This window comes from Beta vulgaris, chromosome 7 (assembly GCF_026745355.1).
Source record: "Beta vulgaris subsp. vulgaris cultivar EL10 chromosome 7, EL10.2, whole genome shotgun sequence".
Lineage (NCBI taxonomy): Eukaryota > Viridiplantae > Streptophyta > Magnoliopsida > Caryophyllales > Amaranthaceae > Beta > Beta vulgaris.
In genome coordinates this window covers 20,476,408-20,548,496 of record NC_079208.1, presented here as the reverse complement: position 1 = coordinate 20,548,496, position 72,089 = coordinate 20,476,408, and the positions used below count along the sequence as shown (strand labels likewise).

Sequence of the window (72,089 nt, the reverse complement as noted above, 5' to 3'; positions counted from 1 at the left end):
AAAAGGGTTGGTTAGAATCTTCCCTAAGCATAACCCTAGTGAGAAAAGTATTCTTATACCATTGAAAATCCTAAGTTTTTTACTAAGATTAGATAAAAGATCTGCGTTTTTATCTCTTAGATGAGGAATCTCCAATGAAATGTAGAGATAAGGTAAAGATTAGGGTCGAGACAGAATCTTGGGTTGGTTCTCCATTCTGGTTGAGAATGGGAACCCCATCTTCTGTTGTTTGGATAGCATTTAAAATGTCCAGTTGCTGTTGTTTGGTGAGATAGAAATCCCACCATCCCTTTAACTGGCCAGAGAAGCCTGCAATTAACAGTTCTGCAACCGTTTTATCTGACGTACCAGATTGGGTTTTATAAGCATTTGAAGCCATGGTCATCTGTTGTAAAAGGTTTAAAATCTGGTGTTCACTCATGCCATCTATGTTCCATTCATAAATGGAAGATGCGTTATATTTTGGTTGAACAATTGTGTTAGGCTGACTTCCAACCTGGAATTCACTAGATCTTATAGGAATAACATCAAGAGGACCAGAATTTTGCCAAGAGAGCTTAGCTATTTCAGGTGTTTTGTCATGGATGGAGGTAGTCTCGGTATCGGTGTCTTCACCTAATTTAGGACACTGATAGTGTTATTCTGGACTGTTTCTTCCTCAACAACTCGTGAGGTAGAAGGTTCCACCCTGCTAAGTTGGTCTTTGATAGCCTGAAGAAATTCGGTTTTTGAAGTCATGACCTCGTTTTGTGCCTTTTGCGAAATCTGAAATGGTTTAAAAATCGGATTTCGGAGGATCTTATCTACAGGGGTTGAGACCGAGTTTGTATCAGTTTTAAGGTTATGTTTCTCAATTCTGGAAAGTTGCTTTCCTAACGTGTTAGGGTAATATTGGTGAAGTTGTTTTGTAGGACAATATTTTTGAGGTTTGTGGTATCTTCATCTTGAGGTATCTTTGAGGTGAGGCCTCTACCTTGTGTTCTCCTACGGAGAAGGTAATTTGTCGCAAGGAGGATGGTCAGCTTGAACAGTGCCATCTGGAGTCTCCCAGACGGATGTCTTCTGCTGGTGTTTACAGGTTCTATGGATTTAAAAGGGTAAACAATGTTGTGGTCAAAACTATAGAGTTCAAACCAGTCAAAAAATAAAATATGAGCTTTGTGTTGAACTAAAAAGTTGTAGTAACTTTCTTGTATTTGTGCACGTATATCTAGGAAATGTTCAAAAAACCACGTTCTCTTTGAGAGATTATGTGTGGCATAAAAGTCTTCATGAACTAATTTTTTATTGACCTCAAAGTTCTTTTCAAGGACGTTTAGCTCATTTGCAATGTTCTCAGTTATAACCGAAGCCGATGGCGAGTCTGGAGGAGACTGTCGTTCAGCATAAACGGGGTGTGGAACTTGGGTTCTATATTCAACATTTTGGATGGAAGGTGAGGGTATATCTGAGGTAGAATACCTTGGCCTTTCTGGATAATTATTTCTAGGACAACTGATTTGTCGTTTGTAATGCATGTTGTTTATAGAAGGTAGATGAGAAGACCTTCCAAGGTTTTCAACAGAGGAATGGTCTGAATATCTGGAGCTAATGCTCCTGTTAAAACTAAGTTTACACTACCATCAGAGTACTGCAAACTTGTTGTAAATCGGTGTTAGGTTCTGGAAGAGCTGGGGATTGCTCTTCAGGTTCAGCTGCTCCCTCGAGGAACCAATCATCAGGAAGACTGACGTCATTCCATTGTATTGGCTAGGGATTCTTATGTTAGACCTAGAAAGGTCGGTTTGGAGGAGGAGAGTTTCTCCTTCTTACTATGTTGTATGTTTTTAGTATTAAAAGCAGACATCATGGCTTTGTAGTGGACTTTATAAATCAAAGCTACTGGTATAGAACCATCGAACATTTTGTAATTATGAGTTTTGATTTGCAAAAGCAAGGAGGATAAGATATTTTTATCACTTAAAGAGACACTGAAATTTGGATAACAATCGAACGAGACTGGACCCATGCATAAGCTTGACTCTATTGTTCCTAATAAGGAATCATTAAAGTCTTTGAATCGGCCATCTCTGAGAGCTACAAGGACTGAAGAATTCAATCCTTCTTTTGTAAGAGGTTTTAAACCTACTTGAACCAATCCTATATGGATGTAACGATATCCCTTTTCAACATGTTTTTGCAAGGTTTTAGCTGAAAACAATTTTATAGTATCAATAGGCTTTGTTAAATGTATATCACGTTCTTGGTTTTTGATAATATAATCAGTTTTAAAAATGTTATATCTACTCATTTTGTAAATTTGGTCTTTATTGACTCTGGGTATTTCCCAATTGTCAATACTTTGTTCAAGATTTTCAATAGTAAAAGTTTCATTTTTTACCAGCTTATTGGCTTTACTACTACTACCATGAGAAGAGGATGAAGTTCCTCTGCTCCAAATAGAACTCATGATCCTGGTTAAAAAACTTAGACCAGGGTTAACACTTGGTACAAGCCTTATAATCTACCTGCCATAGAGAAGGTGTAGCCCTATGGTCTGACCGCCACTTTTGGGACTTACTGCCTCTACAAACCTTAAAAATAGCCGAAATAAAAAGGACTGGAGCAAGAGTTAAGAATGGAAAGTACTATAACCAGAAAGATAAAGTTTTATAAGGAACAAAAATACTAATACCCCTTGGCTCTGATACCAGGATAAATCAGGGCTCTGAGAAGAGGACAATAGAACATTAAACAATTAACAATTTGTTTTATCTCAAAACCAGATCCTTGGCCTTATATATATATATATATATATATATATATATATAATATATATATATATATATATATATATATATATATATATAGGAACAAGATCTTGTGAAAACAACCCTTAATATGAAAACTGAAAACAAGAAATCTGGGCCGTTGATTTTGATCGTGCGGCTTATATTCTCAATTCCCTCTATCCCACTCTGACACTCTCCCTCTCTTCTCATAAAACTTCACCCCTCTATTTCCTCTACATATCCAACCCACATCTAACCCTTCCATTTTTTTTCTCTCTCCTCCTTCAGCAATGGCAGAAAAGAGTGCCACCATCATCAACACCTCCATCTTCAACCAAAGATCAAATCATAGTCTACGCTCGTCGCAAACCTTTCGAGTACGACCTCCTTTCGATTTCTAAGCTCTTTTTCATCGATGGCACCGCAATCCTAGGATCCCTACAAGTGAAGCTTTTTCTTCCGATTCATTCCGAGTCGACTCGTCTGCCATCTCCAACATCATTCAAATCTCTCCAAAACATTCTAGAGATACTTGTTTCCTGATACCCTAGCTTCTGTTCTTCCTTTCAATTCGAATCCTCTCATAAGGATGTTAATGTTGTTGGTTTATATTGATTTTTAAAATCGGACATGGATAATTTGCATTAGGAACAGAAGGTAAGAGGTTGTTGATAAATTGATAGGTATACTTGAGTTTCATTGCCATTGTTGTTGAAACACACAAAGTTTGGCAAAGAAAAAGGAAGAAGATGTAGTTTGAGGAAGAAGGTGGCAATATTGGGAAAAATGTATCAATATCTAAAGTTACTAGTTACTCTAATAAAAGTTACTTTTGTAATTATAAAACCTAGGTACCGTAGAAAAATTCAAAGCTACTCTTAGTATAAAATTACCCTTAAGGCCTTAACATAATAAAGTTATCTTTAAAGTGGTAAAAGTCACCCTAAAATGGTAAAAGTTAGCCTAAAAGTGGTAATAGTTACTCTCATAATAAATAAAATTACCCTTGAAATATATAGAACTACCCTTAATATAATAAAGTTATCCCAAAACTGGCAAAAGTTACCCTACACTAGGGGAAAAAAACGGAAGGGTTGCGGTTCAAGGGCTCGAAAAAACGCAGCCCTTAATAGTGAAGGGATGCGGTTAGCCAAAAAACTGCAGCCCTTCGTATACGAAGGGTTGCGGTTAATGCAAAAACCGCAGCCCTTTTAGTGAAGGGTTGCGGTTAGCCAAAAACCGCAACCCTATAAGTAATAAAGGGTTGCGGTTTTTGGGCTAACCGCAGCCCTTTATGGGCTTTTCTCTAAATTTTATTTGAAAGGAAGGAAAAGTGGGCTTAAATGTTAAGCGGGTATTTCACGCCACTCTATTTCCTCATTTCACGCCTATCTTCTCTCTCCTCATTTCACACCTATCTTCTCTCTGTCCTCATTTCGCCCTATCATCTTCACGCCTCACAGCTTCTCTCTTCCTCCTCTCATCTTCTCTGATTCGTCGTTCTGCTTTGTCGGCATACCGGCCCACCTTCCTTCAAACCTTTGAACGCCAAGCGAACGAAGACCGGCATCTACTCTCTCTCCCTTCTGAACCATATTTCGAGCTCAACACTCTCAAATTAATTTCACCTGCAAATGAAAAAAAAAACCCAAATTTCATCTCCATCAATCAACAATAATTACAGTATCGCTGAAATTTCAGGGGGAATTTTATCGCGCGAAACCCTAATAAATCGATCGTTAACTTTGACGGTTTAAGCTTCCAATTTCAATCATGGATGTAGATTCTTGGACTTCTCGTTTGTCTTCTGTGTCTCAGTGTTATCAATCTGCGTTTCAAAGTCGATCAGGTAAATAAAAAGAAAAGAAAAGAAAAGAAAAGAAAAAAGCTTCAATTTTTTTGGTATTGTTATTAATGTTTATAATTTTTGGAAATTACAGATGTTTTTACGGGGTTAGACGAGATTGAGGGGGATGATGATATAAGGGAGGAGTTTTCATGTCCGTTTTGTGCAGAGTATTTTGATATCGTTGGATTGTGTTGCCACATTGACGATGAGCATCCTGTTGAAGCTAATTTTTTTTCTTTTTTTATTAATTCTATGTATCTCTAATGTATTTCTATATATCTATTTCTTCTTTCATTTTCGTTTTTTTTTCATTTTTCCTTATGAGCTCTGTTTTCATTTTTTTTATATATTTTGTAATTAAGGTTTGTAAAATATTATTTTTATTGAATATATGATGGTTCGAGGTTCAAGATACTTAGAAATTTGATTATGAGAGGTTAATGTCATAATGAAGTAGTTTTTGTTATTATATATAAATGTCAGTTTGTTATTTTGTTATAATTTTGGAATTGATTTTGTGTCAATTTGACATAAAAATGCAAAAAAAACTATTTTTATTTTTTTTTTAGGTCCAAAAGGGCTGGTTTTGGGATAAAACCGCAGCCCTTCTGTTGTAGCCTGAAAATCAATGACTATGATGATGACACGTGGCACCATCCTGGCCTTACATGTGGCATTCGCTTATGAAAAGAAAGTACATAGGTCTGCAGGTTATTTGGGCTAAAGTACACTTTTCTGAGGAAAAGGTGTACTGAAAAACTCCTTTGTGGCCCTAAAATTGTACTTAGGCCCAGTACAGGTAATGCCTGATTCTACAACAGAGTGAAATGTACTCACCAATCAGCACTTGCCACGTGTCATATTATTATTGCTTAGTCAATCAGATGCTTCCAAATTAGGGTGATATCAAGGTACAGCAGTCATTTCAAACAGTATAAATAGTCCTTGAAATCAGGGGAAAGGTACGTTTTTCAGAGCATAGTACTATTATTCTGCCATAAATTCTCTCTCTCTCTCTACTTTCTCTCTCTAAAAGTTCCTTCATATCCCTGATATCTGACTTAAGCATCAGAGGGGGAAGTACCACCCAAACCTCCAGGTAGGTCCCTTTTTGCAGGTTGCTAGTCGGAGCTCCAGATCGGGATTCGAGTCCATTCATTGTTGCACAAGTCTCCTAGTTGAGAACCTGTTGTTGGGAATTCTTGTATTAAATTACTAGTTTCGTACTACGTAACATTCGGCGCCGTCTGTGGGGAGACGCAACGACGACTGATTGTCACTCATCTAACATTGCTCGGAACAGAAGTTTTAAGATCCAAGTAGAGGATACAGTGGATGATGAGAGACCGCCCCGAGGACGAGACAGGCCCTCTGCTGCCGCTCGCCTCGCTGGAGGGAGTAGGACCCCTGTCATCCAGGAGAATCTTGACCGCCCAGTGACAGCGGGTCATCTGGAGAACGTCTTAAATGACTTCCAGACTAGAATGGCAGCTATCATGGAGGAGCAAATTAAGAACAACATGTTGTTCTTCCAGATTAGTCCGGGAAGGGAGGTCGCTGAGCCGCTCAAAGGAAAGTCCCAAGAGGGTCGTCCAGGGACTAGTCGGCCACCAAGGCAAGAGTTGACCAGGCCCCTGTCTAAGGGAAAACAGCCTGCTGCCAGTGAGCCAAGAAGGAAGATGGACTGGAAGTTGGTAGTTCGGCCAGGAGATAACGTCCCTCCCACTGGTCACAAGATGGAGACGGATGCCAGGGAGTACTTGGAGGCTAAGAGGGTTGTCGCTCTTCAGCGTTCAGCTTCAGGTTCTATTCCTTACATGAAATATCCTCCATTGCGAGGTCCATCCAAAACAGCAGGGTGAAGCCAGGGACCTTCGGCTATTCAGCCAAGGCAAGAAAAAACAGTAATACAACATATAGTGTACAGGCGTCAGGCCGTAGCCAATACCTCCTCAAACCCAGTACTTAAGGAATATCGCCGGGAGCACATACCCACTGAGGGACACGCTGGGGCACTCAGGATTGATTGGCCGACTCCCTTCTCGGTCAGAATCATGGAGTCCCCCCTTATTCCCAAAGGTTAAGCTTCCGACGATTGAACCTTTTGACGGTACTACAGATCCAGATGATCATTTGTCAGCATACAAACATCAGATGTACGTTCAGGGAGTTGATGACGCTACATGGTGTAAGAACTTTCCAGCCACATTGAAAGGAGTGGCGCAGAATAATTTTACTAAGCTTAGTATATTGTTTACTAGCCATTTTGTGGCAAATTGTCAAGAACAAAAGACCAGCATGCATTTGGGCAAGGTCGTCCAAGGACCTAAAGAAGCCCTAAGGAGTTATGTGAAGAGGTTTAACTTAGAGGCATTACAGATCCAGGACTTGAATGCTGGAGTGGCGTTTGGCGCTTTCATCCGAGGTCTAAGACCTGGGAGTTTTAAGTTTGACTTGGTGAAAAAGAAAATAACCACCCTAACTGAGGCTCTTAAGGAGGCCGAAGCTTTTATTCATGCTACTGAAGTTTGTGCAGAAGCAAAACATCCGGAGGTAAAGAAAGTTGAAGAGGCTACTCAGCCAAATAAGAGTCTCCCCAAGAAAGCCGAAACTTGGGCAATGACTTCAATGACTACCTCGTCCAAGAGGAGCAGAAGATCTGAACCGGCAGCCTCAGCTGAGCCCATAGAGTTCAGCAAGGATCAGTATTCCATTCTTATGGAAATCAAGGATCAGCATGAGCTGAAGGCGCCGGCAGAAATGAAGACGCCCTACAGGGACAAAAGCAAGTACTGTCATTTCCACAAAGATTGTGGTCATGAGACGAATGAGTGTAAGCATCTAAAGAGAGCATTGGAGGATCTAGCCCGAAAGGGTAAAATGAACTCTTATCTACCTTCATCAGGAAGAAAGTTCCAGAAAAAAGACAATCGTCAGGGAAGAAAGAAAGATGACGAAAGCACTGATAAAGATGTGGTGATGGTAATTGCTGGGGGATTTGCAGCCAGAGGTCCTACAACTCGCGGCCATAAAAATTATCTGAGGGAACTCAGCCAGGTGATGCTCACCAATCAGGCAAAGTCTGATCCTTTTCCCAAGATAGTGGTCATCGAGCAGGATCGAGGAAAGATAAGAACCCCTCATGACGACCCACTGGTGGTCGAGATGAAGATTGCTAATCTCAGGGTAAGACGGATCCTGATTGATACAGGAAATTCTACCGATATTATCAGCGCGGATTGCTTGTCAAGGTTGAGGTTTGATGAGAATAACTTAGTCCCTGTCAATCACCCTATAATCAGCTTCGGCGGAGGGGTTATTCATCCCATGGGAACGGTTACCCTACCCGTTAGGGTAGGAGATAAAGATGCTGCGAGAACGCTTTTTGTGAAGTTCCTGGTAGTACGAGATCTGACAGCTTACAATGTCATCCTCGGACGAGCTACCTTAAACCACATTAAAGCCGTCATAGTAACTCATCTGATGCTCATGAAATTTGAGTGTGATGGTGGTAAAATCGGATCGTTGTATGGAGATCAGCAGGCAAGAGAATGCTATCTTACTACTTTGAGACCGTCATCATGGAAGGAGAAATCAGAGCGGCCAAAGGCCATGGAAGATGAATCGGCCGAGAAGATGAAAGGCCATATAAATGAGTTGAAACAAGAGGTAGAGAAAGCAAAAAACAACCTCCCAAAGGGTAAGCCGTCAATGCTTCTGCCGAGCAAGAAAAGGAGATGCTTGGCTATTAAGGAAGAGAAGAATTCATCCGAAGAAGTTATGGCTATCATGAGCTTCAGACTAGAACGTCTAGAGCCAGTAGAAAGTCCAGTTGAGATTTGCTTGAGACCAGATCGTCCAGAAAGGACGTTGAAAATTGGATCCGTCCTGGGCCCTCAGACCAAGGACGCCTTGGTTGCATTATTAAAAGAATTTGAAGATTTCTTTGCTTATATGGTGGAAGAGATGCCGGGAATTGATCCCGAAGTTGCGGTGCATAAGCTGAACATAGATCCGGGGCAGAAGCCAGTCCGGCAGAAGAAGAGACACCTGGGTCGGACCAGAAACCAAGCAGTTGATCAGGAGGTCCAGAAACTGCTAAAGTCCAAATTCATCCGAGAAACCTACTATCCGGATTGAATCGCCAATGTGGTCATGGTTCCCAAGTCGAATGGTACCTGGAGGCTGTGTGTTGACTACACTGATTTGAACAAGGCCTATCCTAAAGACAGTTTCCCTCTGCCCAAGATTGATCGGCTGGTGGACTCCACAGCAGGGCATGCACTGCTAAGTTTCATGGACGCCTATTCTGGTTTCCATCAAATTCCTATGTGGCCAGACAATCAGGATACGACTTCTTTCATTACTGAAAAGGGGCTATATGGCTAGCTTAGGATGCCCTTCAGCCTGAGGAATGCACCGACCACCTTTCAGAGACTTATCAACACAGTCTTTCAGCCGCAATTAGGGAGGAATATAGAGGCTTATATTGACGATATGATCGTCAAGAGCCGAAAGGAGATGGATCATTTGGACGACTTAAGAGAAACATTCATGACATTAAGAAAATACAAGTTGAAGCTCAGTCCGCAAAAATGCGTATTTGGAGTAGTAGCAGGTAAGTTCCTAGGATTCTTGGTCGACCAGCGAGGAATTGAGGCCAACCCTGACAAGATACAAGCAATACTGAATATGACTTCTCCGACCAAGATCAAGGAAGTCTAGCGTTTGACGGGATGTTTGGCCGCTCTTGGAAGGTTTTAATCTAAGTCTGGCGACAAGTGTCATCACTTCTTTGCAACCATAAAGAATAATGCAAAGTTTGAAAGGACAGAGGAAGCCGAGAAAGACTTCGGCAATTGCCCAGGCTAATCAGCCCGGCCGAAGGAGAAAAGTTGTATGTATACCTGGTCGTGTCCCCATTTGCAGTAAGTGTTGTTCTCTTAGCTGAAAGAGACTCAGTACAAATACCTGTTTATTTCGTTAGCCATGTGCTAAAGGATGCGGAAGGCAGGTATTCGTCAATAGAGAAGTTCGACCTGGCGCTGCTTATGGCCAGCCGGGAGCTGAGGCCTTATTTTCTTGCTCACAGTATTCTAGTCTACACTGACCAGCCGTTAAGACAAGTTTTGCACAAAATGGATTCGACCGGACGAATGTTGAAGTGGGATGTAGAGCTCAATATGTTTGATTTATCATTCGAGCCCAGAAAAGCAATCAAGGGGCAAACTTTGGCAGACTTTATTGTAAAGCTTACCCGGCCTACAGTAGAGTACGTCCAGGACCGATAAAGGGAAGGAGGCATTGGACACTAATGGTGGACGGATCATCCACCGCTAATAGATGTGGAGCCGGGATCATCTTCCAGTCACCAGAGGGGGACAAATTTGAGTATGCAATAAAGTTCCAATTCCAGGCTTCGAACAATGAAGCAGAGTACGAAGCACTCTTAGCCGGCATCAAAATGTGTAAAGCAACCGGAGCCCTAGAAATTGAGGCAAAAACAGACTCTCTGCTGGTGGACAGCCAAGTGAATGGAGACTTTGAATGCAAAGAGGCATCTATGAGCAAGTACATGAGTTTGATCAAGGAGGACATAAAGACATTCAAACGATTCGTACTGGATCAAGTACCGAGGTCAGAAAACCATCAAACAGATGCCCTTTCCAAGCTAGCCAGCTCGGCTGAAAGAGATGGGCCAAGAACTTTCTTTTGGGAGGTCAAGGTGGCCAAGAGCCTTTATTCAAAGGAGGTCCTATTTCTCAGCCGGGAAGACGATTGGATGAGCCCCATTATTGACTATAAGAAATCAGGTCGGCTATCCCTTGATCCCCTGGAGGCTAAGTATGTGAAGGCAAGGGACAAGTGGTTTGAGTTATGGAATGGGACTTTATACAAGAAATCTTACAACCGGCCTCTTCTCAAATGTATCACTAGAAAGGACGGATTGGAAATTCTGAAAGAGCTGCATGAGGGAGTCTGTGCTTCCCACATTGGGGGGAGAGCGTTAGGAGAAAAAGCTCCAAGGACTGGCTATTTTTGGCCGACCTTGAAGGAGGACGCCTTGCTTTATGCCAAGAGATGTGATAGTTGTCAAAAGCATGGCAACATATATCAGAAGTCGTCCAACTACCTGATTCCGGTCCTCTTTCCTCTTCCCTTTGCTAAATGGGGATGGACATTCTCGGCCCCTTTCCCATGGCAGCCGGCCAGAAGAAGTTTGTGATAGTAGTCGTCGACTACTTTACAAAATGGGTGGAGGCTAAAGCAATGAGAGGCATTACCACCAACGACGTCAAAGGGTTCATCTGGAAGAACCTCATTGGTATGCCCCAGTCCATTGTTTTTGACAACGGACCACAGTTTGAAACACCCAAGCTCCGTCAATGGTTGGTCGATCAAGGAATCAGGGCCCACTTTGCTGCAGTTGCTCATCCACAAGCTAATGGGCAGGTTGAAGCTTTTAATAAGATCTTATCGGCCGAAATCAAAAAGAAGTTGGATAATGCAAGAGGGTTATGGGTTGAAGAATTACAGTTGGTTTTATGGTCAATTAGAACAACGGCCAAGAACTCAACTGGAGAAACCCAATTCATGCTAGTCTATGGCTCAGAGGTCATTCTCCCCATTGAAGTTGAGGAACCAACTCTGTGAGTCATGATGTACTCAGAGGATGCCAACTGCGCTGCTCTCCGGATGGCCCTGGATCTGGTTCCTGAAGTCAGGGGCAATGCGCTGCTAAGGATGCAACACTGCAAGCAAAGAATGGCTAGAGAATTTAACAAAAGAGTAGCTAGGCGGCCATTGAAAAAAGGAGATCTCGTCCTGAGGAAAATGGAAGCAGTAGGCCGAACCAAGGAGCTGGGCAAGCTCACTCCAAACTGGAGGCCCCTACAAAATCGTCGAAGAATTTCAGAATGGCACCTTTCGTCTGGAAGGCATGGACGGTCGTTCAATTCCTAGGACGTGAAACTCTGATACTTTGAAAAAAATACTTTGTTTAAGATATCTTGAGAAAGTGTAATCTTTTCTTAGTACCTCGCAATGAAAAAGTAGAGATGTATACATGTACCTTGGCTCTCCGTCAAGCAAAATTCATATAATACAGCTCTACTTCTCTCCTATGATTGTCCCTCTGTTTGTTTTGTTTGCCTGGTTTAGTTAAAAATGCATACTATCGGCCAGACTAATTAATAAAGCAGAACAACAACTAAAATTATCTTCCATTAGGAGATCGGCCAACATGTTACTATCCTATCAAGGATAAATGCATGATGTCGGCCTAAAACTTGTTTACTTAAAGAGTTAAACATCTCCTAAAAGAAGTCGACTGGAATTAGGACGCTTTAGTAAAGGTATTCTACTTTCCATCCAAAAGTCATTCCCAGGAATAACAACCTTAGTAAAGGAACAAGTTATTTCATCATTTAACAAGGACGAGTTACTATAAATTTCATTAAATGTCAAAGTTATCTAGCAAATTCTGGTCCTTCTCCTTCTTGAAACAAAGAAGGGTCACTAAGACCTCTTCGTCCAAGAAGGGGGCATATAGGGACCTAATTGCAACAAATAACCAAATCCTTATCCAATGACGAATGATAGTCAAAATTCAGGACGAACAAGTTCTTAACTTACAAGTTTTACTTACAAGTTTTAACTTAGCTTCTGAAAAATGTGTTAAAGTATTCGGCCAATTAGTGCCATTTGGCTGGTTAAATTGTGTTAAGACGAGTTGTTTTAAGACGAGTTGTTTTCATACTTGGCATTTTTGTCCAAAAATAATTTGATTAGAAGACAGGCGTCAAGTGCATGAAATTACGAAGCTTTGAAGATAGAAAAAGACAACTCTTTTATAGATAATAGAAAGGATTACAAGCTAGTCTAAAAAGTACAAGGAAATACAAAGTACAAAAGGCCTAAGGCCAAGACTATGGGAGAGAAGAGAAGACTAAGGCTCTGGAGGATCAGTATTGTTCTCTTCTCGAGTATCGGGGTCGGCCTCTTCCTCTCCTTCTTCGTCATCCGAAGATTCTTGAAAGATGGGAAGTTCCTCCCCGGCCACAACAGCCTTCTGGACGCTCTCTTAGAAATTTAGCCGCCGGATGAATCTTGGGATGTCATCCTCCTCGGCTAGCATTTCAAAGGCTTTCACAGCCCAGGATCGAGAAGTCTCGATCACCTCTTTCAGCGACTCCTTGGCCGCCTCAAAAGTCGAGTCAACCTCATTTGCCAAGGCCTGGTTTTTGCCTCGGAGATAACGATTCTCTCTTCGAAGCTCTGCCGTGGCCAGCAAGGCTGTGTTTCTCTCGTCCTTGAGAGAGCGTTCCAGGGCATCCTTCTCGTCCAAGAGTTCAGTCAGCCGAAGAAGGTAGGTCTTGTTCTGAGACTCTATTTTGGCCGACCGTTCTTCCCAGGCCTTCTTGGACTGTTGATGCATTACCTCCTGCTCGGCCATAGAAAATTGAGCATGATCGGCATCCTTTGTAACGTCCTAGACGAGCTTTTTGTTCTCTTTCCTTAACAGCCTCGCCTAGTCTTCAGTATTAATGTTGCGAGCAAAGAGCTGCCAAAAGGAAGACGAAAAGTGTTGGGACGGTTGCAAAAATGAGCAATGAGTATTTACAAGTATAGAAGTTAAGCGGCTAAAGGAGGAAGGTATACCTCGGCAGCAAGTTGGGACATATAGCCAACATGTCCAGAAGAGGCTCCCCTCAAACCCTTGATGTAAGGTTCAGGAAAGCATTTGAAAAGCTCCAACTTGAGCTTCTCTCTATCGGCCGAGCTCATCCTCGAAAAAGCGGCCGAGGACTCATCGTCCGAAAGAGTGGGAGAGCCGGCTGGAGCTTCTTCAGCGATTCCCTTTCCCTTATCTGAAAGAGGTGACTCGTCAGTATTTCGGACGGGTATAATGACAGTCTGACGGTTGGAGGGACTCATTGGCCGCCCGCCAACGCGCAATGTTCTAACTATATTCGAGTAGTAAGACTCACCAGAGGATCGGGAGGCCGTCCGATATGCCTCCGACATCTGGGAAACCTGTTTGGCAACTGGCCCAGAATAGGCAGACCCGTCCGCAGCCGCGTCCGGCATGGCTGGTTGAGTCCCTGCTCCGTCCAAAAGAGCAGCCGCGTCCGGTTGCTCAGTAGCCAGTGGGCTGGCATGGCCCGTGTAAGTCACCAAGGCCAGTTCATCGACCTTGGGAGGCTCCTCCTCGGCCGGAATGTTGATCACGACCATGGGAGCCGGCCGTGAGGGTTTTTTATTCTTGGCAGTAAACCCCTTTGATTTTTTGGGGGAGGAGCGTGGCTAGTAGTGGCCGTCCTTTTCTTTGACGCCGCCTTTTCCGCCAACGCCTTGGACGTTGGGGCATTTTTCTGAAATGCACAAGCAAAAAATATTAGTCAAAGTAGAAGATTGGAGAAAAGAGGAAGGCGTCAAAATAATTCAACACGTTGAAGAAGGCATCCGTCCAAAGATATCCTAGGACGCTCTGCCCTTTGAAGCAAGAGCTCGTCCAATGATATCCTAGGACGTCCTGCCCTTTGAAGCAGGAGCCCGTCCAAAGAAATCCTAGGACGTCCTGCCCTTTGAAGTAGGAGCCCGTCCAAAGAAATCCTAGGACGTCCTGCCCTTTGAAGCAGGAGCCCGTCCAAAGAAATCTTAGGACGTTCTGCCACTTGAAGCAGGAGCCCGTCCAAATATCTTAGGAAGATCTGCTCCTTGAAGCAGGACCCCGTCCGTAGCAATCTCAGGATGTTCTGCTCCTGCAAGTGAGGGTCGTCTAAAGATATATTCGGAAGTCCATGTTCCCAAAGAAGGAAACCATCCAACAAAAAAAAAAAAAAAGAGAAAGGGGAAGGAAAATTCATACCAGGGTGTCCGTCCTCTTTTTAGCACCAGTCTTGCTGAATTCCTTCCAAAGGGAGTCGGTGAATTTGGCCGAACTCATATCTCCTTTCCAAGATTTTCTGAGTTTTGCCTTGGCCGAGTCTGTATAAGAAAGAAAAACCATTAACATCATGGATATTGGACGAGGGCATTTACTTAGAAAGTATTGCGGAGTATACCTCTATCCTCGGCCCGCCGCAAGCCGGCAGCGACCAGGAAGTCGTCATTGTAAAACATCTCCTTGAAAGGGATTCAATTGGACGGACCCTTGAAGGAGACGTTGTTTATGGAATACTCCGAGATTCTGAAGTATTCCATCAACTCCTCAGCTGAAGTACTTTCCAGCTCCAGGTAGGACGATGTTCGTCCAGCATTGGTAGCAGCCCGGCTAAAGTAGCGGTACCGTCTGGCCACCACCTCGCTAGGTGCTTGGACGAACAGAAACTTCGCTTTCCAGGCATGCATCTTGGACGTCTTGTCCCAAGACGTCAGGAAGCCTTGACGGTTACATACGCTGAACCAGGGCCCATCTACGGTTTTGGGAACCTTGGAGACGTAGTGAATTTGGGAAAAGGCGGCCAGAGACGGGTCAACACCCTTAAATTCGCAGACGGCTAAGAAGGTTAAAATATTTTGCCATGAATTTGGGGCAAGTTGGTTAGGCCCTATGTTATAATAATGAAGGAGGCGGCTGATGAAGGGGTGCAATGGAAATCGCAACCCGACATCTAAAGCCAGCCGATAAACAGCAAAGTGGCCAGAAGGAGCACTAAGTATGGTGTCCTTCCGGCCCGGAAGAACAAACCGATACCCCGGCATGGGCATGGCAGAAGAAAAATGTTTAAGGTTGGGACCTGCTCGTCCTAGCCAACCGTTGTCGGCTAGAATGAATCTAGCGCCAGATAAGGGGTCAAGACGACGCCTTATTTCAGAGAAAGTTGTGGACGGCTCCTCTGAATCACTAGCCGGGTTGGAAGAAGCTTCAGCTTCGTTCGATTTGTCTGAAGTTGTCCCTGGTTAGGACGGACTGGGGTCTGGAGACCCTCGGGCACCAGATTCCTCCTGGATGCTTTCAGGAGAAGGATTTGGGTTTGATGGACGAGCGCTCTGGACTTCTCGCTCTCCGTCGGCGGGAATTCGTCTAGTGGATGCCTCCATTTCTGAGCTGGAGGCCGGAAGGTTAATCCCTCGTCTGATACGAGTTGTTTGCTTGACGCGCGCCAAATTACCCTGCACAGGTAAAGACTGGGTCGTCTGACTTTGTCGTCCATATCTAAAACAAAAGAATGCATGTCCGACCGAGATAGGTCCAACTCTAGAATATGCCGAAGAAGATAGGCTCTCTGTTCTAGGGTCAAATACCAACCCTTGAGCGGCCGGGAATATTCGATGAGGAGGATGAGTCCAATTTTCTTAAAAATGCGTGAAAATGTAAAGTAAGCAGAAAAGGGAATACCTATTGAAAGTGTTCGGGAGAACATTAAAGACGAGCGTGATGAAATTCCGGACGAGTTGAAGGATGCTTAGCAAGAGCTTGGACGGAAGTAATTTCTCTCTCTAGAAGCTTAGTAAAAATGTCAGAGTCTCGCTCTCTAGAAAATCTATCAAGGATGTTAAAATGATTCCAGAAGCGACAAAGGTTCATATTTATAGGGAGGTAAAAGTGACCCTCTCATCCGGTAAAAAGTAACCGTTGCATCCAAAGTGTCTCTGAAGGTTGACCTGGTATGACCGGCTAAATGGCACCTCCTTTTTGAAAAAAAAGGGCAGTTCAGGTCGATTAAAAGAGGAAACCAACCGTCTGGGCGCCTAAATGGTAACTTCCTCTTTTAAGGGGCAAATGTTGTAGCCTGAAAATCAATGGCTACGATGATGACACGTGACACCATCCTGGCCCTACATGTGCCATTCGCTTATGAAAAGAAAGTACATAGGTCTGCAGGTTATTTGGGCTAGAGTACACTTTTCTGAGGAAAAGGTGTACTGAAAAACTCCCTCGTGGCCCTAAAATTGTACTTAGGCCCAGTACAGGTAAAGCCTGATTATACAACAGAGTGAAATGTACTCACCAATCAGCACTTGCCACGTGTCATATTATTATTGCTTAGCCAATCAGATGCTCCCAAATTAGGGTGACATCAAGGTACAACAGTCATTTTAAACATTATAAATAGTCCTTGAATCAGGGGAAAGGTACGTTTTTCAGAGCATAGTACTATTATTCTACCATAAATTCTCTCTCTCTCTCTCTCTACTTTCTATCTCTAAAAGTTCCTTCATATCCCTGATATCTGCCTTAAGCTTCGGAGAGGGAAGTACCACCCAAACCTCCAGGGTAGGTCCCTTTTTGCAGGTTGCTAGTCGGAGCTCCAGATCGGGATTCGAGTCCAATCATTGTTGCACAAGTCTCCTAGTTGAGAACCTGCTGTTGGGAATTGTTGTATTAAATTACTAGTTTCGTACTACGTAACACCTTCTATGTTAAAAGGGTTGCGGTTTAGGCCCAAAACCGCAGCCCTTCCAAAACTGAAGGGCTGCGGTTTTGAGCCTAAACGGCAGCCCTTCACTTTTGTCGAAGGGCTGTTACGGAAAGGGCTGCTGGCCAAAAACGCAGCCCCTAGGGCTGTTTTAACCGCAGCCCTTCCTTATTTTTCCACTACTACTAAAAGTGTTTAAAGTTACCCTTGTTTTCAGTTTTCATATTAAGAACTGTTTTCAGCGGATCCCACCCCTATATATATATATATATATATATATATATATATATATATATTATATATATTATATATATATATATATATATAATATATATATATATATATATATATTGATAAGAAAAGAAAAGAAAACTTCTCACCACTAATATATAAAATCAAAGAGAATATATAGAAAGCACATAATTTGCGATTTTAAGAACACCCATGGTGACAATCAAAGATATAAAGAATATAACTAAACTTTACTAATGGTAATTAGAAGGGCAAACATAAAGAAAAAGGAACTAGGTACATAGATAATTAAAGAGATCAATAATAATGTTGGGCAAGACTCCCCCATACCCTCATGAAGGATTGTCGCACAAATACACTTTATAAGCAAAGGAGCTTTCTCACGTCTTGACTCACCAAATTGCACATAGATAGTATACAAACTCAATAGTAATAGCATCATACTCTGAACTATTTAAGCTTGAGGTATACACAAGTTTTCTCTTCAAAACTTTTTACAGAATCTTTTAGTATAATAAATACCTCGATCGCAAGTACAAAAATACCAACATCATCATCTAACATCTTCCCAATAATGCAATAGTAGATAAAACTAAGCTAGTAGACTAGAAGATTTAGTAATTACAAATTTGTATTGATAGTAAACATAATTCAAACACACCCAGTAGGAAATTGGTTAACCCTAAACAATGAAAAGAACACAACGGAGCAATTGTAGTAGAGAAGTAATTAAAGAGACTATCTAACATTCTATTTCTGTTTTTATATATCAAATGTCGAAAACTTTAATTATCAATAACATAGAGCTTAAATGAATTTAGATGACAAATCTCTAATAAGATTGTTGCAAAGAATAATAACAGTAAGATCACATTTGATCATCAATGAGCTTAATATTCTTTGAGCAAAATTGCCACAAAAGAAACTCACATTGTGCAATCTTATACGAAAAATCTTATTGGTTTATTGCAACAATAGCATCAACAAGAACATGGTCAAGAAAAAGCACATCAATCTTCCTTTGAATACTACAAATAATGCATATTGTTTGTTTGGTCTTGTGTATTAAGCTTCTGATTTTACTATATTATGAGAAATGCAACCACTTAGCCATGTAAGGCAGAAGAACACTAACTTACTAATCATAACCATTTTAGCACCTCTATACAAAATATATCATAATGAAACATATTATGAATAAGCACACTAATTAGGTTACATTAATTTAATAAATTAGCGTTGACTCATCATAGTTCTCCACATCTTGGCATAATAATCCTTCAAAAACCAATGAGCAATTTGATTTTTCCAATAAAGTTTGATGTAGAGTTGGACGGTACTAAACTAATCCCTGGAGAAAGGGGGGAAATTAATCAATAAAAATTAGTTAAAATTTCCAAAATTGATTAACAAATTGTTCCTCAAATTGAAAACTCGAAAACCCTAAGAGTATCACCTCATCTTTCAATATGAGACCATGGGTCAATGTAACAGCTTGAATTCTCCCGACCAGCTTACAGAGGATTAAGCATAGCGAAAGAGACTCTGGTCGAGATAGCCCGGACTATCACCATCACACTCACCGAACTACATCGGAGAGTGTGGGACTCAATTCCCAATTCTATTCAATTTGATTTAACTATTACAACAACACTTTGATTCTCAGACTTTATTCTCATAAATTTCTACAAAAAATCCAGCAGAATTTCCTTTGAAAATAGGACAACGCTAAAGCGAGAAATTATTTAAACCTGTTTGCAAATTCAATTTATAAAATATTTTCAAATCCCAAAGCTCAACAGCCTCAACGCTTTCGCAGAGCAACAACCAACAGAGAATCAGGAGCACTAACGACTCTTAAATGGAAAGATATATTATAAATACTAAACGACTAACTATTACAAAGTCAAACGTTCTCACTTCGATAACAACTATAATACTGCTCCAGCTTGTATTAGCTTCAACTTTCAAAAGGTTTACTTATGGCTTCAACCTGAAATATTTAAGATACTGCCATCCAACAAGTGACAGGCCACAAAAATGACAAAACAGCGTACACACATCAGCAAAGCTTATTACTAACCCCGTAAATAAGAGTAACACATGATTTGGTGGCTTTTACTTGAAAACGACTCTCACCCAATGAACATAAGTTCAACAATCACATCCATCATAGCATGCTTAGCAGTAATAATCTTGTTGAACATACATATTATATTTCTATCCAACTCCTCATTTCACAATACATATCTAACAAACACGATAAGGTGATTCCAAATGTTTTATATATTCTATTTTAATCAACCTTTCAACTTACCACGATTCCATATTAGGAATTTGAGGTCACCAACTTTGATATAAACAATATCTTCATTTCCTTTAGTCGATTTCTTAACGTAAATTCACACTTATGCTTTCATATTCTATCAATCACTTTCTTTTATTCTATAAACAACCTCTTAACAGGCAATAAATATCATAACAACCTTCACTATAACGATCCGGAATCCACATAACAAGATACGATTCCTTATTGGGAATCCAACATTAGTATCACTTACCATGATATGCTTCCTTATCAAGAAACCAATATCGATATTCATATTCAAATATTGAATAAACATTCATAACTTACCTGATATGATTCTTTATCGAGAATCTCATATCGAAACAACTTACCATGATATGATTCCTTATCGGGAATCCATTATCAATATAACTTTCATACTTTGCGATAACATTCTTTTTAACCAGGGGAAAGAGAACGCGACGGAGGAGACAAAGCTTACACTCCGACAGTGGGGGTCGTCACCCAACCATCCACTTTACTTTTGGCCAATAACCGCGACTACTCTGGAGTACATTTTTCCGCTGATTCAATCAGTCATCCACTGATATATCGCCCGATTATCGCCCCACAGAGCAATGGGAAGGTTTCCGTATGGGGCCCCCAAGGTTCACAGTCCATGGGGCACTGTTCGTGTCACTTCATCCGTAGACTTAGACAAGGCTACTTTCCCCTTTTAGATTCCTTTCGATTATCGTTCATAACTCAGTCAGATCATTCATATCACTCATCCAATAATATCAATAATTCTTAGCATCTTTTGAACATCCAACCACGTTATAATACTTCACTTTAGAAAACTATAAATCACATGTCATATATAGTTCCTCCATAAGTAATTCGGGTGTAATATGTATATTTATGCATTTAAGTTTAATCCATTTCCAGTCAAACTTACAGTACCATTAATCTACAATGTTCAATAGCAAATCCATTACAATGACAAAAGTCTCTTAGTTAGAATTAACTAATGAGATTTACTAAACCACTTACGCACTAACTCATGCTAGCTTGTTTATAAATAGTTTATTCTCTTTTATACTTCATGATTATTAATCGATATTTAACTCAACAATAACAATCGTTATCAAGCACCAACAACAATTACCATAGGTCTCTCTCTTAGAATTAACTAAGGAGAGTTAACTTAAATACCACTCTCAAGGTTCATTAATAAAAAATTGATTAATGAAAACAATTAGATATACTTCATATTATACCATTTATTGAATTCTGAATAACAGTTTCAATAACAAAATCAATTTACATAACATACTCGCAATCATGCAAATGGAGTCTACATCATTCCAACTAGGACGTCATACCGAGCTTCTTTTAAGTAATTTAAGAACTTATACTCACACAAACTCTTGCACTAACTTGTTTTAGTGAACACTGATCGAATAGTCTGGCTGACTTCCTATTTACAATTATTAGACCTAAAATCTCATTTTAGCGAACACGGGTCAAATACTCTAACTTTATTATATCATTCCATTTATAGGATATTGCCTTATCACATTAACTCGGGTATATTAGTAGGTGGACCTCGCAATAAAGTTTACTTCTAACAATCTTGGTATTATCAACACTTAATTATTCCTTTTCCTTTCTTTAGTTAACTTAATTAACATCATTCTTAAAGTTTAGGTAAACAATTCTTAACTAATTAACATATACCTTTATAACTTCTTAAGTGTAATACTCCTCTTATAAGTAACAATGGACTCAAACTACAACTCTAGTTGATAACATGAATACAATTTAAGGTTTATCAACTTCCTATCAACATTAGATTCACGAAAGATAAATCGCCTCTGAACTCATAACATTTCAAGTCTTTAATTGTTAACTAATAATAAGTATTTCTCTTCTAGCTTACTTTAAACTAACTCAAATCACTCTTCTTAAATAAGAATCATCCCTCATAAGTCTAATTACAACTCAATGATTAGCGAACTATCATATTCACTCGTATGCTAATAACCTTCTAAGAATAATCATGACTCCTCAAATAATTATTCGCTAGATAACTCAATCCATGATTCTACTTCAATCAATTATTATTGCTTACTACTCTTAATATAAACCATCCTACCAATCTAGATGACAACCTCTTATCGAATAGATAATTCCATCAGATAACTTACAACTCGATATAATTAGAACTAGGCTTCCATTAATCAAACTAAACTAACACAATTTACTAAACTAATTTCAAAACTTATAATCACAAATAATTTCCAAAACTAACAATACTCTAACTTAATTTATCACTTGATTAAGAAATAATTCCAAACCAAGTTTACCAACAATGACTAATAATACAACACTTATGAAATCACCAACACAAATACAATCGATTGAAAATAAGAATTCAGATCCCACCCTGATTTCCTCAAGGATTAACATTAACCAAGTCTTCCAGATTAATTCAAGTAATACTAAAAATTAGCACACTTGTAATACTTACAATACTCAAGAAATCAAATTCAAGCATCGACAATGAATACCCCAAATTTCAGAATTCATAATATCAATGATAACTTCTAACATATGAAAAGAGATAATAAAACCTGCCCACATCGAGAGGCGAGCAAGGAAGAGGTTGATCCGGCAAGCTACCGAATCGTGGTGGCGAAACCAGAGCAACAGCAGCAACAACGACCAACAGCAGCAGCGCGAGCCGATGAGGGAAGCTCTGGCGAAGCCGACGGCCGTGGTGCGATGCGACGTACGAGGAGCAGCAACGTAGGGCGACACCCACGAACAACACTAGCAGCGACGAAACAGAGAAGGAGAGAGTGGTGCAGATTTACGACAGCCTAGGAGAACACCCGCGAGGCGTGACGCAGGCGAGAAAGCAATAGAGGGTTTGGCGAGGAGGAGCGAGAGAGAGAATGGGTTTGTGTTTCGGGTTTTCACGAGGAGGAGATAGATATGGGATTTGGGATTTTGGCTTCTTCAATTGAATGAAGAATCAGAAGATCAAATTGGAGTGGGTTTGTGATGATTTTGTGAAGAAGCTTTGTGGCACCTTCAATTGAAGACACGAAACCAAGAGGAAGGAGTCCTCTGATTGTCTCACAATGAGACACGAAATGAGAAGGGAGTATAAAGTAAACAGGGTTGGGTTTCTATTTTGGGCAAAATACAACTCAACTAGTTGCACATTGACAGGCTAAAGTCGTATCACCTTATCAAAAGTAATCCTAAGTCCTCTAACAAATAGTAGTCAGGGAAGTAGGGTCGAATCCACAGAGAAACATGTTCTTTTCTAATTGTCAGTCAAATCTAGAGTATAGGAACGAGTGTTTGTGAGTAATATATACTAATAAACTATAATAATCAAGAATTATCAATAATAAAAAGTCTAGGGCATAGGTTCACCAATGATCAATATTTCGGGATGAAATTGTAAAATCAACAATTAATAATGCAGTTAAACAGATTGATTCGCTCTCTCAAGTCTAAATCAAGCATAGAACGATATTAACAGGCTCTCACAATTTATTAACACCAATTCTACCTATTGAAACTAGCCTTAATATCAAGTTTATACCTCTCGGCGCATAACCTAATATTGCAACACTATAACAATCAAATCTGGCCAAATGGATTAAAAGACATAAAAACATTCAATAGGAATCAACATGCATTAATAAAAATCAATACTTTAATAAACATCCCTTCCTAATTGATCATGGATCCCCTTAAACCCTAGAAATAGACTACTCAATCATAATTGGGGAGAACATATTCATAATTAAATAAGCAAACATGAATTAATACTAAAGGATTGAATAGGAATAAGAAAGAAGAGAAATAATACCAATTGTAGAACCAATCTTGCAAAAATCAAAGCTTCTATTGAAAATTCAATGTAATGGAGAAAGCAAAACTAGGGTTCTTCAATAATTGAGAGAAAAAGAAATATAATCTTTTATGAATTAATGACGGAAAAAAAATAGAAAATAAAGGGAAATAATAATATTCCCTTGAGTCTTTATACCTTTCTATTTCCTAAAACAACTAGAAAAATAGAGTCTAATTCGTCAAAAGATAAAGCCTTATCGACTAGGAAACCCGGAATAATCCGGGCCGCGGATTTTCGGGCTGCAAAACAGCGTCAACTTGCAAAGACCATATCTCCAAACTAGAAGTCGTATCGGGCGTGTAATATACCGTTGGAAAGTCTTCAAGTCTAGTTTCCAACCCACTGGAATCATGAATTCCGATCTCTGGATAATAAGTTATGATCAAAAGAGTGCACATGACTCAATTTCCATACTTCTTTTAATACGTTTCCGCTATGTTTGAGTTGCAATCCGACTTGAAGATGCCCTTTGGACTTCTCATTTGACTTAGCTCCTTCCTAGATGCTTCTCATGCTTAAGCTTGTCCATAATACTCCAATTGTGTTCTCAATACCTAAAACTATCAAAAACACCGAAAACACACACAAGAGTAATATCTTCTCAACTTAAGTAACTATATGCAATTATGGACTAAAATGCAACTAAATGATCCTAAAATGCAACCTAAATGCATCATGAAATACCTATATTAATATGACTCATCAAACTCCCCCAAGCTAAACTGTTGCTTGTCCTCAAGCAATTAAACAATAGACACGGGAAGAAAATGATAACCTACAATATGGGACTAAAACAGGGTCAAGCACACAATCCAAAACACGAGATATCAATCCTACATGAACCAAGCATCGAGTATCAATGAAACAAAGCCGCATAGCACGTCATGTGACCAATCAACTCAACAATCTTACCACAACCCTTTCCCCCAAGCTGGACTTAACAACACTTGACAGACCTCACTATAGTATGTGAATAATACTCTCTTGTGTTTAGGGCGAAAATCAATGACACTCAACGATCTCAACCTATATATATCAACTCAGAAGAAGCTTTACTCTTAGACTTTTGACTTTCAACACGAAAAATGTAACACACAAAGATCAAGAGGACTTTCAAGGGTTGTAATGAGGCTAGGGTTAAGGGTATGGATCATATTTTGGGAAATGTGGTGGAAAAGCCAAGAAGGGGAGCAAATATCAATGTAAAACGGCCTAACAAGGCATTATCACACTTCATATAACACCATCATTACCACAATATCACACATATTTCATGCATAGTAACCCATTTAAACCTTTTCACTTATCTTTCAAAATGTTCACTTTCTTTGTTCTTTCATTTTTTTTCTTCATTCTTTTTCATATTGCCAAAATCTCTTTGACCACATTCAAATTCGATGAAAGCTCATTAATAACACTTTCCTTCAATAACCATGCATTAACTACATCCATGTAATACAGTATGACCAAAACTAACACTTGCTCCCCCAAGCTAGGCTTGGGACAATAATCAAATGAGGTTAAGGGTTAGTATGGGTGAAGTAGCAAGCAAGGGTCAAGAAAGCTCAGCGGGGCTAGAGACGGGAAATATGTAAACAAATAGAACTCTGGAGCTAAAATCATGAAATGAACGCCTCAATCATATCAAATAGTGTACACAATCAAGATCAAGGAGTACCAGGTCAAAATCAAGATCAATACATCAACTGAGGAACTAATCATCATGAAAGAACATAACTGACACAGATTCGTCAGTTTATTAGGCACAAAGTTCACATGGGTCAATTTTGTCTGCACAGTAAAGTTAAGCCAGCCAGAGAGATCAAACAGTCTTACCACACAATCAATCGTACACAATTATGCTATGAAGAATCATGAAACCACTGTACAACAAAGTGTAGAGCTGTAGTAGAGATATCCACAAAATTCTCGAAGGTGTGCCAACAATAGTCCCATAGATGAAAACTATAATAAATGAGCTATCTAAAATGCAACTATGATGCAACTAAGAAAGCAGTACATTTTTTTTGGTTACACGTAAAATCCTATTCCTAATGAACAGGCAAAAGCGTGTAACAACTACAAAGCAATAAAAACTACACTAGAAAGCAGTAAAGATAGATATCCTCCCAAGAAATACAGCACAGTGTCTCACTGTGTAAAAGTAAGGAAAGGAAAAAGGAAAGCTCACGCAACGGGAGCTTCGTCCATCGAGGATGGCGCAGGAGTAGTGTCGACGCCAGAAGCGATGGGGCTAGAAGCATCTAGCGGCCGACGTAGATCACGGACCTCGGCACGAAGGTCCTCCATATGACGCTCCACAGTCTCGAGACGAGATAATATCGTCGTCTGAAAGGATGCAAAAGAACTCATGAAGCGACTGAAACGGGCTTCCATGCTCTCAGGAGACATAGTAGTGCTGGACGAGGGGTCCTCAGAGACTGGAGGTGGAGGGGCTTCAAGTGTGGGAGATGACAGATGCTGGGGCTAAATGCAACACACTGCAGACGGGAATGTCCCTAACCTTGCCGCCTACCTCTATAGTTTCAGAGATAGCAGGGGATTCCACAGAAACACTAGAATCCTGAGGATGATCATTGGTAATATCGTAGATGATGCCTTTTCTGTGGAATGACAAGGCTTACAAACCATAGATACCTGTTCTTAGCTTGGTGGACGAGCCATCCATATCGATCCATAGCGGTGGTGTTAAGGAGGTTGGTGTAGGAAGAAGTCACTTTAGAGGCTAAATCGATGCCTCTACAGAGCAAACACAGAAACAATCCACCCATAGAGATATCACCTTTCTTTACATCCCGCTCCCAAAGAATCCACCCATAAGAAATTGGCAAAGTTAGTTTCCGTGCACAGTCGTGGGAGACATAGAAAGAAACCACAGAAGTTTAAATCTTGGAGAGTGACTTGCCTGATTCGCTTTGGGACGGAAAAGTTGAAGTAAAAGCGTGAAGCAGCGGAGAGCAGGACAACCAATAGATGAGGACTTGCTAGAACCCGATGCCAATCAGAAGCCCTGTAATCTGCTTCTAAAAGGAGATGGATCAAATTTGTCACAACTAGAGCATCTTGTAATTGCATGAAGGTGATGGACCAACATCCCCCCCTGTAGGCCAACCAAACATAATGTTTATCTCATCCAAGATATATATGCTCTGTACCTAAGGTGAATATACATCACTTTCGATGTTCCACTGCAAGGGAATCCAGAAATTCAACTACGAGCTCAGGATAAATCGCTCGTTCAATCGGAATACTCGGCCCAATGATGTGTCCGCTCAATGTACTCAAAAGCCCAATCAAAGCCGATCTTAGTCACGGCATTCAGAGAGAGATAGAGGATTGGGGCTATGGTGCGCTTTTGGAGTGTAGCAAGGCGCGTTTGGGAAGTGGAGGGAGGGTGGAGGGTGGAATGGATGTGGTGGCTCTGGAAGTGGTGGATTTAAGTTGTGGCTTTAGATGCTTTGGATTTTGAAGTTGTGGCTTTAGTTCATTCTTTTCATTTTTCACAACAGTCATCGCTTTTTCGGTACTACTTGGACAGGACTTACCCACTTAGAGTCACAATAGGGTAATAATACTCTGCATCGAGTAGTTTCATCACCTCTTTCTTGACCACTTCCTGATGTTTGGGTTCAATCTCGTTTGTGGTTGAATGCATGGCTTATGGTCATCCTCAAGGTGTATCCTGTGCATACAAAAATCGGGCTAATACCCTTCAAATCATCAATACTGTACCTATAGCCTTCTTATGATTTTTCAGAACAACTAGAAGTTTGGAAAGTTGGCTATCGTCGAGTGCAGCACTGACAATTACAGGATCTAACTCTTGCTTATCTAAAAAGACATACTTCAAATGAGAGGGGAGAGGTTTAAGTTCGGGTTTCTTTACCTCAACATTGCACACAGATCGATCAAACCTCTTTACCTGTTGGCATCCATGAAGGTCAGATTCTTCACTTGCTAGCATCCTCTCAATAGCATCTACTTCATCGCTCCATATACTGCCATCACTGTGGAAGAATCAAGACAAAGTACCGCCTCCAAGGGATCTCCATAGAGAGCTTGGGGCATATTCATGGCAAATTAAATCAACACATCAATACTATGCACTTTTCCTCTAGCATAGGACTTTTCAAAGCAGTGCTCAGATTAAAAGTGACTCATCATCTCCAACAGATAGTGTAAGCTTACCATTTTTCACATCAATGACAGCACAGCAGTATGAAGGAATGGTCTACCCAAAATGATTGGAATTTGCCTATCTTCCTCCATATCAAGTACAACAAAGTCCACGGGAATAAAAAATTTACCTACTCTAACAGGTACATCCTCTAAAATACCTAGGGGTATTTACAGAACGGTCGGCCATTTGTAGAGTAATATTGGTAACTTTCAAACTTCCCATGTTCAATTTTGAGGAAAAGACAATGGCATAACACTCACACTAGCCCCCAAATCACATAAAGCTTTATCAATGAACAAACTACCAATGTGACAAGGTATAGAGAAACTACCAGGGTCTTTTAATTTTGGTGGAGATTTATTTTGTAAAATGGCACTACATTCTTCAGTAAAAGCAACTGTCTCCACCTCGTTAAAAGCCCTTTTCCTAGTCAAGATATCTTTCATAAATTTAGCATAAGCAGGCACTTGAGTAATTAATTCCGTGAAAGGAACTGTTACCTGAAGATTCTTGACGACTTCCAAAAACTTACCAAATTGCTTGTCCAGCTTACTCTTGAGGTGACGATTGGGGAAAGGAAGTTTGAAGGAGGAACTCAATAGCAGGTTTTTGGCTTCATTGGTCTCTTCATGTTCAGTGGCTTGCTGAGAGTTCTCCTTGTCATTTTAGCTTCAGCTGGGACCTGTTCCTCATCATTTTTCACACTCAAAGTATCATCAATAGGCATGGGTGGTCCATTGTAGTGAGAACCACTTCGGAGAGTGATGGCATTTGCCGAATCTGTAGCTGAACAGGTTGTGCTGGAAGAGCACCTTGTTCGAGTGGAATTCGAAGTAGCCAATTGTGCCAACTGATTCTCCAACATCTTATTGTGAGCAAGAATGGACTCAATTTGTGCCTTATCAGCTTGTCGATCCTTTTGCATTTGTAGCATCATGTTTCTCATCTAACCATCATTGGATCGGCAGGAGGTGCTTGTTGAGATGGATTGAAAGGTGGTCTAGAGAAACCAGGAGGGTGTTGGGAGGTGGTTGGATATCTTTGGTTCAATTGTTGTGCTTGTGGTTGTGGTGCAGGAGGATTCAGGACATTAGTGCTCTTGTAAGACAAGTTAGGATGATTTCTTCAATCCTGGATTGTATGTGTTGGAGTATGGGTTGTTCGGCCGATATGCTTGAAAAGCATTAACTTGTTCGAGAGAACTCCGACACTCTTGTGCCCAATGTCCAACTATCCGCAATTATCACACAAATCTCGGAGGTAGTACCCAAAGCAGCAACACTTGCAGGAGAGGAGAGCTGCATATTGTCAAGTTTATTGCTGATGGCATTCATCTGTGCAGCTAATAAGGATATAGAATCTATCTCATGCTTTCCACCTTGTTAGCTAGTCCTCGAGGATTACCATATTGAGAGTTGTGGATAGCCATCTCCTCGATCAAATCATGAGCAGCATCAATTTCCAGTTTCATGAATCTCCCATTTGCTGCAGAGTCAAGGATAAGTCTCGAGTTGTTCCCCAAACCATTGTAGAATCCTGAACTAGGAACCATTTTTGTAGACCATGATGGGGACATTCTCTCTGAAGTCTTTAAATCTTTCCCATGCCTCATGTAAAGACTCATCAGTCCTTGGGTGAAGTTTGTAATCTGACTACGCAACCTAGCAGTCTTCTCTGGAGGGTAGTACTTTCTGTAGAAACCAGAGCCAAGGTATTCCAATCAGTGATCCCAAGAGTGGCTCGATTAATCCATTGTACCACATCTTTGCCTTGTCTCGAAGTGAAAATGGGAAAAGAATCTCCCGAATCTGATCTTGTGTCACTCCCTGCAGCTTAATGGTAGAGCAATATTGGCAGAAATCTTGATAATGAAGATTGGGGTCTTCATTAGGTCCACACCAAATTTTCTTTCGATCAGTTTAGCAATGCAGGTTTGATCTCGAAATTTACAGCTTCGATTTCAGGCATTGATTGCTTCTGGATTCACCAAAAGGGTTGGGAAAATCAGTGATTCTAGTGGGGTTGGGAAGTTCAGCCAATCAGTGATTCCAGTGGGTTGGGAAAAATCAGTAAGCCTCCGAGCCATCTCTGATTCTGGTGGAGCAACGAGACAATGCTGGTAGAATAGAGTCAGAATCCAAAGGATTATCTTCCCTTGGATTATCTCGCAACTGTTGGAAAAGTTCTTTGTTATGAAAGGATCTTTCGATTTCAGGATAAATTGTAAGCAGTCTGAACTCAAACTCCTGCGCATAGAAGAACTAAAGAAAAACAATTAGAGATTTTTGTCCAAAGAACAAGTGTTCTCTGAACGAGAGTATATAATCTAGACTCTAAACAATTAAAGAAAATGGAACAAAACGTTTCCCCGGCAATGGCGCCAAATTTTAGGCTAAAGTCGTATCACCTTATCAAAAGTAATCCTAAGTCCTCTAACAAATAGTAGTCAGGGAAGTAGGGTCGAATCCACAGAGAAACAATGTTCTTTTCTTAATTGTCAGTCAAATCTAGAGTATAGGAACGAGTGTTTGTGAGTAATTATACTAACTAAACTATGAATAAATCAAGAATTATCAATAATAAAAAGTCTAGGGCATAGGTTCACCAATGATCAATATTTCGGGATGAAATAGTAAAATCAACAATTAATAATGCAGTTTAACAGATTGATTCGCTCTCTCAAGTCTAAATCAAGCATAGAACGATATTAACAGGCTCTCACAATTTATTAACACCAATTCTACCTATTGAAACTAGCCTTAATATCAAGTTTATACCTCTCGGCGCATAACCTAATATTGCAACACTATAACAATCAAATCTGGCCAAATCGGATTGAAAAGACATAAAAACATTCAATAGGAATCAACATGCATTAATAAAAATCAATACTTTAATAAAACATCCCTTCCTAATTGATCATGGACCCCTTAAACCCTAGAAATAGACTACTCAATCATAATTGGGGAAAACATATTCATAATTAAATGAGCAAACATGAATTAATACTAAAGGATTGAATAGGAATAAGAAAAGAAGAGAAATAATACCAATTGTAGAACCAATCTTGCAAAAATCAAAGCTTCTATTGAAAATTCAATGTAAATGGAGAAAAAGCAAAAATTGGGTTCTTCAATAATTGAGAGAAAAAAAAAATAATCTTTTATGAATTAATGACGGAAAAAAAAATAGAAAATAAGATAGGAAATAATAATATTCCCTTGAGTCTTTATACCTTTCTATTTCCTAAAACAACTAGAAAAATAGAGTCTAATTCGTCAAAAGATAAAGCCTTATCCGACTAGGAAACCCGGAATAATCCGCGGCCGCGGATTTTCGGGCTGCAAAACAGCGTCAACTTGCAAAGACCATATCTTCCAAACTAGAAGTCGTATCGGGGCGTGTAATATACCGTTGGAAAGTTCTTCAAGTCTAGTTTCCAACCCCACTGGAATCACTGAATTCCGATCTCTGGATAATAAGTTATGATCAAAAGAGTGCACATGACTCAATTTCCATACTTCTTTTAATACGTTTCCGCTATGTTTGAGTTGCAATCCGACTTGAAGATGCCCTTTGGACTTCTCATTTGACTTAGCTCCTTCCTAGATGCTTCTCATGCTTAAGCTTGTCCATAATACTCCAATTGTGTTCTCAATACCTAAAAACTATCAAAAACACCGAAAACACACACAAGAGTAATATCTTCTCAACTTAAGTAACTATATGCAATTATGGACTAATAATGCAACTAAATGATCCTAAAATGCAACCTAAATGCATCATGAAATACCTATATTAATATGACTCATCAAACTCCCCCAAGCTAAACTGTTGCTTGTCCTCAAGCAATTAAATAATAGACACGGGAAGAAAGTGATAACCTACAATATGGGACTAAAACAGGGTCAAGCACACAATCCAAAACACGGGAGATATCAATCCTACATGAACCAAGCATCGAGTATCAATGAAACAAAGCCGCATAGCACGTCATGTGACCAATCAACTCGACAATCTTACCACAAACCCTTTCCCCAAGCTGGACTTAACAACACTTGACAGACCTCACTATAGGTATGTGAATAATACTCTCTTGTGTTTAGGGGAAAATCAATGACACTCAACGATCTCAACCATATATATCAACTCAGAAGAAGCATTACTCTTTAACTTTCCTTTTGACTCACTTTCAACACAAAAATGTAACACACAAAGATCAAGAGGACTTTCAAGGGTTGTAATGAGGCTAGGGTTAAGGGTATGGATCATATTTTGGGAAATGTGGTGGAAAAGCCAATAAGGGGAGCAAATATCAATGTAAAACGGCCTAAAAAGGCATTCATCACAGCTTCATATAACACCATCATTACCACAATATCACCACAATATTTTTCATGCATAGTAACCCATTGTTAACCTTTTCACTTATCTTTCAAAAACATGTTCACTTTCTTTGTTCTTTCATTTCTTTTTCTTCATTCTTTTTCATATTGCCAAAATCTCTTTGCACCACATTCAAATTCGATGATAAAGCTCATCAATAACACTTTCCTTCAACATAACCATGCATTAACTACATCCATGTAATACAGTATGACCAAAACTAACACTTGCTCCCCCAAGCTAGGCTTGGGACAATAATCAAATGAGGTTAAGGGTTTAGTATGGGTGTAAGTAGCAAGCAAGGGTCAAGAAAGCTCAGCGGGGCTAGAGACGGGAAATATGTAAACAAATAGAACTCTGGAGTTAAAATCATGAAATGAACGCCTCAATCATATCAAATAGTGTACACAATCAAGTATCAAGGATGTACCAGGTCAAAATCAAGATCAATACATCAACTGAGGAACTAATCACTCATGAAAGAACATAACTGACACAGATTCGTCAGTTTATTAGGCACAGAAGTTCACATGGGTCAATTTTGTCTGCACAGTAAAGTTAAGGCCAGCCAGAGAGATCAAACAGTCTTACCACAGCCAATCAATCGTACCACAATTATGCTATGAAGAATCATGAAACCACTGCACAACAAAGCTGTAGAGCTGTAGTAGAGATATCCACAAAATTGTCGAAGGTGTGCCAACAATAGTCCCATAGATGAAAACTATAATGAAATGAGCTATCTAAAATGCAACTATGATGCAACTAAGAAAGCAGTACATTTTTTTGGTTACACGTAAAATCCTATTCCTAATGAACAGGCAAAAGCGTTAACAACTACAAAGCAATAAAAACTACACTAGAAAGCAGTAAAGGATAGAATATCCCTCTCCCAAGCTAAATACAGCACAGTGTCTCACTGTGTAAAAAGTAAGGAAAGGGAAAAAGGAAAGCTCACGCAACGGGAGCTTCGTCCATCGAGGATGGCGCAGGAGTAGTGTCGACGCCAGAAGCGATGGGGCTAGAAGCATCTAGCGGCCGACGTAGATCACGGACCTCGGCACGAAGGTCCTCCATATGACGCTCCACAGTCTCGAGACGAGATAATATCGTCGTCTGAAAGGATGCAAAAGAACTCATGAAGCGACTGAAACGGGCTTCCATGCTCTCAGGAGACATAGTAGTGCTGGACGAGGGTCCTCAGAGACTGGAGGTGGAGGGGCTTCAAGTGTGGGAGAGATGACAGATGCTGGGGCTGATAATGCAACACACTGCAGGCACGGGAATGTCCCCTGAACCTTGCCGCCTACTCTATAGTTTCAGAGATAGCACGGGGATTCCAACCAAACACTAGAATCCTGAGGATGATCATTTGGTAGAATATCGTAGATGATGCGCTTTTCTGTGGAATGACAAGGCTTAAAACCATAGATACCTGTTCTTAGTTGGTGGACGAGCCATCCATATCGATCCATAGCAGTGGTGTTAAGGAGGTTGGTGGAGGAAGAAGTCACTTTAGAGGCTAAATCGATGCCTCTATCCAGAGCAAACACAGAAACAAATCCACCCATAGAGATATCACCTTTCTTTACATCCCGCTCCCAAAGAAATCCACCCATAAGAAACTTGGCAAAGTTCAGTTTTTCGTGCACAGTCGTGGGAGACATAGAAAGAAACCACAGAAGTTTAAATCTTGGAGAGTGACTTGCCTGATTCCGCTTTGGGACGGAAAAGTTGAAGTATAAAGCGGTGAAGCAGGCGGAGAGCAGGACAACCAATAGATGAGGACTTGCTAGAACCCGATGCCCAATCAGAACGCCCTGTAATCTGCTTCTAAAAGGAGATGGGATCAAATTTGTCACAACTAGAGCCATCTTGTAATTGCATGAAGGTAGATGGACCAACATCCCCCCCTGTAGGCCAACCAAACATAATGTTTATCTCATCCCAAGATATGATATGCTCTGTACCCTCAAGGGTGAATACTACATCACCTTTCGATGTTCCCACTGCAAGGGAATCCAGAAATTCAACTACGAGCTGGATAAATCCGCTCGTTCAATCGGAATACTCGGCCCCAATGATGTGTCCGCTCAATGTACTCAAAAGCCCAATCAAAGCCGATCTTAGTCACGGCATTCAGAGAGAGATAGAGGATTGGGGCTATGGTGCGCTTTTGGAGTGTAGCAAGGCGCGTTTGGGAAGTGGAGGGTGAGGGTGGAGGGGGTGGAATGGATGTGGTGGCTCTGGAAGTGGTGGATTTAGAAGTTGTGGCTTTAGATGCTTTGGATTTTGAAGTTGTGGCTTTAGTTCATTCTTTTCATTTTTCACAACAGTCATGCCGCCTTTTTTCGGTACTACTTGGACAGGACTTACCCACTTAGAGTCAGCAATAGGGTAGATAATACCTGCATCGAGTAGTTTCATCACCTCTTTCTTGACCACTTCCTGCATGTTTGGGTTCAATCTCGTTTGTGGTTGAATGCATGGCTTATGGTCATCCTCAAGGTGTATCCTGTGCATACAAAAATCGGGGCTAATACCCTTCAAATCATCAATACTGTACCCTATAGCCTTCTTATGATTTTTCAGAACAACTAGAAGTTTGGAAAGTTGGCTATCGTCGAGTGCAGCACTGACAATTACAGGATCTAACTCTTGCTTATCTAAAAAGACATACTTCAAATGAGAGGGAGAGGTTTAAGTTCGGGTTTCTTTACCTCAACATTGCACACAGATCGATCAAACCTCTTTACCTGTTGGCATCCATGAAGGTCAGATTCTTCACTTGCTAGCATCCTCTCAATAGCATCTACTTCATCGCTCCATATACTGCCATCACCTGTGGAAGAATCAAGACAAAGTACCGCCTCCAAGGGATCTCCATAGAGAGCTTGGGGCATATTATCATGGCAAATTAAATCAACGACATCAATACTATAGCACTTTTCCTCTAGCATAGGACTTTTCAAAGCAGTGCTCAGATTAAAAGTGACCTCATCATCTCCAACAGATAGTGTAAGCTTACCATTTTTCACATCAATGACAGCACCAGCAGTATGAAGGAATGGTCTACCCAAAATGATTGGAATTTGCCTATCTTCCTCCATATCAAGTACAACAAAGTCCACGGGAATAAAAAATTTACCTACTCTAACAGGACATCCTCTAAAATACCTAGGGGGTATTTAACAGAACGGTCGGCCATTTGTAGAGTAATATTGGTAACTTTCAAACTTCCCATGTTCAATTTTGAGGAAATAAACAATGGCATAACACTCACACTAGCCCCCAAATCACATAAAGCTTTATCAATGAACAAACTACAATGTGACAAGGTATAGAAGAAACTACCAGGGTTTTTAATTTTGGTGGAGATTTATTTTGTAAAATGGCACTACATTCTTCAGTAAAAGCAACTGTCTCCACCTCGTTAAAAGCCCTTTTCCTAGTCAAGATATCTTTCATAAATTTAGCATAAGCAGGCACTTAAGTAATTAATTCCGTGAAAGGAACTGTTACCTGAAGATTCTTGACGACTTCCAAAAACTTACCAAATTGCTTGTCCAGCTTACTCTTGAGGTGACGATTGGGGAAAGGAAGTTTGACAGGAGGAACCTCAATAGCAGGCTTTTTGGCTTCATTGGTCTCTTCATGTTCAGTGGCTTGCTGAGAGTTCTCCTTGTCATTTGTAGCTTCAGCTGGGACCTGTTCCTCATCATTTTTCACACTCAAAGTATCATCAATAGGCATGGTTCCATTGTAGTGAGAACCACTTCGGAGAGTGATGGCATTTGCCGAATCTGTAGGCTGAACAGGTTTGCTGGAAGAGCACCTTGTTGTCGAGTGGAATTCGAAGTAGCCAATTGTGCCAACTGATTCTCCAACATCTTATTGTGAGCAAGAATGGACTCAATTTGTGCCTTATCAGCTTGTCGATCCTTTTGCATTTGTAGCATCATGTTTCTCATCTCAACCATCATTGGATCGGCAGGAGGTGCTTGTTGAGATGGATTGAAAGGTGGTCTAGAGAAACCAGGAGGGTGTTGGGGAGGTGGTTGGTAGTATCTTTGGTTCAATTGTTGTGCTTGTGGTTGTGGTGCAGGAGGATTCAGGACATTAGTGCTCTTGTAAGACAAGTTAGGATGATTTCTCAATCCTGGATTGTATGTGTTGGAGTATGGGTTGTTCGGCCGATATGCTTGAAAAGCATTAACTTGTTCGAGAGAACTCCGACACTCTTGTGCCCAATGTCCAACTATGCCCAATTATCACACATAATCTCGGAGGTAGTACCCAAAGCAGCAACACTTGCAGGAGAGGAGAGCTGCATATTGTCAAGTTTATTGCTGATGGCATTCATCTGTGCAGCTAATAAGGATATAGAATCTATCTCATGCTTTCCACCCTTGTTAGCTAGTCCTCGAGGATTACCATATTGAGAGTTGTGGATAGCCATCTCCTCGATCAAATCATGAGCAGCATCAATTTCCAGTTTCATGAATCTCCCATTTGCTGCAGAGTCAAGGATAAGTCTCGAGTTGTTCCCCAAACCATTGTAGAATCCTGAACTAGGAACCATTTTTGTAGCCATGATGGGGACATTCTCTCTGAAGTCTTTAAATCTTTCCCATGCCTCATGTAAAGACTCATCAGTCCCTTGGGTGAAGTTTGTAATCTGACTACGCAACCTAGCAGTCTTCTTCTGGAGGGTAGTACTTTCTGTAGAAAGCTAGAGCCAAGGTATTCCAATCAGTGATCCCAAGAGTGGCTCGATTAATCCCATGTACCACATCTTTGCCTTGTCTCGAAGTGAAAATGGAAAAGAATCTCCCGAATCTGATCTTGTGTCACTCCCTGCAGCTTAATGGTAGAGCAATATTGGCAGAAATCTTGATAATGAAGATTGGGGTCTTCATTAGGTCCACCACCAAATTGTTCTCTTTCGATCATGTTTAGCAATGCAGGTTTGATCTCGAAATTTACAGCTTCGATTTCAGGCATTTGATTGCTTCTGGGAAGTTCAGCCAAAGAGGGTTGGGAAAATCAGTGATTCTAGTGGGGTTGGGAAGTTCAGCCAATCAGTGATTCCAGTGGGGTTGGGAAAAATCAGTAAGCCTCCGAGCCATCTCTGATTCTGGTGGAGCAACAGAGACAATGCTGGTAGAATCAGAGTCAGAATCCAAAGGATTATCTTCCCTTGGATTATCTCGCAACTGTCTGGAAAAGTTCTTCTGTCTATGAAAGGATCTTTCGATTTCAGGATCAAATTGTAAGCAGTCTGAACTCAAACTCCTGCGCATAGAAGAACTAAAGAACAAACAATTAAGAGATTTTTGTCCCAAAGAACAAGTGTTCTCTGAGACGAGAGTATATAATCTAGACTCTAAAACAATTAAAGAAAATGGAACAAAACCGTTTCCCCGGCAATGGCGCCAAATTTTGACAGGCTAAAGTCGTATCACCTTATCAAAAGTAATCCTAAGTCCTCTAACAAATAGTAGTCAGGGAAGTAGGGTCGAATCCACAGAGAAACAGTGTTCTTTTCTTAATTGTCAGTCAAATCTAGAGTATAGGAACGAGTGTTTGTGAGTAATTATACTAACTAAACTATGAATAAATCAAGAATTATCAATAATAAAAAGTCTAGGGCATAGGTTCACCAATGATCAATATTTCGGGATGAAATAGTAAAATCAACAATTAATAATGCAGTTAAACAGATTGATTCGCTCTCTCAAGTCTAAATCAAGCATAGAACGATATTAACAGGCTCTCACAATTTATTAACACCAATTCTACCTATTGAAACTAGCCTTAATATCAAGTTTATACCTCTCGGCGCATAACCTAATATTGCAACACTATAACAATCAAATCTGGCCAAATCGGATTGAAAAGACATAAAAATATTCAATAGGAATCAACATGCATTAATAAAAATCAATACTTTAATAAAACATCCCTTCCTAATTGATCATGGATCCCCTTAAACCCTAGAAATAGACTACTCAATCATAATTGGGGAAAACATATTCATAATTAAATGAGCAAACATGAATTAATACTAAAGGATTGAATAGGAATAAGAAAAGAAGAGAAATAATACCAATTGTAGAACCAATCTTGCAAAAATCAAAGCTTCTATTGAAAATTCAATGTAAATGGAGAAAAGCAAAACTAGGGTTCTTCAATAATTGCGAGAAAAAGAAAAATAATCTTTATGAATTAATGACGGAAAAACAAAATAGAAAATAAGATAGGAAATAATAATATTCCCTTGAGTCTTTATACCTTTCTATTTCCTAAAACAACTAGAAAAATAGAGTCTAATTCGTCAAAAGATAAAGCCTTATCCGACTAGGAAACCCGGAATAATCCGCGGCCGCGGATTTTCGGGCTGCAAAACAGCGTCAACTTGCAAAGACCATATCTTCCAAACTAGAAGTCGTATCGGGGCGTGTAATATACCGTTGGAAAGCTCTTCAAGTCTAGTTTCCAACCCCACTGGAATCACTGAATTCCGATCTCTGGATAATAAGTTATGATCAAAAGAGTGCACATGACTCAATTTCCATACTTCTTTTAATACGTTTCCGCTATGTTTGAGTTGCAATCCGACTTGAAGATGCCCTTTGGACTTCTCATTTGACTTAGCTCCTTCCTAGATGCTTCTCATGCTTAAGCTTGTCCAATAATACTCCAATTGTGTTCTCAATACCTAAAAACTATCAAAAACACCGAAAACACACACAAGAGTAATATCTTCTCAACTTAAGTAACTATATGCAATTATGGACTAATAATGCAACTAAATGATCCTAAAATGCAACCTAAATGCATCATGAAATACCTATATTAATATGACTCATCACACATAAACCTCAATATATAAATAACTAATAATAACGACTTCATAAAATTGAGTAATTAATTATTTTACAATACGACAAAAAAAATTCATACTCCATAACTCAAATAAAATAACATTTTCGAAACATAATTAACTTAATAATTATATTTAGTTTTAAAATAAACACTCTTAAAAACATGGCTATTACAGTCAAAGTTGAAAGTAACTGAGATTGCTAATGAATTAAAGCCAATAAAATCAGTTGTTTAGGTAAACTATATCATCCCCAGCATACAAAACAGAGTAAACAACAAAGGGAGTGCGTGAATCGTAATCCTGCCTAGATAAGCCTCCGAAACAATTTATACAAAAATGACATTTCAAAGGTGGATTTAAGCCATACCTGATGCTTAGAATTGGAGGCCAACAAAGGGAGTGTGTGAATCGTAAAATGGAAGCTTCCATGGTGGGTGAACTTCGATTCCCCACTTGTATTCCCAATGAAAGCAGCTTATCAGCTTCTCCTTTGCAACGTTCGTCGCGCGTTTCACCAGATTTTTGCTGGCGTAGTAGACCCAATTCTTCCCGAGACGGAAGTAGTAGCGACCGTGTCGTCATTTCTTGCTTGTCTAGGGTTTTGTATTAAATTACTAGTTTTTCAAAATAGATATTCGCTCGTCGTCAGCTAATTGATTGTAAGCCATAAGGTGCTATTGATGACGCCAATTTGGGGCTTAAAAATAAAAAGAAGAAGGGGAGAGAAAATTAAATTATCGCTGGAAAATGAAAAAGGGGTAAAGCTCAATGATAAAGGAAGAAATTCGAAGGCTTTCAAGATAAGAAATAAAAGAGTCATCATACATATATTTAGTTGTGGATAACAATGGTGGTCTTGACGCCGGTGAGAAGAGTGGTGTTGCCGACAACAAGTACGGTGAAGTTGCTCGTTGAGTTTACTTTTCAGGCGATGCGACCCTAACAAAAAATTGTCAATCAAGCTAAGTGAAGGATTGAGAAAGTGAATAGATACTGGGGTTTTATTTATTTTTTTGGAAACGTAGTAGGATTTTAAATTAGTTAGGGATTTGAGAAGCATTTAATTTTTTTTATAAAAATAGCAGAGATAATAGTGTACTATTATGTAAGGGAAAATAAAGTTATAAATAGGGGATAAAAGATAATGCCTAATTTATAAAGGGTTAAGTCTCTTCTTTTATATGGACCATTTTCCAACTTTAGATAACGCTTTTGTTAGTAAAATGTTAATTTAGATTAAAGATAACAATTACTGTAGTAATTGTTATTATAGATGTGTTATTTTTTTCCTATTTTGTAGTAGTGTAGTTTCGAGGGTAAGGGAGGAAGGGGTGGTCGTTTCGGACGTTTTACCTAATGTAGCAGGTCATTTACGTGCTATGGCCAATTTGGTAAAACATACCTCAAAGTTGAGAGTTGGGACCACTAAGGATTAATCAAAAGTCGGGATTGAAAATGTTGGAACGTCCATAGTTGAGAGTATTCTTGTCAATTATCATGACCTACTTCTATTTCGATCAATTAATTGCTTCAACCTCAAACAATTATTTGTTCCATCACTATCAAAAATCTTGAAGACTTATTATGTTAGCATGATTTCGATCTTATGATCAATATTGTGTTACCACAATTGCACACTAGATCCACTCAGATAAGCAAAATGTCACAATAATAAAAAATGAACAAATTCACTTTACATATAAAAGATGGACCAAAATATCTAAATTAGAAAACATAATACATCATTTCTAGTGGATATGCATCCGATCCATTGTCATCTCTAATTGATAACTAGTCGATAAAGACAAGTATTGCATATATAACCATGATCTGAATCGAAATGAGACTTAATTGAAATGACTCGAATCAATGAATCTGATACCTATAATGATTCGACCCAAGTCTCTTCGAACCAAACTCAATCCAACCCTAGTATACTCGAAACCCAAGTTGCCCTGAGGCCCAAATCCAATTGAAATCGAAATCAAGCCCAAAATTGATTAGACCCCGCCCGAAATGGTTTAACTTATAAGTTGACCTGTGTATGACTCGATCCAAGTGAGTTTGACCCGGCTCACTTATGAGCGAGGGATTTTTCGACCTGACATGATCCAGCCAGAACACACTCGACCCAACATATATACAAATATATTAAAAGGCGTGTCTAGCAAAGAAACGGTGCCACGTGGCACTCTTCTCAAGCTTCTAATACACATGTTTATAATCTCATTTAAAAATAATAACAATGTGTAGTTACTAGGATTCGAACACATGATCTTTGAAATGAAATGTGAGAGGTTAAGTGTTTAACCACTAATACACTATAATTTCAATGCTTAATGTCTCAAAGTAAATTATAGTAAAGTCTTATAATTATATGTAATTATAAAGACATATACAAACTTTTTGATCTGTAACACTTTTATTAAGTAATAACATTCTCTTATTGTAATTTCATTGAAATTGTTATTTTTATCCCTAATTATTTAGACTTTTGTTTATAATAACTTATCATGCCATAACGTCCAATCCGTAATAGACAGAATACAAAAAAGCTAATAAAATCAATTATAAATTCATTAATAATAATATATTTGATAATTGTAACGGACTTGAGTTATCGTCTAAGCCGAAATACTAGTTGATCAACCCATATCCCGTAATTTAACCCCTCTACTTCCTGTAAAAAATAAATAAATTTAATCCCTCAACTTCTTGCTAGAGATGGCCTATTTTACGGCAGGACCGAACCGTGAAATACACGGTTTGGGTGGGCTGGTCCCACGGGCTGAAAAATCTTGTCCCATAGCGGTCTATTACCGGTTTTACAGTTCGGGAAGTGGTTCTGGCGGTTCGTGGGCCTAGCGGGCTGGCGGGCCGACATGAGAATTTTTTTAAAGTTATATAATCATTTATTATGTTTACATAAAATCTTTAAAATTAATTAAAATAAATTTAATTATTAATATTAATGAATAATTTCATTGTTTTTGGATTTGATTGAATTATGATATATGCAATTTGATTAATATGTACACAATTTGGTTGAATAATTATTTGGGCTGGGCTATTCCGATTTATGGGTTGGGCTGGGCGATTTTAGTAACGGGCTTTTGTGGGCTAGGCTAAAAAATCTAGCCCACGGTCCACCCACCAATCTCATGGTTCGAGTTTTGCAGGCTCAAACCACACAGCTCAAGAAACGGAATACACCGAATAGATTGAATTGACCCGGACTGTTAGTCATCTCTACTTCTTGCCAAAAAGTTCCGGCTCTTTTCGAAATTCTGGCCCAACTCCACAAACCCTAGTCTACACCTTTCGTTGTAATTTTATTCTCCTCATCTCACCAAATGTATTGCAAAGAAACTTTTCCTATGGCATCCACAAAGTGTGTTATACTTCTTTCATTATCTCTTCCTCTGCCTAATCAATAACTTGAACCCATCATCAACTGTAGTAATTTTTATCAAATTTTCAAAATTCATCAAACTAACTTTCTGGGTTGTTCTTTTTAGCAATGAGGAATCAATGGCGTCTCTTCCTCCGTCGTCGCCACAACTTCCTCTCATCACAACCCACATTTTCTTTTTGGAATTCTCGATCCTCTCAAAAACCCAATTCAAAGATCACATCTTTTTACCATTTTTGCTTTTATTCATCTTCTTCTTCAAATTCCCATTCAAATTCATCATGTTTACCCAATTCTGGAAGTTTACTTGTTTGGTTATTTGCTGCATCTGATCCTCAATATTTAAAAGCAAGAGAGTTACTTACCCCTAAAGTTTCAATCTTGAGAAATGAGTTGGTTAAGGTTAACGGTGATTCTAAAAAAGTTACTGAAGTGTTGGAACAAATGGGGTTTCATATGATTTCCTCTTACTCTGATGGGTCTGCTTTAGTTGAGCTTTTGGGTCAACTAAATAAATTTCCTCTTTTAGCTGTTGAGGTGGGTTTTCTTTATTTGCCATTTTATTTTATGTTATTGTTTGGTTGTCAGGGAAACGATTTCCTATGACGATTCATGTTAGCCGACCCCGGCTTTGTTGTTGGAGATGTTCGTGTTTGGTTCTCTACTGTTTATTACTTAGGGATAATGGGCTTAAATTATTTTTATCCTTAAATTCTTCGGGGTTGATTTGCTCTTAAGAATAAGATTACAGAATTTGTCTGTGTTTCAGACAGTAGATTTCGGAGGGATTATCTTCTATTTTGCATCTAGGGTGCAAAGCATTTTGATGTTATGTCATATTAACGGATGCCCAATTCATATATGTACAGTCGTAGTTGCTTAATAGTTAATGTACAGTTGTATATTTGTATATTTTGATTACACAATTGCGGAATCGAGATATGTTCTGCTTGTTTATCTAGGGGATTAATTGGGAGTTTCCCGTGTGTCTCTTATCCTTCTATTTAGAAGTTCATGCCACGAATTTTCGCGGTGAAATTAGGCGTCTCAGTTTCATGGTTTTGTCTACTTAGTGATGCACTCTTTACTAGTTTGTTGGAACACTAGTTGTACTGGGAAGTTGTTGCTGATTGAGTGATTGGTGTTTCACTTTTGGAATCTAACTTTATTATGTTGACAAATGAGATTGGGCTTGAACATCTCAAACGCGTAGTTGTCATGGAATTTCTTATTTCTCATTAATTATATTTGGTGTGTTACTTTCTTAATTCAGGTTTTTAACTGGCGAAGAAAACATGCTGGTTTTAGCTTTGGTATTAGAGCAGAAGAGTATGCCAAGGGTATTTCAACTGCTGGTAGAGCTAGGGATGTTGATCTTGCTCTTGAGATATTTACTGAAGCTGCAAACAACCGCATTAAGACATCGTCTACTTATAACGCATTGATGGGTGCTTATATGGTCAATGGTATGCCTGATAAATGTCAATTACTATTTCAGGAATTTAAGAGAGAGGAATGTTGTAGTCCTACAATTGTAACATACAACATCCTTATTTCCATGTTTGGTCGCTTGATGTTGATAGACCATATGGAAGCTACACTTCAAGAGATATATGACTCAGGCCTCTCCCCTAATTTGGGTACATTCAATAATTTAATTGCTGGATATGTAACAGCATGGATGTGGGACCGGATGGAAAATACTTATTTGACAATGAAAGATAGGTCCATTAAGCCAGATAGAAACACTTTCTGTTTGATGCTAAGAGGCTACTCACATTCTGGCAATTTGAAGAAGATGGAAGAGATGTATGAGCTGGGAAAACAGCATATGGACTCCGATAATGTTTCTTTAATAAGAACTATGATTTGTGCATATTGTAAGAATTCTTGTGCTAATAGAATTGAAAGAATTGAAAAATTGATCAGGCTGATTCCCGAGGAGGAATTCAGACCATGGTTGAACGTGCTGCTTATCAATGTCTATGCACAAGAACAACGGCTTGAGAGGATGGAAAAGTTCATCAATGTTGCTTTTGAACAACACACTGCAGTAAATACTGTGCGTGTGATGCGATCCATTATCACAGCCTATTACCATCTGAACGCTGTTGACAAGCTCACTAGCTTTGTGAAGCGCGCAGAATGTGCTGGATGGAGAATTTGTAGGTCTCTCTATCATTGTAAAATGGTTATGTATGCATCACAAAACCGCCTGGACGAAATGGAAAATGTACTTGCTGAAATGGAGAAAATAAACATAGATCGAACAAATAAAACATGGGCTATTCTGTTCAAAGCTTACTCATATTGGGGTCAAAGTTGTAAACTTGAGCAAGTACAAGGTCTGATGTGCAAGATTGGATGTAGATTTGTTTAGGATGATTGCCCTTCATAAGAGACGTTTTACTGGAAGTAATATGACTGAAGTGATATCAAGGAGCATTGCCTTGCCATTGTTTGGAACACTTCATCACACATGTTGATGTCAGATATCTTCAGACATGCGGTATACTATTATACACACGGTTTTTCATTTTGGTATGTCCTTTTCTCACTTCTCTTCTTTGTTCTTATCTTTCATGTTTAATCTCATGGAGGAAATTATTATGTTTTTTTTTAATGTACTAGCATACTGTTTATGATATTCTTTGACTAGGGTTTCATTATTTGTCCAAGATTATTTTCAGGGAAAATGTGTTGAATGTTTTGGTTTTTGTGTGGGCTAGCTGGACTTACCCATATCTCTAAGATTTTAGCAATATATATGGATCTTTAGGTGATTGCTGTAGCCTCATTTGCAAATTGAAAAAAGTTAAAGACAATAAGTTTAATAGGTTTCTTTGTTGAGGAATTTCTGACTTCAGCTTGCAGTTTGAGTCTTTTTGCTTGGCACCTCCTTTTGAGGGCAAATGATTTGCACATGGTCTGGCTTCACTCAGAATAATCTCTCTACATATTCAAAACAATATGGCATGGCAACAACCTACGCATATATGACCTCAAAGCCAACTGAAAGAGCTATGAATAAAATTACTTGCCATTTAGACTACCATGTATGTAGCTGAGAAGGAACCTAGAAAGTGTTTGACACAGTTTACTCACTGGATGCAGGCTTTGGGATAGTTCATCGTTAAGAAGCCAAACTAACTGAATAATGTTCTCTTTTTTCAGCAGATAAGTGCTAAGTCATTGGATTCACTAAGATAGATAGGAGAGCTTGCTGTTCTTGAGTTGCTATCTCCCTTAAATATATCAGCTAGGTGAACTTTCTTTAAACTGCTTTGTGTTATTTGCTTGCTATTGTATGAATTCAAAAGGTGAGGTAGTATATGGCTCCCCACCCTTTTAAACTTAAGAGAAATAAGGATTGAGGGACATTGGGATGCTCTCTAGGAAGCTTTATCATACTCTGGAAAGGGTGAGAATCATATATTTTAAGAACAAATACATTGCTGCGAGATATGAAACATTTGCTTAAAACAATATTCACTGCATGCCTTTTGAAAAGGAAGTTTTTGTAAAGCGTCTATTGTTACACAATACCTTCTTTTGTTGTTTCTAGTCGGAGCTTTACCCCTAATTTTGGGGCTAGTGGAGGTGATAGGCTTTTTCTAATTTTGAACTCAAATCTCCTCAACTTTCTTGCGTATCCATAGTAAGCGGGCAAAGGCAGTGCGCGCATAGTTCGAAAATGTGGTTTTGGTCTCCATCGTGGTAATGGTCACAGTGATGCGAAAATTGGGATGATGCTTGTCGTACCGCCAAATATTAGCTCATACCATGAGATATCTTTTAAACTCGCCTCAAAATGCGGATTTCTCACACCTTTACAATGCGTGTAGTATTGGTACGATAGACTTGAAAACCTTTATGGCACGGGCTATACGATACAATGCGGCCTTGTTTTGACACCATGGGTGCACGTGGCGCCTCGCTGAGGTGGCGGGAGGGGTGCACTTCCTTGCTCCCGTTGTAAGTTACTTAGTTTAGGTCTTCATATGCGATTTTCCTCACAACTAGACTCGCCCGCCGTCACCCTTTGCAAGGCGCGCTTTTTAAAACTAAGCGTCCTCCACAAATGAAATAACTTGTATTAGTTAGACCTCTAAGTAGTGATTTTACCTGCATTTATATTTTCAGACTATGTTGGACTTGTCTAGGAGTTTTAGTTATGGGTACGAATTAGAAAGTCTAGTACGACACTTTGAGCCCGGATACGGGTATGTGAAATTAATATTTTATAATACAAAATTTAATAATAAATTCGCTAATTTAAATTTTATGATTGTTTATCTGTAATATATACCAATAAAATAAAGGACAACAACTTGGCCATAAGCAAAGAAGATGATTTGCAAAAAAAAGCATAATAGAAGAAGGAAAGGAGTGTATAAGGAAAAATAGAAAGAAAAAAGAAAAAAGTCACATGTAAAGAAGATAAAAAAGAGAGAAACAAAAGAAGAAAAGATTGGAGAGAGAAGATGAAAGAGGAGAAAAGAAGATCGAAAAGAGAGAAGTGAAGAAAGATAGAGAATAATGGGAAAAAAACAGACTTATCAGCAGTCGGCGGCTTCTGTTGGCGAGTTGAGGTGAGTTCTCCTCTTCTCCCCTCTCTTCTTCGTGTTGGAACTCTAGGGTTTAGCCGTGTTCGAGTGAGTCTAGGTAACAGAGTTTCTAAAGGAGCTCATATATCTACATCTTACAAATTTTGATATCTCATTAGCAAAGAGAGAAGAAGAGAAAAAAGAGAGGTGAAGAAAGATAGAGAATAACGGGAAAAAAAGCTGACTTACCAGCGGTCGTGTGCTTTGTTTTAGCGAATCGAGGTGAGTTCTCCTCTTCTTCTCTTCTCCTCCACTCTTCTTCGTGTTTGAATTCTAGGGTTCAGCCGTGTTCGAATGAAACTTGCCGGATGTGACATGCATTTTATGTTAGTGTCTTGTCGTACCGATGATGGTATTTGGTAAAATTTGAGTCTGAACAGAGTTTCTAGATAAGCTGCTCGTATATCTACATCTTACAAATCTTGATATCTCATCAACAAATAGAGACGAAGAGAAAATAGAGAGGTGAAGAAAGATAGAGAATAACGGGAAAGAAAAATCGACTTACTAGCAGTTGGCTGCTTCAGTCAGCAAAACAAGGTGAGCTCTCCTCTTCTTCTCTTCTCCTCCTCTCTTCTTACTATTTGAACTCTAGGGTCTAGCCGTGCTTGAGTGAAACTTGCCGGATGTGACATGCATTTCATGCCATTGTCGTGTCGTAGCGACAGTGGTATTTGGTAAAATTTGAGTATGGGTAATAAAGCTTCTAGATAAGCTGCTTGTATATCTACATGCAAATTTTCATATCTCACCATCAAAGAGAGAAGAAGGCACAAAAGAAAAGTGCAGAAAGATAGAGAATAACGAGAGAAAAAGCCGACTTACCAGGGGTTGGCGGCTTCAGTGGGCGAGTCGAGATAAGTTCTCCTCTTCTTCTCTTCTCCTCTCCTCTTTGTGTTCGAACTATAGGTTTAGTTGTGTTCGGGTGAAACTTGCCGGATGTGACGTGCATTTCATGCCATTGTCGTGTCGTAGTGACAATGGTATTTGGTAAAATTTGAGTATGGGTAACAGAGTTTCTAGATAAGCTCCTCGCATATCTACATCTTACAAATTTTCATATCTCACCATCAAAGAGAGAAGAAGAGAAAAGAAAAGTGAAGAAAGATAGAGAATAACGAGAAAAAAAAAACCGACTTACCAGCGGTGAGCGGCTTCAGTGGGCGAGTCAAGATGAGTTCTCCTCTTCTACTCTCGTCTCCTCTTCCTGTTCCAACTATAGGGTTTTATCTGTTCGAGTGAAGCTTGCCAAATGTGACATGCATTTCCCGTCTTTGTCGGTGTCATGTCGTACCAATAGTGGTATTTGTTAAAATTTGAGTCCAGGTAACATAGTTCCTAGATAAGTTGTTCGTATATCTACATCTTATAAATTTTCATATCTCACCATTAATATCATCCTTTCTCCTCATGAATGTTAGTCTTATGCTTCTCCCATTTTGAAATAGTTGCACTATTTTGACTATTGCGCTTCTCAATGCACAACTTTGACCATTAATATATTTGATTATCTATTAGTAGAAGTTATAAATAAATATATATTTATAAAGTAGTAAGACACATCCAATAACATTGAACATGAACACCTGATATACTACATTCGTCCCTAAATAGAGTTTTCATTTTTCAATTTATGGCTAACCCCAATTAGATTTCCCATTTCCTTATTTGGTATGGATTCACCAAATAAAATATTATTTCTTTCATTTTTTATTATTTTACCCACTTTCCCACATTCTTTCTCCTCAATAAAAAAAAAATTCATGATTAGGTACCAACTTCAATTTTTAATTCTGATTTAATACAACTAAGGTCCCACTTATGATTTCTCCTTAATATTTGTGCCCAAAAGATATGGGAACTCTATCTAGGGACAGAGGAGTATTAACTAAAAAAGTCAAAGTGGGTGGTGTAAAAAGTGCAAAAATTGATGCGACGCAACTATTTTGAAATAGAGGAAGTAGTTTCAACTCTTTTGCATCTTCTTTTTCAGTATCATCTCTTTGAATTATCAAGGCTCTTTCTTTGGAGTTTTATCGCCAACAATTTTTCTTGGTTGGATCCTTTGTTTGACCTTTGGTGCCACCAACGAGTTTTTTTTAGAGGGAATGTCTAGATTAGGGGAGGTTTAGTCTCCCGTTCTTAATAATGTGCAAACGTACGTCATTATTCATGGATAGTGTATTCCTTTCCTCATTTAATCCAAAAAAAAGTTGCCTTGATTCGTTTCCCTTTCTTTCTCTTTTTTGATTCCTTTTTATTTCTCTCCAAACATGTGATTTTCTTCACAAATTTTCATTTTCACTCCATACCACATTCGAAGTGGTAATAGACGGTAATGTGATATTATGAAGAAGATCACAAGTTTAGGGTTGGACAAACATAGTTAAGAACATTGACCCAATACTTTCTATATATAATTACATATGAATTTGTTACCTTTACCATCTACCAATACGGGCCATTGAGCTACTAATTGCATTTTTCTATATTTTGCTGGAAGTTTTCTAGTCAAGTACGATGAAAGTGGATACTCTTGAACTTAGTTTGCGAAGTTTTTACTCGTGTAGCATAAGACTTTTAAGATTTTCTGAATTTGGCATCCAGTATTGTGACGAATTTTTAAATCTCTCAGAAGTATCAGCTTAGTAATTTGCATATCACTGAATAAAAGTTCAGCGCTCTCCAGCCATGAGAGCCCTCGTATCAAACAAGAAGGACCATAAAGTGATTCTGTGGCTGTTAATCTAACAATACACAGAAATACTTCCCTCGAAGTAGAAATTTTGTGAAGTAGTTTGGTTGACAAAGACACACAAAGAAGTGGAGGATATTACTTACCTAGTTTTCCCCAAGTAACTGAAACTCCCAATTAAATTTTGCAACAGTTCCCAATTAGTGGAATTAACTTTCCAGGAAATTTTACTTTCTATGTCTAACCAAAAAACCTTTTAGTTTGTGCATGTTAAAGTTGATCATATGCACTTTCTAGTTGCTTAGTGAAAATAATTAATATCTAAAAAACACTTGAGTTGCATATCTGAGGTTGGACTTGCAGAGAGCTATAAGTTGACAGCAATTTCTCTTCAATAGCTAAATGTGGTGAGCCCACCTTTTGTAGTTCTCAGTTGGGATTTCTTTTGGATGCTTTCTTCATTGTCAAGAATGAATGTCTTCTCTTATTTCTGAGTGGAATGAATTTCAGAAACAAAAAGAGACTGAGCAATTTTTTGAGTTAGAATGCCTCTGCTGTCGCTATGAATACAGTTTGTTGGTTATATTCAGTGCACACATCAATCACTTGTTTTCTCATGTCAAATTACTTCTAACTGTCAGCATATCCTTTCAAAAGATCCCTTTGAAGACTATGGAAGTTTACATGGACTCGTTTCATTTAGTGTCACGCAGATGCTCTATGTATCTAATGAGAACGTATTGAGTCATGAAACTGATGATTTTCATTATGTCATATGTTACAGGAGCATTCAACACCAGGCATCATCCATTGTGGTGTGTAAAATGCCCAATGAAGAGATCTGTCGGCCACGTTGTTTCCTGTATGTCAACATCATTTATGTAAATGTTCAGTTATAGATAAAACGCGATGATCACAGAGTTGAGGAAGTTTGTACACAATTTTGCCTACTCTCATCAATGAAATTACACACTTCTGGTTGAAAAATGTAAAACTTGTTACTAGTTCCATGCAAGGAACGAGATGGTGAGGATCAGCTGATGCTATATGCTGTAGATATGAGACTGGAGTTTGAGAATATGGAAGCTCTGCCAGATCTAAGAAACAACATTAATCTATTGGTGATTAACCTTTTAATACTCGAGAATTAATATTCTTCTATAATCTCATCATGCCAAACTTGAATATGTGTTGCCGTCGGGAAGAAGTATATTCCCTTTGGCTTGTGCAGTTTCTTATAATCTGAAATTACAGTCTATATGTGAAATGCAAACATAATGTTGAAAATTGGTTCACCTTGCTAGGAAACAACTGTTATGTTGCCATCTTTTTCACTTTTTGGTACCCTTGTGGGTTTTTACATAAAATAAGGTATTTGAAGTTCCTTGTAAATAGGGGAATTGGGAATCTCCCTTGTAAGGGTTGAGAGCCTGAGGCTCAATCCTAGGATTTCTGGGATCGAAGGTGATGCTAACATCATTAGGTTGTCGCCTGCTATCGGAAAATGAACTACGAACTAGTCGCGGTTATTGGCCAAAAGTAAAGTGAATGGTTGGGCGACAACCCCACTGTTGGAGTGTAAACTTTGTTTCTTTCGTTGCGTTCTCTTTCCCCCGATTAAAATGAGTGTTATCTCGAGTTATATGAAAATGAATACTAATTCAATATTTGAATGTAAATATTGATACCGAAAACCTGATAAGGAGTCATATCATAGAAAATTGTATAATTATTGGATTCTCGATAACTAATCATATCAGGTAAAATGCGAAATTTGTTAATGGTTGATTAAATCAGCGGAAAATGAACTCCGGACTAGTCGTCGTTATTGGCCAAAAGTGAAGTGAATGGTTGGGTGACGACCCCCATTATCGGAGTGTAAGGTTTGTCTCCTCTGTTGCGTTCTTTTTCCTTGATTGAAAAGATTGTTAGCTTGAGTTATATGGAAATGAATACTTATTCAGTATTTGAATCTAAATATTGATATTGGAAACCTGGTAAGAAGTTATATTAAGGACAGTCGTACCATTATTGGATTCCCGATAAGGTATCATATCAGTAAGGTAATGAATGTTTATTCGATATTTGAATGCGAATGTTAATATTGGGTTCATGATAAGGAAGCATATCATGATAAGTTACGTTAATGTTGGATTCCCGATAAGGAATCATATCTTATTATTGAATTCCTAGTAAGGAGTCGTATCAAGTGATTAGATTCTCGATAAGGAATCGTTATAGTAAAATTCATTATGCTATTGATTTCTTGATAATGGTTCATCTAATAACATATACAGTTTTTTCACCAAATACCCCCGACAAATCAACAAATTCACAATATACCCTCAATGTTTAAATAATTCACCATATACCCCTGACTTTTCATTTTTGTGCACCAAATACCCTTTTTTTAATTGTCGTTAACTTACTATTTGCATTATTTACGATATTGCTATTATTAACCCCTAACCCTAACTTCTAAACCTAATTCCTAACCCTAATCTAAACCTTAATCCCTAATCATAATCTAACCCCTAACCCACCCCACCCCCACCCCACCCCAGCCCAGCCCCCACTGCCCACCACCTCAGCCCCCCACTGCCCACTAGCCTGCAGCCCCCCGCAACCCCCTCCCCCGTCAGACTCGCAACCCCCTCCCCCTGCCTTGCAACCCCCTCCCTCTGCCTCGCATTTTCGACGGACCCGCAACCCCCCTCTCTCTCCCTCGCATTTCCGACGGATTCGCAACCCCCTCCAACTGCCTCGCATTTCCCACGGCCCCGCAACTCCCCTCCCTCTGCCTCTCATTTCCGACGGACTCGCAACCCCCTCCCTCTTCCTCGTATTTCTGACTAACCCGCAGCCCCCCTACATCACAACCCCCTTTCTCCCTTCAGACCTACAACCCATTTTCGACAAACCCCCTCCCTCTGCCTCGCATTTCCGACGGACTTGCAACCCCCTCCCACTGCTTGCATTTCCGACGGACCCGCAACCCCCTATCACAACCCCCATTTTCAAGAAAAAAAATCGAAATTAGAAGGGGAGAGGGAGGAGGGTTGCGCATCTGACGGGAGGGGGAGGGGAGGGGGAGGGGAAGGGGGAGGAGGGTTGCGCGTCTGACGGGAGGGGATGGGTTGCGCGTCTGACGGGAGGGGGATGGGGTTGTGCGTCTGGCGGGAGGCTTCGAGGGTGGGCTGCGGCCTGCGCCGGTGGGGGAGGGGTGGGGCAGACCGGTGGTGTGGCTGGGGTGGGGTGGAGGGGAGGGGAGGGGGAGGGGGAGGGGAGGGGATGGTGTGGGGGCTGCCTAGGGGTAAGGGTTAGGATTAGGGTAAGGAGAAGGGTTTAGGGGTAGGGTTAGATAGAATTAGGGTTAGATGATGGGAAAATTGTAAATAATGCTAACGGTGAGTTAACGACAGTTAGAAAAAGGGTATCTGGTGCACGTTTTCGAATAGTCAGGGTTATACGGTGCATTTCTGAAACATTGAGGGTATATTGTGTATACGAAAATTATCAAGTTTCAAATCATCAAACATAGAAGAATTACTTTAGATCACAACTAAAGCTTAAAATTGAAGTACTGAAGCTAATGATAATTGATAAAAATAAACGAAAATAATGAAAAAGGTAAAGAAAATACACGATGGGTAAAGTTTGGAACCAATCCGAAAATCGAAAAAATGAAAAATTAACCAAATCGAAATTTGAAAAAAACCAAACCAAATTATTAATTCGGTTTGGTTTGTTTCGATTTTCGGTTTTTAACCAAATAACTTACACCCCTAGGCCCGAAGGTGAATTGAACCGACCTTCAACGAGCTCCTTAGCAGTGCGGTGGAGCGGAGTGTGAGAAAAGGATGAGAGAAGTAGGGTGGGTTTGCAGGAGCTACAAGGATACAGCGTGGCTTCTGGTTAGAGGAAAACGTCAGGTGGGGGGGGGGGAGGGTGGCCTAGGCGGCGCGTCAGAGGTGGTGCATAGGTGTTGGTGGGTGGTGCCGAGAGGAAGAAGAATTTTGGTGGTTTTCTTGTGTTGGCTCAAAGCCCTTTTAGTCGGTATTTATAGTTGGAATTGGAGAATACAACAAGAGGTGGAATGATGGGGTTTGGTGGTTAAACACCTTGGGAAGCAAGGTTAGGGGACAAAAGAGAAGAGAAGATAGAAGAAGGAAGGGGGGTGTCTGGTTGTGCCGTGGAATTTGGAAGCTAAGCCAACTTTCTTTCTTTCTTTCTCTTTTCTTTTTCTTATTTTCTTTTGTGTTAATTGAAATGTCAACCTTTGACCCTTTTTCACATAGTTTTGTTAACTTTGGGTGTCAAAACTTCAATATTGGACTTTAAGGTAAAATTCATTGAGTCAAACATCATATAAGAAAATATATATGATTTTCTTCTCTAAACATCAAAGTTATAAACTATATTATATAAGATTGTTTATCATATTAATTATCACTTTTCAAAGTATCTAAATTAAATATGTTCATATTAATAAATAAACTTAATCATGATCTTTTCACCCAAAAAATAAGGACGAATTTAGGCTAATTAACATAATTAGTAGCTAATAAATGGGATTAAAATTCAAGGTATTACAAACATTGCTAGAAACAGGAGTAATAGAAGTAGTAAGAGCAACATTTTGAGCCTCAACAACTTTTTGTATAACATCGATTAAGGCTCGGGTGGATTGAGCAATCTTGCGAATTATATGATTCGAATTTCAGTTTCTGGAATGCACGTGTCTATGCATCATCTTAAAATCACAACATAAACAAAGATAAAACAAAAATGATTTTGTAACGCTCTGACCACTAATTCACTATTTAAGAGGACCTAATTAGCAGCGAATACCTATTTAGTCGAGGCATTACTGCTACACCTTCAATTAAGAAGGCACAAGGCTACAATCATATAACATATTTAAATATCGTGAGATATAATAGCAATAACATAAACATCTTATATTGTATCAAAGCAGATAACGTTAATGTTACTTGATATAACATCGATAACTTATATTAAAGTATATGGTCTTACATTCTAGTTAAGTTTACCTTATAAGTTAGTAGCACTACTACTAGATGATTTAATAAGGTGGTAATCCTTGCCACTACGCAATTTCATCGTCCCCAGCAGTACATAAAACATAAATACAAAACGTTATGAGCCGAGTCTCAGTAATAAGCTACTCTAGCAATGTAAATTCATTTTAATTCGTTTTATTTGCAAACAGAGGGAAAGAATATTCGAAACATTTATGAAACAACATATATTTAATATCACCTATATCATCCATTAATCCTTTCACCCATTTTATTCTAGTTGCTACAAAATCAGTCAGCTCAGGGACGTCTCCCAGCCATGTGTATGTACCACTGTGCAAGGGCCTGTGCCTCAGGCGTTGCCCTACACCAATAAAGGGCCATTGCTCTAGTAATAAGTGACGGGCCAATTCCCTAATAAACAGTTCAGTGCGTGCATGACCACCAATCAGCTCAGCAAACCAAATCTTATACTTTACTTTATCATGTTTCATAACTTTTAGCATTCATATGTGATAATCCCAATTATTCATCTCAGCTCTACCTCAATAACTAAGGTAGCAAAATCATATCGTGATCCCATAACTCATGACAGTTCATAAATAGTTTCAAAGTAATAAGTATTATCCCGCAACTCAATATAAAAAATAATATTCATAACCATTTAGGATTCCACTATATACTCATGTTTTCATAAAGATATTTGAAAGGAATTGCGGGTACCAGCAGTAGCTGTTACCTCGATTGCAGTATAATAATCCTCTTCTTATCTTTCTGAGATCGTCCTTACTGAGCTCCGATGAACGAGTTCTTTTAAGTTTCAAACTCAAAAATAAAATAAAATAAAAGTTTTCGGAATATAATTAACTTAATAAATATAATTAACGTTTAATAAATGCTCTTAAAAAACAGGGCTATTACACTCATACTCTTAATTAACTTATAATAATTAATATTAAGATGAACAAAATATAGATATCAGTTTTAAACAAAATAAATGAAAGAAACAAAATGGGATGCGAATCCAATATGCATCATTCTCCGCTTCTTAGGAGTGAACTTGTCCTCAAGTTCATGTGTGGACTCGAACCACCAAGAAATTATCCATATCATACGAAAAAAACTAATATGATCACTAGAAATATAATACAATGATTAAAAAGATCATGAGTATATAAAAATCCCATGTCAAAAAATTTATCTTGCAAAAATGTAGGGATAATCAATAGAAGATGAATGGTAGGAATATAATCCATTAGCACTTCTTCTTGTGGTAGTTGTTTGAATAAAGTACTACCAAATACTTCTTTTTCTTGGTTGTGTAATAAGAGAAACAAAATCATCAACTTTTTCTTCACAAAGTTTCTCTTTTCGTTGTTGAATACACAACTCAATCTCCTCTTTCTCTCTTTGTAACCGTGCCAATCTTTCTTCAAAGGTTGGTGGATACTTAAGGTTGTGTAATGCTTGTTGATATTTTTCCATCCTTGTACATGCCTTCTCATACTCTGTTTTCTCAACATAACAGTTCATAGTAGCAAGAGAACTCGGATAACAACAAGGAACCACAAACTAGATAATTCTGCCTATATATTGTATGCGAGTTTGTATTCCAGAACTAAATCAAAACAACTCTAAATCAAGTAAAAGTTTTTGAGCATGTAGATATATGTGTTAGGAGCACTCTACAAAAAATTTCACACGAAAATACCAAGCCAAGAAATTACAGTTTTTATTTTAGCAAAACTGGTACAAAACGTCCGGTTTTAGACCAATCAACAAAAACGTGCTTAAATCAATATCAAAATGTCATGATAATTTCTCAAAATTTATAGGTGAAAATTATACATACAAATAACCAGTTTCAAAAACATAATCACCTCAAGAACCCTTGAAACAAAGGAGAAAAAGGTGTTCAAAGTAAACCTTAGAAACTGACTAGTTTTCCAAGTTCCAGTTTTTAACGTTGAAAGTTTTGGATCACTGTGAACTCGTTACTAATCGAATACTCACCAAAATTTGACATAAGCAAGCTTAGGATGTTAGAATTCCAAACCACCAAAAACCACTCAAAAAAACCCAGGGACGCACTCTCTTGCTCCGATTGAATCGACTATGCTCTGATACCAACTGATATGACTCCGATTAGGGATCCTAGCTTAAGTTTTCACAAGCTTCACTCACTTATGATTGCTTAAGGGATCTAAAACAAATTAAAGGCTTCACTCACCTTAAACCTGATTTAGGAAGGGGTTTAGATTGATTAGTTTGGCACCATAAAATTTAAGCTTCACACTTAGATTAAGGGTTTTATGTTTAAGTTTACTCCTTAACACAAAATTCGATAAATACCTCTAAATTTGATAGCAAGAAGCTCTTTCATCATACATTCCATAAATGAATAAGGTATTTGAGTTCTATTACTAAACTAATAAACAAAGCAAGGAAATTACAAAATATCTTCCTGAAATCAGCATACTTGCTAGCTTCCTTTCTTCACTTGGACGTGGGGTACAAGGAGGGAACCAATAGGAACCTTTCCTATACATGAAGAAATCTCAAACCAAGAAAAGAGATCATTGCTTTGCTGCTAAATACACTTGCACAAATCAGCACAAAAGGGATACTATTACACGCCTATTTAGGAAGCTTTGTGTGTTTAGGCGAATAGGAAGCTTTCCTAGCTAGGAAGGAAATCTTGTCATTGGCTCCATTTCTGCAAGTAGCCTTAAGCACCTCCATGAATAAGCTACGAGCTTGTGTCATCACATGTTACACATCCCATTACATCCTAAACTAAGCAAAATAAAACTAGTTGTGCAAAACAGAAAATTACAAAAACTGATTTAGGAGCTAAGTAACTAATAAACATAATTAGTAAAAGTAAAGCATGTTTAGAACTAAACTAATACTACTAATTAGAATCAAGCACCTCAAGCACACACCTCACCACCACTCATAGGCAGCTGCTTGCTTGATCTACTTAGCTTCTTCGTCATTTGTCATAATCAGTGAAATGACGCCTCAATTGAAAGGCTTCTGCAACTTCGTATCTTCATGGAATCTCACTAAATTTGGTAGGATGAAACTTCAAGATGTTAGCAATCCAACAAAAAAAGAATCTCCGGGAAATGATTTGTAGATTGCTCACAATAACCAAAACAATTTTGCTGCGCCAGAATCTCCAGATGAATGTGAACGTCTTTACTTCTATTCTACTTATTACAAAATGAAGCTTATACTCTTAACTAACTTACAATAATTAAGATTAAGATGAACAAAATATAGATATCACTTTTAAACAAAATAACTGAAAGAAACAAATTGGGATGCGAATCCAATATGCATCACCCACACCTCACACAAATGGATTCTCCTTGATATATATAGGATCGGTAACAAGGAAGATCTTTAGGAAACGGATCAGGTAGTATATGTTAAAACATGTTATAACTTAAATAATTTAAAGCTTGATAACATAAGTTTTATTATAATAATCTAACTATAAATAACATTTGCTAAACTTAGGTAAACTATAATTAATAAGTGATTTTACTTAACTAGTTATAAGCATGTATTAGTCTTATTGTTACTTAGAATTCAGGTGAATAACATGAAAACATATTCTGAGAATGTGTGAGAAAGACTCACATAAGTCAACACATGTTATAAAAAGTCAATAAGGGAAACAAACTTACCCACCCAGTAAGTTGGGTTCTTTGAAGCACGAAGGGAGAATGGAGAATTGTGGGTCTTTGAAGCAGCAACGGGAGGGCTGCTGGTGGGCGACAACTCGCGGCGGCGAAGGGGGACAGAGGAGCGGAGAGCAGAGGGCGGTAGTGCGGTGGTGTCGCGCAGAGGAGAGAGAGTGAGGCGAGAGAGATATGGGGGAAAACAAACGTGAAGTAACGAGGAAGGAAGGGGGAATGAGGTGGCTGCTAGGTAGTTCACCGGCAGTGGTTGGATGGCGGAGTAGTCGTGCTCGCAGGTGGTGGTCGAGTGGTTTTGATGTGGTGGTCGAGTGGTCGCCGAACCACAGAAGAAGAAAAAAAACAGAGAAGTTAAAGATTATGTTTTTAATTGATTTTGGATTCCTGAATTTTTGTTGTTGATTTTGTGATGAAAATTTCGAACTCCGTCTCGCTATTTATAGAGGAATAGCTATCTCAGAAGATGTAGTTTCATAATTAAAAATTCAAAATCATGTGCATCCATGGATTTTTAGGAAAACACGAAGCTCAACCAACTGTTCTTGGGTGAATTTCCGTGGGTTTAATGCGTTTCTGAGAGTAAAAGTGTAATTAGAAAATACTTGCTGGTTTTGAAATACAAGGAAAAAAAAATACATGGTTTGGAGTTTTGGTCTTGCACACCATTTACAAAGGAGGAAGATGGTCTTCCTCTTTTTCCTTTTTTTTTTGGTTTACTAATGTTTGGTTTGAAGTTGGGCTTATTTTCTGTTTTTGGGTTTCTTTCATTTGTTTGGACTCATGGACTTGGGCAAATAGGTCATCATAATTTGTTACTAACCTTAAGTCTTATACCCAAATTACTTGCAATGTTGACTACAAGCTTTTAGTAATTTGATTTATAATCTTCATTATCCATAAATTATTAGACAAAATATTTAATACCTTTTTCGCATAACTGAAAAATTAACTTCGTGATTGTTATTATTAAAATTAGATCACTTTTAGTTTAATAATCAAGATTAATTATTAATTAAATAAAATTAAAAATTGGGATATTACAGATTCACCCTTAACAAACAATTCATAAAGCAAAATAGAAAAGTGAGAACTAAATTCCTGCCATTGAAATCCCATTTTCGGGTTCTAGATTTACTTGGAGGAAAAAGCGAGCTGGTCCTAATAACTTATTAGAGAGACTTGACCGAGGCCTTGCTAGCCCTTTGTGGCTGAGCTTGTTCCCCCAGGCTAAGTTAGTACACCATCCCTTTACTTCATCGGACCACTGTCAAGTGTCTTTGGATATTTCCAGGCCCCATCGTTTTAAAGCACCTCCATTTCGATTTGAGAAAATGTGGTGCCTTCGTAAGGATTATGATACTTTAGTCAAGAAAACATGGTGTGAGCGTTTCCATGGTTCACATATGTTTAAATTGGTTAAAAAATGTAGATTATTAAAAGACAAGTCCAAGCAGTGGAATAAATCCCAGTTTGGGAACATTTTTAGGCAACTTCGTGTTGTAGATACCAAGCTCCAATCTCTCCAGAACCATCTGCTTCTCAACCCAGACTGCTCTTTGCTTGCTCTTCGTCAAGATCGTTTTCTTCAGAAGAGGGAAAAATTACTCTCATTTAGTCACGAGTTCTGGAAACAGAAAAGTAAGACGAATTATTTGAAGTTAGGCGATGCTAATACGCATTATTACCATACCCATGCGTCCATTAGGCGTAGTAGAAATCAAATAAAGTCCTTTACTACAGCATCTGATCAAATAGTGACTTCTCCCATTGAGATTGCGGAGGCCCTTTCTCAAGAATTTGAGCTACGGTTCACTTCCAACCCGGCCTGTGGCTTTGATGAGGATGTTGACTTTAGGTTGATTACTCCCATTATTTCTGAAGAGGACAATGCCTTTCTGGTAGCAGGTGTTTCTTCGGACGAAATCAAAGCTGCTGTTTTTGACTTGGCCCCTGATAAATCTCCGGGACCAGATGGGTTTCCTCCTTATTTCTTCCAGAAGTATTGGACTTTAGTTGGCAATTCAGTTGTTAGAGCTGTGCAGGCGTTTTTTCACTCTGGGAAGATTTTAAAAGAGATTAATCATACCTTCCTAGCTCTTATTCCTAAAATTGAGAATCCATCTTCTGCTAATCACTTCCGTCCTATTAGCTTGTGTTCAACAATCTATAAAGTTATTTCTAAAGTTATGACGAATCGTCTGAAACATGTTTTAGGTAAAATCATTCATCCTCTTCAGGGTGCTTTTGTCCCTGATCGTTTCATTCAAGATAACATTCTAATAGCCCATGAGGTTTTCCACTCTTTTAGAAAGAAAACTGGGGCTGAGGGCTGGCTGGCAATTAAGTTAGACATGGAAAAGGCTTATGATCGACTAGAATGGAAATATATTTTAGTCTCGTTAAGGAAACTGGGTTTTTGCTCTAAGTGGGTAGAGTGGATTTTTAGTTGTATCTCTACCTCGTCGTTTTCGGTTTTGGTCAATGGGATTCCGGGTAAGCAATTTCACCCTTCAAGGGGTATTCGTCAAGGGGACCCTCTATCCCCATACTTATTCATTCTGTGTGCGGAACTCCTGGCTAGGCAGCTTTCGGCTGCGAATGATAGGCGTGACAAGACTATTGGTGTCTCTATAGGGAAGTCGGGGGTTCGTATTCCTTTTTTGACTTTCGCTGATGATACTATGATATTTGCTTCTGCCTCGGATGCTAGCTGTATGGTGATTAAGCAGATTTTGGACAAATACTGTGTTATGTCTGGTCAACTAGTTAACTTTCACAAATCTGCCTTTCAGTGTTCTTCGAATGTTCCCTTTGGGGCTAAAGCAAATTTTGCTTCGTTGCTCGGAATGACAGAAGTGGATTATTTAGGGGAATATTTGGGTTGCCCCATTATCGATTCCCGTGTGACTAAGGAAACATTTTGTAAAACTAGTGGTAAGGTAGCTAATCAACTTCCTAAGTGGAAAGCTAACTCCTTGTCCCAAGCAGGTAGGACTGTCTTAATCCAAGCTAATTTAGCTACGAAAGCTAATTTCCAAATGCAGAGCTTTTATCTACCCCAATCTATTCTATCGGAGTTGGACAAATTCTATCGTAATTTCTTCTGGAACAAGGACCCTTTAGCTAAATCGGCTAATCTGATTGGCTGGAATAAAGTGTGTCTTCCTAAACCATATGGTGGGTTGGGTATTAGGAAAGCTGAGGTTAATAACGTCGCCTTACAAATGAAGTTACTTTGGAAATTATTAAAACATAATAACAGTTTGTGGGTGTCGTTAGTCTCAAAGAAGTATCTTAAATCTCAGAACTTGTTTACGTGTAGAGTCTCTCCTGTTGCTTCATGGCAATGGAAAAGGTTGATGTCGATTCGTCCGTTATTCAAGAAGGGGCTTCGATGGCAGATTGGTAGTGGGGAGGATATAAATTTTTGGGAGGATAATTGGGTGTTCCAATACCCCCTGAGTGCTGTGGTCAGTCCGTTGCCTGGTAGGGAGCAAGTGAGAGTGTGTGATGTGATGGATGGCTCTAGGGGGTGGAATCGGACTCTTCTCTCTCAATTGGTCCCTCCCCACATTGTCGATAAGATTACTTCTCTTTTTCTCCCGTCTTCTCATCAAGAAGATAAGTTGATTTGGGGCTTAACGGCGGATGGTGAGTATTCAGTCAAGTCAGGTTCTATGTTAGCTCAAGGTGTTTTTAACCCTAACTTTGAAAAGGTGGAATTTGCTTGGTTATGGAATCTTAACGTCCCCCCTAAGATTAAATTATTCTTATGGAAATCTTGTCATGATGGTTTACCTTCTAAAGATAGGCTGGAAAAGTGTAAGGTTTTCGTTCCGCAGCAATGTGTTTTATGCTGTCATGCTTCTGAGTCAATTGTTCACCTTTTTTCCCACTGTCCGTTCACTAGACAGGTTTTCTCGTGCCTCCATGTGTCTGAAGCGTGGCCGCTTCTTCCTGATGTTTCGAATCAGGTGGATGCCTCTTCTTTCAGAAGGTGGATTGAACAGTGCCATGCCGTGAGTGATGCTGCGTCTATCTCGAAATTTGCTTTTATTTGGTGGTTCATCTGGTTTACTCGAAATAAGGTCATTTTCAATGAAGAAGGTTTTTCTCCCAGAAAAGTTAGCTTCATGATTAGTAATTTTTTCGGCCAATGGGCGAAGACTGCTGCTAAAGTGGATGGTGACGGTGATGTCCCTATTCCTAGGCCAGTGGTTAGTCCTAGAGTTGTTAGAACTGGTAAAGATAGTGTTTGGTTCCCTCCTCCTGGGAATTTTGTTAAACTTCATTTTGATGGTTCGAAAGATTCTAGTGGGAATGGTGCCTTAGGTTTTGTGATTCGTGATAGCAAGGGTGAGGTTTTGCTTGCGGGGGCCAAATCCTTAGGCCCTCATGTTTCGATTCTGCAAGCGGAGGCGTGGGCGCTTTGGGAGGGCATCAAAGGGGCCATTTCGTTGGATATCTCTCATTTGGTTGTTGAAGGGGACAATCTTGCAGTTATCAATTCTATGACAAATAAGTGGCGCATTCCTTGGGAAATTTCTAATATCACTTCTGATTTTGGAATGCAGGTTAGGGTTTTCGTCGAGTGTCAGTTCCGCCATTGCTTTCGGGAAGCTAACCAGGCGGCTGATTTTATGGCGAAGAAGGCGCATCATCACCAATCTCTACTCTACTGGTTTCCTCCGTATAGTTTGGATTTTTCCCTTATCATCCGCAAGGATGTTTTAGGTTGGCCCCCTGATTAGTGGGTTAGCCTAAGTCTTCTTTCCTTATCAAAAAAAAAAAAAAAAAAAAAGTAGTTCATGATTTTATTAGTTTCTACACTCCAATAAATCAAGTTATCAAATGAAGTATATATCATCAACACATAATGATAATACGGCTTTTTCACCAAATACCCCAGATAAATTAGAAAATTCATCATATAACCTCAATGTTTCAGATATTCACCATATACCCCTGACTTTTCAAAAACGTTCACCAAATGCCCTTTTCGTAACGGACATTAAGTCGCCGTTAGCTTTATTTACGATATTGCCACTATTAATCCCTAGCCTTAAAATCATGAAATCCTAATACCCTAAACCCTAACCCTAACCCTAACCCTAACCCTAATTCTAACCCTAATCCTAAATATCAACCCTAACCCTTGCCAGCCCAACCCCCACCCTCCCCTCCTCCCTTGCCCAACCCAGCCTCAAACAGCCACCACCGCATCACCTGCCACCACACCAGACCGCCACCATTGCACTAAGCAAAACTGCCACCACCCATCACCGCACCAAGCTTCTTCTTTCTCATTTCTCCAATTCAATTGATAATTCAAACCTAATTTCACCAAACGACTACCGCAAGCAACTTCACCGGAATGCAGCAGCATCGTGCGCGATAGGAGGACAATTGACCGTCGCGAGAGGAGAGAGCAGATTCATTGTTGATTCTGGTTTTCAAGGATTCTTGTTGCTGATTTTTTCATTTCTCAGGTGGAGTGAGAACAAGACGACTGGAGCAGAAGAGAGGAGTGAGAAGAAGATGAATGGAGGGGGAAATTAACAAGGAGGGGAAGGGGGAAGACGATTGCGGCAGTGGAGTGGAGGGGAGGTTGGGGATTCTAGGCTGCGAACTTCGATGACGGAAAAGGGGCTACGGGGGAGGGGTTGCGGGGATGCAGGGGAGGGAGAGAGGGGGGCTGCAAGGAGAGGTTGGAGGCTGGGCTAGCAGAGGGTGGGGGAGGCCAGTGGTGTGGCTGCGCTGGGGTGGAGGGGAGGGGGTGTGGTGGAGGGGAGGGGTGGGGGCGGTCAGGGGATGGTTTAGGGTGGGGTATTGTTTAGGATTAGGTTTAGAATTTAGGGTTAGGGGTTAATAGTTTTAATATTGTAAATAAAGCTAACGACAACTTAACGTCCATTACGAAAAGGGCATTTGGTGAACGTTTTCGAAAAGTAGGGGTATATGGTGAATATCTAAAACATTGAGGGTATATGGTGAATTTTCTAATTTATCGGGGGTATTTGGTGAAAAATCGATGATAATATAATTCCTTGTTTCTTATATCTCTTGCTCACAACGGCTTTCAAACTTAACAAATTTATTTACCTATTCTTGTTTAAATCATCTTAGAGGAGTCTTAGTAACCTAATGCTCTTAATAGCAACTGTAAGAACCCCGAATTTCCTATATTTCTAAAAACAAGTTATAATAAACAAACTCGAAATGTTCAAAGATGCTACGCAACGATAATTAATAATAATAACTACAAGGCTAATGGTTCTGACTAGAAATAATAAACAATAAGTTTTAAGTAAATATTACAGACCAATTAAATAGACTATTAATAATTATTTCAAATCATATATAAATTCTAAAGTCAAATAAATAACAACAGAAGTCTTATTAAAGTCTATTAAGCTAAAAGAGATCCAACGCACTCTTTGACAACCCAACCAGAAGCTAACTATCTTCAAATCCCTGCACATTAAACACCGTAATATCAGCCAAATGCTGAGAAAGATTTCATACCGTAATAAAACGAACCTATCCAATGTGTAGGCAAGACATATAGGAATATCTTGCAAATTAATCTAAAAGTTGTACGGATCATATTCAATTTTTCTTTCTTTCTTTCTAAATAATTCTATAAAACATTAATATAATTATTTTGTAACAAGTGAGAAGCAAGCCTTAAAGTCCAATGAGCTAGCTAGGCTCATTAGATAGAGTGAACACCAAAATTCCTGATATTTTTTTTAAAGGTAAGAAAAAAGAAGGTTAGGAGACCCTACGCACGAGGGGAGCTCCTACCTTATCGGTTACAAGGATATTATGTAGAGTGGAAGTAAATACAATCTTCTATAGAGAAATGGTCAACATTAGATATCCGATCAGCAACTTTGTTTGCTTCCCGGTATACATGACTGATGGCCCACAATGAAAAAGCTCTGAGAAGAGTTTGAATGTCTCAGATGATGTAGGCGATCTGCCATGGGGGACCAATTTCCTTTGACTGAGGTGATAACAATAAGATTGTCACCCTCGATGAAGATGTGCTAAATATTATTTTGAACAATGAAGATTATACCCTGATGAAGTGCCATAGCTTCGACAATAAAGACTGAGGAGCCGAGTTGATTGCTGAGGCTGGTAGAAGATCCCCCACATAGTCCCAGATGAGGATACCTGCGGCTGCTGAGTTGCCACAAACTGAAACATCGAAGTTGAGTTTGAAGGAGTGATGAGGGGGAGGCTCCCACGCCACGGGGATGAAGTTGTTGTGATGATGATTTAGGGTGGAGTGATTAAGATGGTAATTTGATAATAAGCTTATCATTGATCCCACTAATCATTATGGTGGTCTTTGAATTGCATGGAATAATACTAATATTATGATCCACTTCCACGACCTGTATCCTCCTTGCGCCGTCCTAAAATTAAAGTATAAACCCACTAATAAAAATTATTCAGTTACTAGAGTTTATTGCCCAGCGAAGGAAAACGACAAAGATACATTTTGGATTTTTCTTCATAACATTGTCTCCATCAACCGTAACCATGGTTACTAGTTGGAGACTGCAATGAAATGTTAAGCAATAATGACAAGTTTGGAGGACGTCCCCTTCTTCCCTATCAACTACAACGCTTACCTTGTCTTTTAGATGCTAGCACACAAATAGTGATATAAATGCCTCTATTTATGAATGTCTTAATCGTGCTATAGCACACATATACTTTCTCGATGACTTCCCCCAATAGTACTCTCTCATATGGTATTTCACAGTCTCAGATCATACTTCACTTTTCTTTGATACCTCCCAAGAATCCCAAAAATATCATTATAACTTCAAGTTTTTAAACACTTGGATCTTAGAAAAACAATCTCATACTATTGTAGAAAAGAACTGGTAGGCTAATCGTCCAAGATCGCGCTTTTATTGTATTCAACAGAAACTTACTCACATTAAAAATGACCTCAAAATATGGGAAAGAAATTACTATTGTCATTCTACAAACAAACTTATTCAAAATGAAAACAAAATTAAGGAGCTTCAATCCATTTTATGGAAACAACCGTTCAACCATATTCTTTGAGCCCATAGTAATTGCTTAATTATTCAAAGGGAGAACGACTGCTTTTTAATCAACTCAAATGGGGTCACAAAAAGAAACAAATTGCTCACCCAAGGGGATCGTAACTCTAGATTTTTTCATAACAAAATGAGGAAAAGAATTTGCTTACGATACCATTTTTAGACTCAAAAAATGATGTGATTCCGCGAATCTTTAAAACAAGAATAACATAAATAACACTTAAAGATTGAAACTTTGTAGTAGAATAATGTAAATATTGAATCTTTATAGGGATAGGCTCTATATGTTCTCTCGAGAACTAGAGGATCTCTACCTAACCTCGATTAGGAAATGCACACAAATCAAGATTTATGTATTCTTGGTACGACAACCAAAATTCAATGCACATAGCATTCGGTAACTTAAAACAATTTATTCATTTCTACTATTGTATTGATATGAACATGTATATATAAGTACACGCTTAAACACTCCTAAATAAGCTTAACTACTAACAAGATAATTATTAAAGACTCCTAGCTAAAGTAAACAAACATCACACACGTCTAAGGTAAGTAAAAACATGCCTAGGATAAGAATTTAACAAACCTATCTAACTTAGACTCCTAACAAGATTCTATGTGTAATACTCCGTATTTTTAGGCATTTATTGAGATTATTGAAAACAATTCTAAATTTTATCTTCAAAACTCTTTTTAAACTATTTTTAAAATCACATTGGAGGGAATCATTTGGAGGGAAATATAGTTTGAGTTTTAAACGTTATTTTAGTAATTTTTTTAACAATAGTTGCTCTTGTCAATCTTATTTTATTTAATTAATTATTTTAACAAATATTTGACAAATAATTTTATAAAATCCAAAATTAATTTTTGGGTAATAAAATCATATTTTACATTTTAGTATGTAATTTTCGGATTTTTTTATAAGTGTTGTTTTGAAAAATCGTTTTTTTAAAATAAAATCGAAAACATTAAACATTTAAAATATTTTGTTAAGTCTTATAAAATCAGATTTTTATGAGATTTAAACTGAGTTAGAAAGTATGAGATTTTAATTAATTTGGGAAGATTTAACAATCTCTTTAAAATAAAAATAAAATTAATTTTAGGAAAGAATTTTCATAAATAAAGAAAAGAGTTTTTATTAAAAAAATAAAATAAAAATTCTGCTGCATTGTAAAGCTGCTGCACGGCAACTTTGTATTTTGTTACAAAAAGTTTAAAATTCTTTTGCCCTAATTTTAATGATTTAGGAAAGTTTTACCTCTTTTCTACCCTAGTTTACACTATAAATACCCCTCTAATCCTTCACTTTCTCTTCACCAAAAATCTTGAGAGTTCTTTATAAAGTTTTCCCTAAAGTGAGTGGTCTCTTTGAGTAGTTTTAGTTTTTCACCAAGGATTTTTAGCAGGAGGTTTTGTTAGTACTCTTTTTCAAGTTGTTTAATTCCTAGTTTTTGATCTTTTTGAGTTTTATAAAAATATTTTTTTAATTGTTTGAGCATGAATCATGTTTATAATTAGTTAGTTTAGCATAATTTTCTTTTAGAGTTTATATATTGTTCATCGTTTTGATTAGAACTAGTTTATAATTAATAGGAGATTTCGTTCCTTATCGAGCATTCCTTTACTAGTTGATTTTCTTGTTTCGTGAATTATCAAGGTACGTTTACGTGACTTAGCTTGATCTTTAATTATTAAGTATACACTAGTTATGTGTGTTTTAGTACAAATTATACAGATTGGTATATGTGGTTAGCTTGATCAAATCTTCTTATAGTTAAAGCCATAGATAAAAGCTTGTTTTTTTTTTCTCTCTCCTACTTTGTTAGTTCGTGTATTGTATACACATGTAAATATGGGCTTCACTTTTTTTTTTTAAATAATCAGTTACATGTGGCTAACTCAAAATATAGGAAATAATATACTTTTACAAATCAGTGGTATTAAGCCTAAGTTTTAATTTCAAAAGTTTAAATTATCTTTTTCCTATAATTAGTTTGTTATCATAATTCTTTATTTGAATTAAAGGAAAGGTTTACCCCTATGTTATTCTTATTACAATTACCCATTGGCTTTGTTCAAGAAGGGTTCTTCCAAGTCCACTAGTTGGTATCAAGGTTACTCCAATATCTTTGTATTCACAAAGGGATACTAGCTGGGGGGGGGTGTGCACACTTAGGATCCGCGGATCAAGGAAAGGGGTTTAAGTTAAGTTCTTATATTTTTATTTTCCACTTTTAATGAAATTATTAAAGGATATACATTCTTTGGTGATAACGTGAATTTAATAATGGATTGATCTTATCTTTTGTTATCACTAGAATTGCGAAATAAAGCATGTTTATGAAAGTATGTGAATTATATTTACAAAGTTTACAAGTCTTGCATGTAATTGTGCTCAGTATTTCAACTAACTCGTATTTCCTATTTGTTTTTTCTTTGCCCTACTTTCCTTCCGGGGAGTAGTTTTCAAGTCCATTGATGATTCATGATGCATCGGAGGAACCTTTTGGGATCACTAGAACTAGATCACTATTTTAGTAGTCTTTAGACTTTTCATATTAGCATTGTGTTTTTGGATAATAATATGATTTTAGAAATAAAGTTAGAAGTTTCCGCTGCATATTTTGTGTATCAAGTTATAGTATTGCCAAAATGTATTTATACATGACGGTAATACCCTTAAGTTTCCCCAAGTATTTTACGAAAGCATAATTTTAAAGTGGAGAAATTTGGGGGTGTTACAAAGTGGTATCAGTTTAAAAGCCCAGGGATATAAAACTGAAATCTAAAATTAATGGGTAGACTTAAGGATGGGCATATAGGTTAGAGCGTTCCACATTCTTTTCATATTATATTATTTATGCATAAAAATCTATTTTATTATTTTAGGAAAAACGATTGATTTGGATAAGTTGGGTTGTCAATGCTTCTGGCAAGAAAAGGTTTGAGCTCTCACCAACGTTGCGTGTAACCAACCCTTTCCTAGGGAGATTCATTGACCCGACTATTCTTTGTCATGAATCAAGTACTCATTATAAAGCATATTTGGAAAAACAAAAGTTTGTAAAAATAATATTGGCAAGAAAAGTTTTAGCATTTTATGTGCATAAGTAGAATAAGATGATAGACTTTGATTTTTTTTTCGAGTACCTAAATAGTAGGTCGATTTTTATTAAGTTGCATTATTATTTTTAGGACTATTCTTTTGTGGATCAAGAAGGAAGAAATTGTGTTATGCAACTTTATTTGGTTAACTATTTGCAATTTAAATGCTTACTTGTTAAATTTTGAATTTCAGATGCTTGAGTTTGTAAGGGATACTTACTATGATATCAACTATTTTAAGAGGCATTATCACACTATAGCATTCTTTATTCAAGGAATCCATCTTTATGCCAAGTTCTTAGTTTCACAACGAAGAAGAGAAATGAGGGCTGAACCTTGGAAAATTCTACTAGCTCTTATTCACTTACCTAGAATTCCAAAGTATGAATTTTTTTTTAAGAAATATGAGGATGTACTATTGAATGAAAATGAATGGAATGAGCATGAACACGTGCATGAAGGGATATGGATAACTGATATGTTGACATTTGAGGGAGACTTATACTATGTCGAGAAGACATGGGAAAGGAACTTAGAGTCTACAGTTAATGCTACCATAGAGGTTCCAATAACTGATTCGCTTATGTCTGAAGCCTCATCATCTCATAATATTACACCACCATCAGTTCGCTCTACAAGTCTAAAATATACACCTACAACTCCTAAAGATAACACTTCAAAGGCACGATCCAACTCTCTTAAAGAAGTGCCATCGAGTCCTGAATACTCACCTCTGTCGCCGGCCACCTATGAAAGAGAATTTGGAGGGAGGGAGTCTTACCTATGAATTATTATGAATAGGATCTTCATGTTAGGCTTAAATAATTGCCAGTAGTTGACAAGTTAATGTAGTAACTTTATGGGGTTATTATTACTATTATCATTTTTGTGTTGCTTTCGAATAAAGAAACAGTATGCAATTTGATTATTATTAATGAGATGGTTACTTTGTATGTTCATTATATGTTCTTTAGTTAAGATCTATTGTTTCCACTCAGGAAGATGTCTCAAAGGCATAGGGTGGAAATAGTGCCAAATTGAATTCTAGCTTTGAAAAAGTTGACTGAAATAAAGCTGCCTTATCCCAAGTGCAACACCCCACCCGAAGTCCAATGAATTAATGCATTTGGAGAAGTATTTAAGAGGGTGTCTACTTCAAAACCTCCTTACGACAATGGGAAAGAGGACCCAGCTAGTCTTGAAAACTGGATTAGGGAATTTGACAATTTTTGATGCCATCAACTGCCCAGAAGAGCTTAAGCTGAATAACACAGTGTATTATCTGAAGGAGGAAGCAGGTCTTCGGTGGAGCCAAAGGAAAAATGATTTGACGATTGAGCGCAATTTTGGGTGGGGCAAGTTGAAATAAGCCTTAAGAACCAAGTTTTACCCTACCCACTTAAGAAAGCAGAAAAGTATGGAGTTCATTAACCTTAGGATGGGGGCCATGTCCATTTCAGAATACTACAGTAAGTTCATAGAGCTAATGAGATTTGCACCTGAAGTAGTACCCACTGAGGCTCTTAAGGCTCAAAGATTTGAGCAAGGCTTGACCTTATCTTTGCAAGGAAAGCTCGGAGGAGCCACCTTTAGCACCCTTGATGAGGTTTATGGGAGAGCTGCCCACTTGTATGGGATTAGAGGGAAGGAACTAGAGGAAACTCTTAGGAGAAAAGAGGAAAGGGAATGGCAATACCCAACCAGGGGAATGAGAAAAAGTTTAAGGGAGGAAGCGAAAGAAGAGATGGAAGAAACCTTGGGGCTAGGACCAATGATCAGACTTCAAGGAATCAATCAGGCGGAGAGAGGCCCAAAAGGGTGTTCCATTGTAAGAAGTGTAATAAGAACCACCCAGGAAAAGATGTGAAGGGAAGCCAGTGACTTGTAGGTATTGCCAAAAGCTAGGTCATCGTGAGTATGAATGTTACTGGAAATCTGAAGGAAAACCACCTATTCCTGCCCAGGATAACAAGACCATAGCTTCTAACCCGTCAAACCCTACTCAACAATCTGGGAGTGCTAAGCCAGGAAACGGAATGGAAATAGTCAGACCAAGGGGCGCATCTTTGCAATAAATGTCGTGAGGCCGAGGCCACATCTGATGTGATAGCTGGTACTTTTTCTGTTAATTCTATGCCTGTTAAAGTTCTATTTGATTCAGGAGCATCACATTCATTCATGACTAGGACCCTAGGTGAACGTCTAGGACTAGTCAGTCCAGAATACATTTCTGTCAGTTTTGCATTACCATCAGGAGAAGAATTGCATTGTTCTAAGTTGTATAGGCAGGTACCTCTACTTATAGCAGGAATAGAATTCCCGTCTGACTTGATTGAGTATGAGATGAAAGACCTAGATGTCATCCTTGGGATGGATTGCTTGGAAAATATAAGGGTCATATCAATTGTGAGGCTCAAAAAGTAATTTTAACCGGACCAAACAAGGTTAGGGTGACTTACAGGAGGGAAGGGAAACAAAAGGG

The 72,089-nt window shown here is 38.7% G+C and overlaps 2 protein-coding genes and 2 non-coding genes across 11 annotated transcripts; all 4 read left to right on the top strand.

Moving 5' to 3' along the window:
* Positions 1 to 10,947: 10,947 nt before the first annotated feature.
* Positions 10,948 to 11,274, top strand: LOC125491796 (uncharacterized). Its single transcript, XM_048633880.1, has one exon. It carries the CDS (start codon positions 10,948 to 10,950, stop codon positions 11,272 to 11,274), a length of 327 nt encoding a protein of 108 aa, XP_048489837.1.
* A 17,946-nt stretch (positions 11,275 to 29,220) lies between these two features.
* On the top strand, positions 29,221 to 29,325 carry LOC125492112 (small nucleolar RNA R71). Its single transcript, XR_007268559.2, has one exon. It is a non-coding gene; the product is annotated as a small nucleolar RNA R71 (small nucleolar RNA).
* Positions 29,326 to 36,635: 7,310 nt separating this feature from the next.
* On the top strand, positions 36,636 to 36,738 carry LOC125492114 (small nucleolar RNA R71). The gene has a single exon (XR_007268560.2). It is a non-coding gene; the product is annotated as a small nucleolar RNA R71 (small nucleolar RNA).
* Positions 36,739 to 42,216: 5,478 nt separating this feature from the next.
* On the top strand, positions 42,217 to 50,946 carry LOC104899257 (pentatricopeptide repeat-containing protein At2g30780). 8 transcript variants are annotated; one of them, XM_048647860.2, is made up of 6 exons: positions 42,217 to 42,886; positions 43,623 to 44,890; positions 45,527 to 45,612; positions 47,076 to 47,178; positions 47,401 to 47,496; positions 50,436 to 50,946. In XM_048647860.2, the coding sequence occupies exons 1-2, from the start codon at positions 42,458 to 42,460 to the stop codon at positions 44,727 to 44,729; spliced, it is 1,536 nt and encodes a 511-aa protein (XP_048503817.1). In that variant the 5' UTR covers positions 42,217 to 42,457; the 3' UTR covers positions 44,730 to 44,890; positions 45,527 to 45,612; positions 47,076 to 47,178; positions 47,401 to 47,496; positions 50,436 to 50,946. The 8 variants fall into 8 exon arrangements, with proteins under 8 accessions (XP_048503817.1, XP_048503813.1, XP_048503816.1 ...); XM_048647856.2 differs by having other exon boundaries at positions 45,524 to 45,612; XM_048647859.2 differs by lacking the exon at positions 45,527 to 45,612.
* Positions 50,947 to 72,089: the final 21,143 nt, after the last annotated feature.

What these genes read in the sequence shown, in the direction of transcription:
- LOC104899257 (XM_010686412.3), top strand. Translation starts at nt 42,458, where the DNA reads ATGAGGAATCAATGGCGTCTCTTCCTCCGTCGTCGCCACAACTTCCTC. An exon ending in TTCCTCTTTTAGCTGTTGAG is followed by an intron (nt 42,887 to 43,622) that starts GTGGGTTTTCTT and finishes TTCTTAATTCAG; the next exon opens with GTTTTTAACTGGCGAAGAAA.
- LOC125491796 (XM_048633880.1), top strand. Translation starts at nt 10,948, where the DNA reads ATGCCCCAGTCCATTGTTTTTGACAACGGACCACAGTTTGAAACACCC.